The 54325-nt window shown below is 39.9% G+C and overlaps 7 protein-coding genes across 11 annotated transcripts; 3 read left to right on the forward strand and 4 right to left on the reverse strand.

Annotated features, from left to right (window-relative positions):
- Positions 1 to 2473: 2473 nt before the first annotated feature.
- Positions 2474 to 3825, forward strand: LOC116213352 (putative SNAP25 homologous protein SNAP30). The gene is made up of 2 exons (XM_031548240.1): positions 2474 to 2628; positions 2730 to 3825. The coding sequence occupies exon 2, from the start codon at positions 2856 to 2858 to the stop codon at positions 3681 to 3683; it is 828 nt and encodes a 275-aa protein (XP_031404100.1). The 5' UTR covers positions 2474 to 2628; positions 2730 to 2855; the 3' UTR covers positions 3684 to 3825.
- Positions 3826 to 4343: 518 nt separating this feature from the next.
- LOC116213616 (protein ACTIVITY OF BC1 COMPLEX KINASE 7, chloroplastic-like) lies at positions 4344 to 18518 on the reverse strand. 2 transcript variants are annotated; one of them, XM_031548633.1, is made up of 18 exons: positions 18308 to 18515; positions 17422 to 18022; positions 17200 to 17343; positions 14155 to 14280; positions 13919 to 14006; positions 13738 to 13831; positions 13545 to 13638; positions 13401 to 13455; positions 13201 to 13292; positions 12723 to 12893; positions 12576 to 12632; positions 12391 to 12474; positions 12192 to 12276; positions 5454 to 5515; positions 5266 to 5340; positions 5012 to 5116; positions 4783 to 4924; positions 4344 to 4695 (listed from the first exon to the last, which is right to left on the reverse strand). In XM_031548633.1, exons 2-18 carry the CDS (start codon positions 18004 to 18006, stop codon positions 4622 to 4624), a joined length of 2133 nt encoding a protein of 710 aa, XP_031404493.1. In that variant the 5' UTR covers positions 18007 to 18022; positions 18308 to 18515; the 3' UTR covers positions 4344 to 4621. The 2 variants fall into 2 exon arrangements, 1 of the variants encoding a protein (XP_031404493.1); XR_004158118.1 differs by lacking the exon at positions 5454 to 5515 and having other exon boundaries at positions 18308 to 18518.
- Positions 18519 to 20704: 2186 nt separating this feature from the next.
- On the reverse strand, positions 20705 to 25638 carry LOC116213615 (protein ACTIVITY OF BC1 COMPLEX KINASE 7, chloroplastic-like). Of its 3 annotated transcripts, XM_031548631.1 has the most exons (18): positions 25411 to 25634; positions 24514 to 25111; positions 24292 to 24435; positions 23876 to 24001; positions 23640 to 23727; positions 23459 to 23552; positions 23266 to 23359; positions 23122 to 23176; positions 22922 to 23013; positions 22443 to 22613; positions 22312 to 22368; positions 22129 to 22212; positions 21927 to 22011; positions 21775 to 21836; positions 21590 to 21664; positions 21336 to 21440; positions 21107 to 21248; positions 20705 to 21019 (listed from the first exon to the last, which is right to left on the reverse strand). In XM_031548631.1, exons 2-18 carry the CDS (start codon positions 25096 to 25098, stop codon positions 20946 to 20948), a joined length of 2133 nt encoding a protein of 710 aa, XP_031404491.1. In that variant the 5' UTR covers positions 25099 to 25111; positions 25411 to 25634; the 3' UTR covers positions 20705 to 20945. The 3 variants fall into 3 exon arrangements, 2 of the variants coding, with proteins under 2 accessions (XP_031404491.1, XP_031404492.1); XM_031548632.1 differs by lacking the exon at positions 23876 to 24001; XR_004158117.1 differs by lacking the exon at positions 20705 to 21019 and having other exon boundaries at positions 21146 to 21248; positions 22129 to 22207; positions 25411 to 25638.
- A 3693-nt stretch (positions 25639 to 29331) lies between these two features.
- On the forward strand, positions 29332 to 32010 carry LOC116212947 (nudix hydrolase 2-like). The gene is made up of 9 exons (XM_031547710.1): positions 29332 to 29888; positions 30097 to 30314; positions 30401 to 30466; positions 30616 to 30753; positions 30916 to 30993; positions 31078 to 31128; positions 31239 to 31273; positions 31383 to 31491; positions 31578 to 32010. The coding sequence occupies exons 1-9, from the start codon at positions 29744 to 29746 to the stop codon at positions 31773 to 31775; spliced, it is 1038 nt and encodes a 345-aa protein (XP_031403570.1). The 5' UTR covers positions 29332 to 29743; the 3' UTR covers positions 31776 to 32010.
- Positions 32011 to 32812: 802 nt separating this feature from the next.
- Positions 32813 to 36721, forward strand: LOC116213509 (glucose-6-phosphate 1-dehydrogenase 1, chloroplastic-like). Of its 2 annotated transcripts, none has more exons than XM_031548487.1 (10): positions 32813 to 33178; positions 34105 to 34298; positions 34383 to 34477; positions 34563 to 34677; positions 34748 to 34962; positions 35038 to 35187; positions 35275 to 35395; positions 35559 to 35788; positions 35871 to 36071; positions 36200 to 36721. In XM_031548487.1, the coding sequence occupies exons 1-10, from the start codon at positions 32989 to 32991 to the stop codon at positions 36441 to 36443; spliced, it is 1755 nt and encodes a 584-aa protein (XP_031404347.1). In that variant the 5' UTR covers positions 32813 to 32988; the 3' UTR covers positions 36444 to 36721. The 2 variants fall into 2 exon arrangements, with proteins under 2 accessions (XP_031404347.1, XP_031404348.1); XM_031548488.1 differs by having other exon boundaries at positions 32815 to 33178; positions 34757 to 34962.
- A 1745-nt stretch (positions 36722 to 38466) lies between these two features.
- Positions 38467 to 40763, reverse strand: LOC116213510 (fasciclin-like arabinogalactan protein 2). Its single transcript, XM_031548490.1, has 2 exons — positions 40165 to 40763; positions 38467 to 39567 (listed from the first exon to the last, which is right to left on the reverse strand). The coding sequence occupies exons 1-2, from the start codon at positions 40684 to 40686 to the stop codon at positions 38854 to 38856; spliced, it is 1236 nt and encodes a 411-aa protein (XP_031404350.1). The 5' UTR covers positions 40687 to 40763; the 3' UTR covers positions 38467 to 38853.
- A 6668-nt stretch (positions 40764 to 47431) lies between these two features.
- LOC116213196 lies at positions 47432 to 49177 on the reverse strand. Its single transcript, XM_031548044.1, has one exon. It carries the CDS (start codon positions 48432 to 48434, stop codon positions 47760 to 47762), a length of 675 nt encoding a protein of 224 aa, XP_031403904.1. The 5' UTR covers positions 48435 to 49177; the 3' UTR covers positions 47432 to 47759.
- Between the last annotated feature and the right edge of the window lie 5148 nt (positions 49178 to 54325).

The raw sequence follows: 54325 nt of genomic DNA on the forward strand, positions 1-54325 counted from the left end.
CCTCACGCGTGGACCAATGAGAAAGTGCCACGTCATGGAACATAAACATAAAAATTATAATTTTTTAAATTAAAAAAGGACCTATTGTAATTCGATAATAGAGGACCAAGATGGGGAGGGGGTGGCGGTGGCCCCACCACCGGCCACCCCCACCTAGTCGGGTTCGATGACAACTAGTGAGGTCGTCGGCGACCCGATTGTGGGGAAGGTGGCTGGCGGCGAGGCCCCTAGCCTCCCGAATCCATCTCCATGGTTGATTGCTGGGGGTTTTATGATCACCTGGTGAATTGATATGAGCCTTTATCGCTTTGGCAGATGCAAACCCAGAAAAGATGTCAGCACATATTTGTGTCCCGCTGCAATATAATTACATATTGACTATACACAGGAAATTAAACCAGAAAAGAAGCACTCACGTTCTTAAAAAAGGGAAAAGAAATATGATATATGGCCATCTGGCCCATCTCTCCTCTTCCTCTTCCCTGTTACGTTCTTCCTTTCTTTTCTTTTCTTTTTATTTTTTAATTTCGAAAATTAATATTAAAATTGGTGGGATTGAATGCTGAAAAAAGAATTGTAAGAGAAAACAACATTTTATATAATAAAGGGACCATATCGTGATTTTTTATAGGTATTTTTGAAATTTTAAAACCTATTAAAATGAACGGTCTAGATTAGATTGAAGGGAATCTAAGATGTTAGATTAGTTTTGTGTGGTATGGCAAAATTCAAAATCTGCACCATAGAATTGGGCTATAATATATTGATTATTATTATTATTGTACTCAGTAATCATCCCATTCTATGAAAGTTATGAAAACATCTGTTTACATTTGTTGATGATGATAATAATAATCATCATCATTATCAATATATTATAATATGTAATTGCAAAGCCCCATGTATATAGATTACAAAGAAGATGCATGATAACCCGATAACATCTCCAAATAATAGAAATTCGAGCCTAATAAGGCTATTGCTAAATTTATGGATTTGATATAAGGATATGTCACATCTCTATAGTCTTATTTTCAACTTTTCTTTCGTAATTTTTTTATTACAAAAGCCCATGGACCTATTGGGAATTAAAAATTAAATAGAGATACATGATAGTTTCGCCGATGAGAATTGATCTTCAAACTTCTTGATTCCTAGGCAATACATGACCACATTCCATTTCTTTTCTTAATTTCCTAAATATTTCGAACACTATATTTTTTCGGTATGCACCCTGATATCTAAAAATCTAATGGGCCTTGACTAATCTAGTTCGGGAGATCGAGTATTAAATGTTATTCTTTCTCTCAATAAGTGCGCTTCCCGATACTCGAATTTATATTCTCTTCCTTACGGAATTCGAGCTGTGTTTATCAACACTTTGTTGGGCCAATACTATCTTTCTTATAATATATCTGCTACAACTATGGGTTTTTTTTTTTGGCATGGGAGAGGAGAGGAAAGGAGTGAAAAATTGTCTTCTTTGTTTGGAAATTGTCAGTGAGAAGAGGGCATGAGAGAAGGGAAGTGAAATTATATTGTGGGGATTTAAATAGCAGGAAAGGAAAAAATATTATTAATTCATTCAAATACCTCAAAATTCGAAGTATTAAGATATTTATCTTATATTTATATCTATATCTATATAAAAACATTAAAACAACAAATCGAGGAGGCCTTCTTTTTAAGAAAGTGAAACTTTAAAAATTGGACGTGACGAAAGAAGATATAAGGGACGGAAGTTCCGGTTCGATACTCTCACAATTAAAATGTTCATTCAGTTATATATATTCTTGAAATGAAATCATTCAAATATTATAAGAACAATTGAAAATGAATTTTAATACTAAATATGGATACAAAATATGATATTACTTAGAAAAAATATTATATTTTCTTAAATATCAAATTTTAAATTATAATAGATGACTTTCATTTATTTTGTAATAAAGGAAATGCAAATCATCTATTATCATGAACTAGATGAAAGACCCGTGCATATGTGCGGGCTAGAATTGTCGTGTATATATATATATATATATATATATATTAAAAAGAAACGGATATATGTGGACTTTTAGAATTTCATCAATGATGTGTCATTATTTTATTGCGTCATTTATCGAAATTTCACAAGTTGTGACTTGAAAAGTTATTCAACCAGATCTAAACTCGTCTTATGAGGCACGACCTTATGCATAGTCTGGACTTCCAAGTACTATATAGATATAGATATAGATTCAACTCTGGATCAAAGCGGAGTAATTCTATAGTTAAATAATATAGTTTATCAGACATCTGACTGTTTGTACGTTTGGAATACTTGGACAAATACTGTACATTGTCTTCAAAAGTGAGTTCATGTAGTTCGCTGCAGAGGTGCTGCTATGACAGCATTGGTTTCGTTATATGGAAATGGTATTAGGCTTGAACCTAACCAACCAACCACCCATTTGTGGGAGGCCCATTTGTGGGAGGCAGAGGAAATTGAGAACAGAAATTGTTGGCAATACGTACTCTCATTTTTTTTTTCTTTTTAAAGCTCCACGACAGCTTAAACTTTAGATCCTCATTTCATGGATGATTGGCGTCTGCGGAGATCCCTCTGCAAGTTGCGGGCTGCCTCCCGTATGTTTGATCTGTGTCTCTCAATTAAGCAATTTCGATTTGGGATTTTCCGTTCTCTACGACGGCCCTTATTTCTTCCTCCACCCTCTGTGTGTTTACAGGCTCTCTCTTCTCGCCTCCCGGGAGCCACTTCCGTTCACGGACCTACAAACAGTTTTCCGGTTTGGTCCAGAGATTTCTCGGGAAAACTAGGCTGACAAGAGCATTGTTTTGCATCCATCTTGAAGATGTTCGGGTTTATGAAGGGCTTCAACAAGCCCTCTTCGGACTCCGATATGCAGCCTGCAAAGAGAGCCGCTTCGGAACCAAACCTCGTCGTGCCAAATGACCTCAATGACAGGCACAGGGGAGGAGGCTCGGCATCGTCTTCTTCATCCCCTTACAATTCCGCTGCTGCCAAAGACAGGTACAAGAATGACTTCAGGGACTCGGGCGGGCTCGAGAATCAGAGCACGCAGGAACTGGAGAATTATGCGGTCTACAAGTCCGAGGAAACCACGAGCACTGTGAACAACTGTCTGAGGATTGCCGAGGATATCAGAGGCGACGCCACCAGGACTCTTGATATGCTACATGCTCAGGGTGAGCAAATCACGAGGACCCATCACATGGTCGCCGATACTGAAAAGGATGTGAGCCGGGGCGAGAAGATTTTGGGCAATCTCGGGGGCATGTTCTCTAAGACATGGAAGCCGAAGAAGGGCAAAGAAATCACAGGGCCTGAAGTAACAGTCGATACTTCATCCAAGAGAGCCGACAAGCATCAGAGGGAGAAGCTGGGTCTGGCTTCTGCTCCAAAAGGGAAGGCGGGTTCCAAGCCTTCTGAGGAACCGACCACCGCTATGCAGAAAGTCCAGATGGAGAGTGCAAAGCAAGACGATGCTTTATCGGATCTGAGTAATATCCTGGGGGACCTGAAAGGCATGGCACTCAACATGGGAACAGAACTCGAAAGGCAAAACAAGGCCCTCGACAATCTCAATGATGACGTGGATGAGCTAAATTCTCGCGTGAAGGGAGCCAATCAGCGCACTCGTCGCCTAGTTGGCAAATAGATGTCGCTGTGGAGCCTGCCTTCCCTCGTCATGGATGCTTGTACGTACTCCGCTTCTTGTTCGGAATGTTGCATTAATTGCTTGTGTCCAAAGTCACCTGTTGCCATATTTTGTAATCCAATCCAACGCAAAAATTCATGGATGAGTCTATTTTTTGTGCTCCCAAAATTCATGCACTTTGTGCCAGATATTATGACCAGTATTAGATACCAGATTATTCATGGCAATACTATACTCCCTTATAATACAATGAAAGACAAATCCTGAATAACTAATAAAGGGGTACGAGTAATCTCACTTTGTATCGAACCTACGACTTCTAGGTTAACAAGTGAGGACAAGCGCCACTGCGCTACACCCTTTTTTGATTAATGTGATGAGCGCCTTCCTTGTAGGATCCATCATTCAGTTCGTGGTTGGTCGTTCCCTTCCTTGTAGGATATTTCAAGAGCCCAATTAGTTTGTCATCGCCTTTTTCTTTTCTCTTGCATTCCATCAAGATTTCCTAATACTGGTGGCATACGTTCAATAAATTTCGGCTTTGTGTGTAATCAGATTCGAAGTGGAGGTAGAGCTATTTGGCATTCTGCAGGAGTTTAAGTTGCAGGACATAATGTTGCCGATAGTCGAATTTTAAGAACAAAACCGAAGATAGAGAGATTTCAAGAAATGGATCTGATTTCTTTCACTATATGCAGACAGAAGTTTCCATACAATGTTCTGTAAATTTGAAGCTGTAAGCATATCATGGGCAGAGTATAGATATCACTGTCCCATCGCCTGCGAGGGGGACAATGCAGACAAACTCGTATATGCATATCGAAAAGATAATAGTAGTTTGACGTGCCTCTCTTTTATGCCTAACATGATCAATATCTACATACATTTGAATTGGTTTCATCAAAGCGAGAAGTGTAAGCTGCCTTCAGGTCCGGGAATCATATCATCTTCTCGAATTTGTCGAGTATCTTCACCCGCTGCATTGACCTCAAGAACAGTATAAAGAATACCCCTGCAACTCGATAAGAAATTCAACTGTTCGGTCAACATAAGAAGGGAAACTAAAACCCAGATACGAGAAAATGGAAGTTCTTTCTACCTGCTCCAACAAATGACCCGTTTGCGATGAATTGGCTGCCCTGACTGCTGAAGGTGACCCCGAGATTCAAGAGGGTTCCTCCCAACACCGTGTACATTGTTGCCATTTGAAGTATCGTTGCTTTTCGAGCGGCTCTTTCCGACTGGAACATAGAGTTTATCCATAGTTTTCAGATTAAAAACTCCCAGAGCAATTAGGACCAATGGGTGTTAGAAAAAGGAAAATTTACCTCTAGGACACGGACTCGGAGTTTCAAATCTCCAGCCTCGAGTTGATTCACAAACTCTTCTATCCTTTGGACTCTGTACGGCATAGTTACGGTATATGTTGTAGCCTGAAAAACGAAAATAGAGGGACATGTACATAACTTCCAGCTGATAACGGTCCATTTTATATCCCCGAGAAATGGGGAACAAAAGAAAAAGGAAAGACGATTTGCTTTACAGATGAACATATTCAAACAAGGTGAGGTCAGAGACTTACATCATCCGCTTGCTTCCTTATTTCTTGCACGAGCTGTGTCCCAGTTCTCTGTCTCTGTTTTAGATCGAGAAGCTCCTGAGAACAACGTGAAGCGCCAAGATTTAAGAACAATGTTGGATGCAGAAATATATGCAGGAATCTAGGCTAATTGGAAATAACCAATATGTATGAGGGGACGAGAAAGGAACCCGGGCATAAGGTGCTGCAATTTTCGCGAATGAAAAGTTGGGATCGAGTATGTATCCAATACCTGCAAGAGGAACAAGACATAAGAATATTTTATGTATTTACATAATTAAGAGAATAATCCCGTGGCATTCATATCGCAATATATTCCGTGATTTGAGTCAGATATTTAATATTTTGTGGATTACAATTTAATATCATTTTGATGGGAGGATGCATAAAGAAATAATATTCTAAAGGGTCCATAGCTCTGCCTATTTAAAAGGGTCTGTTTCTCTATCTAAACGTTCCATATAGAGATGTTAGAAACTAGAAGACACTCTCAGTCTTGTAAAGCCTATTTAAAAGGGTTTGTTTCTCTATCTAAACATTCCATATAGAGATAACACTCTTGTAAAGCCTATTTAAAAGGGTCTGTTTCTCTATCTAAACGTTCCATATAGAGATGTTAGAAACTAGAAGACACTCTCAGTCTTATATGTTTTACAGGTCTATCGTGAGATGATTGGAAATCATCGACATCATCAAGATAATGGTTGAAGGTCAATTAATTCCGCTGTATAATATATTTAAAATTAATCTTACAGTTGGTATCAGAGCCAACCTTGATGTCATGCTTTGATACTATAGTCTTGATTAATGATTTTATAGTATCATGCAATTAGGGTGTAATTTTTTTGTCGATTAAGGTTGATTGGATTTATTCTTGCAATTAGGGTTTCGACTATTGCAATTATTAATTTCTTTTTGTCAATAATCTGGATCCGGCCTTAATTAGGCCGAATTAAGGTTAATTAAAGCTAATTAGGGCCGATTAGGGTTTTTCGAGGGCTTCCGGAGGCCGTGGCCAGCCTTTGTGCCGCCGAAGGAGGCGGCCAGTGGTCATGACCGGCCTCAGAATCAATGGAAGGCGTGGTTCCAGCAGGTGGCTCGATGCGGGCGGAGGCGACAGAACCCATACCAGGCTTCTCGTGACATGCAACCTCATTTAGTGGCCAGCGATTGACGCCACAACAACGGCGGGGTTGATTGCGGCCAAGCGAGGAGCGCAAGTCACATCTAAGGGGTCGAGGGCTCTCGATCGCAGCCGTTGGTGAGTCGAATCGAGCAGCGAGCCGTGTCTGTGATGGTCAATCCAGTCGGAGTCTTGGCCGCGAATCTCAATCCTGAGTCATCCCAGCCCTCCTCGATCTCGAACCTTATCGGTCTCTGTCTCTCTCCCAAGCCCATGCCTAGCCGGTGAAAGGTGCGGCCAGCGGCGGCGCGTACGTCGTCATCGTGGGAGGTGGCCGTGAACGGCGGGCATACTGGCTCTCAGGTTCGATGGGATCAAGTGGTGGCGCTTAGGGTTTTTTCGGGGCTGGAGGAAGAAGTCGGTTGAAGAAGGTGACCCCGGACCGGACCCGATTCGATGTTGGTCTCGGCCAACCCGAGTTTAAAGTCTGCCCGCTCCAAATCGGGCCTGATCCAGATTCGACCCAAATTCTGGTCCGACCCACTTCAGAGTTCTGGATTGGGCTTAAGCCCATTAAGGAGAGACTGGTCCAGTGGACTGTTTTGACCAATTTTGGGACCAGTTTGACTGGTTCGGTCGCAGTTTGACCGGTTGGGCTATTTTGACCGGTTTTCCCGGTTCTAACTGGTTCAATTATTTTTCGGTCCAGCCTGATGCTATGTAGTATGGTTTTAAGGATATAGGAGTAGTCAAAGCACCCTATATAAGGCAAATCACGTATAGTTAAACTACAATATTGTTATTATCATCAAATTGTAATCGAGTCATGAGATTAATAGCTTTGCCAATGGGTGGTTATTAGTCTTGGGACTTAGATTAATCTGAGAAGGTAAATTTTGGTATTATAGTGGGATTGTTCTATGCTTAAAGGATTAAGGAATAGTTACATTGTAATTATCAAATTTGCTCGTCTTATTAGTAAATTGATGCATTTTGCAGCCTATCCCCAAAGGGAGAAGGAATTTACTATATATGGCTATTTCTTATTTTTCATAGCACGTAATTGACATCCTTGATATTTGCAGATCTTCCTCAATTTGTTCTTAAAAATAATGTTTATGTTCCTATACTTAATGGACAAAATTTTTATGACTATTCTTCACTCTGGGATACAAGGACCTAGACTATGCACTCCGTGAGGAGGAGAAACCTGCTCCCACCAATACAAATGCGCCTGAAGTCAAGGAGAAGTATGAGTGGTGGGAGAAATCCAACCGCTTAAGCCTCTTGCTCATGAAGTCCCGTGTGAATAAATGCATATGGGGAGCTGTTAGTGAGGTGGCTAAGGCTAAGGATTTTTTAAAGGCAACTAAAGAACAATTTGCCAAATCAGATAAGGCCTTGGCAAGTACCTTGACAAAGAGGCTAACTAGCAAGACCTTCGATAGTTCAAAGGGTGTGCGTGCGCACATTATGAAAATGAGAGACGTGGCAGCTCAACTCAAGACTCTAAAGATTGATATCCCCGAGCCATTTTTGGTTCACTTCATTCTCAACTCCTTGCCAGCTGAGTATGAACCTTTTAAGATCTCCTACAACAAACAGAAGGAGGAGTGGTCCATTATAGAACTCTTGACCATGTGTGTTCAAGAAGATGAGAGGATGAAGCAGGTGAAACCTAAAGTTGCCCATTTGGCTACCCGTCCAAAGGGTAAGGTCAAGAAGAATCATGAGAATAGGCAGTATAAGGCGCCACCCAAGATGGATGTCAGTAAGGTGAAGTGTTTCTTCTGTAGGAAAGATGGGCATGTAAAGAAAGATTGCTCCAAATATAAGAAGTGGTTTGAAAAGAAATGTCTTTCTTAACCTAAGGAAACCAACGGAAAGTGAGAGGTTCGTCTACTTAGGGAATAAGAGACGCTCTCAAGTAGTTGGAGTTGGGATATTTAAGATAATTTTGTCTTCAGGATATACTTTAGATTTGAATAATGTTTTTTACATTCCAGACTTTTCTAAAAATTTGATTTCTATTTGCAGACCGGTTGTATTTGAGTACAAATTTTTATTTGAGAATAAATTGACTATTTTTAGAAATAATTCTATCATTGGTAGTTGTACCATGATTGATAATCTTTTTAAAGTTGATTTGCATCCCGACTTTGAGCAGAATTATTTATGTTTGCATACGACTGTTGGTATTAAGAGAAATCCGATGGATGAAAATTCCTCTCTATTTTGGCATAAAAGGTTGAGACATATTTCTTTAGAAAGGATCAAGAGATTGGTAAAGGAAAGAGTCCTAAAGACTCTGGACGATACCGACTTTAAGACTTGCGTGGACTGCATAAAGAGAAAGCATACCAACAAGACATCCAAGGGTTCTTGAAAGAGTTCTGAACTTCTTGAAATCATACATACTGATATATGTGATCAATTTTCTACCCCATGTTTTAATGGTCAGAGATATTTTATCTCATTCATTGATGACCATTCCAGATATATGTATCTTTATCTTCTAAATAAAAAGGCGGAAGCTCTTGATGCTTTCAAATTATTTAAGGAATAAGTTGTGAAACAGAAGGACAAGCAAATCAAAATTGTTAGATCTGATAGGGGTGGGGAATACTATGGGCGGTACACATAGAATGGACAAATAAGTGGTCCATTTGCGAAATTCCTCGAAAGTGAAGGTATAGTTTCCCAATACACAATGCCTGTCACACCGCAACAAAATGTTGTTGTTGAAATGAGGAATAGAACACTTATGGATATGGTGATAAGCTTGATTGCCCATTCTAAGTTGCCATTGTCATTATGGAGTGAAGCCTTAAAAACCGTTGTGTATATATTGAATAGGGCTCCTACAAAGGCAGTGCCTAAAACACCTTTTGAGATCTAGTGCGGTTGGAAACCTAGGGTGAATCATTTACATGTATGGTGTTATCCTGCTTAAGTAATGGTGTATCATCCTTACATAAAGAAATTGGACGCAAGGACCATAAGCGATTTTTTTTTCATGGGCTCCTCTGTAAATTCGAAGGGTCTCGGGTTCTATTGCCCTCTACACAGTCCCGAATTGTTAAATCAAATAATGCAAGGTTTCTTGAGTATGTTGAACCTAATGGGAGTAATGGTACTCGAACTACTGAGGTCGTAGAAGCTCGAGGCGTTTCAATACCTACAATACCTTTGGTTGCATTAAGGCATAATCGATCGGTCGATCATAGAGCAACTAAATCAGGAACAAACTGCTCCTACTAAAGTTATGGTTCAACCAGAAGAGCCAACTAGTTTTATTCAGAACATTGGACAAGTTGATTTAAGGAGATCCTCAAGAACTAGAGACTTGCTATTTCTAATGACTATCTTGTATACCTTGTGAAGTCCGACCTTGATGTTGAACTTAAGGAAGACCCTGCAACGTTTTCATAGGCCATGAGTGAGGATAACTCCTCACTTTGGTTAGACGCCATGAAGGATGAATTAGATTCTATGGCTGAGAATGGAGTCTGGGATCTCGTCGAATTATCAGAAGGGGTTGTAGCAATTGGCCAAATGGGTGTATAAAATCAAAAGAGATGCTTATGATAATGTCGAAAGATATGAGGCTAGATTTGTTGCCAAGGTGTTTACTCAATAGGAAGGCATAGACCACCACAAGACCTTCTCTCCAGTTTCCAAGAAGGACTCACTCAAGATAATTATGGTGTTGGTGGCTCATATGGACTTAGAGTTACACCAAATGAATGTGAAAACGGCTTTTCTTAATGGGGATCTTGATGAGGTAGTGTACATGAAGCAATCTGAAGGGTCTAATGATGAGTCTTAAAGTGTACAGGTTAAAGAAATCCATATATGGATTAAAATAAGCATCATGCCAATGGTATTTAAAGTTTCACAAGGTCATCATTTTATTCGGATTTTCTGAGAACCTTGTTGATAAATGTATATACTTGAAGGTCAGTGGGAGTAAGTTTATTTTCTTAGTCCTATATATAGATGACATACTCCTCAAGCAGTGACTTGGGTCTGCTGAAAGAGATTAAGCAGTTTCTCTCTGCTAATTTTGAAAAGAAGTATATGGGTAAAACCTCTTATGTCATTGGCATAAAGATTCACAAAGATAGAAAACAAAGAAATTTAGGACTGTCTCAAAAAGTCCACATTGAAAAACCCACATTAAAAAGATTTTGCAGATTCGGTATGAAAGATTGTCGACTCTCTTCAGCCCCTATAATCAAAGGGGATAAATTCAATAATGACTAGTCCCCTAAGAATGAGTTGAAACTTGAGCAGATAAAGAATATCCCATATGCATCCGCAGTTGGGAGTTTAATGAATGCTCAGGTCTGCACCAGACCTGACATATGCCTAACAGTTAGATTGCTGGAACGTTACCAGAATAATCATGGGATCCAACATTGGGTTGCTGCAAAGAAAGTGATGAGGTATCTTCAAGGAACCAAGGACTACCGGTTGACCTATAGGCATACCAACCATTTGAGGATGGTTGATTATTTAGATGCTAACTTTGCCGGATGTGTAGATTCCAGAAAATCTACTTCAAGATATGCGTTTCTTCTTGCTAGAGGAGCCATTTCCTAAAGGAGTATCAAGCAGTCTATGGTGGCTACATCTACTGTGGAGGCAGAGTTTATTGCGTGCTATGAAGCCATGACACATGCACTATGGTTGAAGAATTTCATAAGTGATCTTCAAGTTATCGATACCATACAGAGACCAATCCAGATCTATTGTGATAACACAACTGCAGTATTCTTCTCTAAGAATAACAAAAGTGGCAGTAGAAGTAAGCATATTGATATCAATTACATCAGTGTGATGGAATATATCAAGAAAAACATGGTAAATATTGAACACACCAGTACAGATGCTATGATTGCAGATCCAATGACCAAAGGTTTACAGGTAAAACATGTCATTGGTCATGTTGGTAGTATGGGCATATACGCAGTGTAGTTTTTCTTGATATATTTTAGACAATTATGTATTACTTTTGTTATCTTAGGGAATAAAGTTGAATTATATTTCTCATCAGTTGTGTAAATAAAGTATCGAATTCATTGTGATATAAAGTAGGACCTATATAACTTATGTTGAGTTACAAATTTTTCTAAAGTGCTTATTACGGGAATATTATGTATCGTGACAAATGAATGGGAAGTACTCTGTTACCAGGTATCACCGCCATAGTTCATGTGTTGCATTCTCAGGGTAAGTGAGAGTTTTCCACAGTTCATGGAATATCAAGTTTGGCCAAATAAAGTTTATCACTTATAAACATTTGTGTCATGAGGTCAAGTGGAAGAATGTAAGAATATATTATATATTTACATAATTAAAGAAATAATCTCTTAATTAGGTGGCCCTCTTGTCACAATATATTTCGTGATTTGAGTGAGATATTCCATATATTGTGGATTACAATTTAATATTCGTTTAATGGGAGGATATATAAAGAAATAATATTTGAGGGGTCCCTAGCTCTGCCTAATTAAAAGGGTCTGTGTCTCCATCTAGACATCTCATATACAAAAGTTAGGAGTTAGAAGACATTCTCGATCTTATATGTTTTACAGGTCTATCATGAGATGTGTGAAAATAATTGATGTCATCAAGGCAATGGATGGACGTCAGTTAATTCCACTACGTAACATATTTAAAATTAATCTTACACAAGAAGGTTAAGAAAAACACAAAAGAAGAGCAGATATTGTTGAGAGTGAACACGAGACAGTGAGAGAGAGTGAGAGTGAGAGTGAACCTTCGAGTATTGAAAATGCCCTCATGAAGAAGGTAAATGTAGATGGGAATCTGAAGGGCTGATCTTGTACTATCGCGAACAAATCCTGCCCAAAAAGGGAAGCAATTCCAGCAAATCAAAAGGCAATTCTTCACGGTTTAAGCAAGAAACAAGAATAAAGAGATTGCCATGTAAGATCTCTCAGACTTGTAAAACGTACTTCTCCAATTGCAGCAAAGGTCTTCTGCTGATCCAGTGTTTGGCTCAATAAGTTGTCCAAGAAGAATTGGACAGACCTCCTTACCTAAATGGCAATGTGAAATATTTCAGCAGTGTCTAGCAAAACTCTAAACAAATAACAATAACGAGCAACAACATCTTTCTAGCTAATTAGTAGGGGCATACCGCAGACAAATCTCCTGTGGGCTGCAGAGCTCCGAGATCTATCAAGGCTTTCATGACCTGGAAAAGATTGCTCGATCAAACAAATTATAGAAGGAAAACCCTGGTCAAGCTTATGCTTTTTGGATAATCGAAGGACAGGGACCGAACCTTTTCGGCATCTTTCTCGTAGACAGAATAGAAGAGTTCAAGCAATCTCTCACGGGTGAAAGACTTTATCTCCCCCATCATACCAAAGTCATAATAAATGATTGCTTCGTTCCCATCAATGGCAAGATTCCCAGGATGTGGATCGGCGTGAAAGAACCCCGTTTTCAATATCTGTAGGCAATTATTAACATCGTATGTATAATAAGTAAACTCATTCCACAAAATCTCACACATACCCATTGTCAGCATTTATCAGGAGGATCCGGCCAACAAAGATGAAAACCGAAATGGCTTTTAGACGTATGTGATTTCAGAAAATGGCTTCCACGTCTGTTTTCTTGCTTTCAATGAAAGATGCTCTTTAAAGGGTAATCCAACAGCTATTCATGTAGATTTTGTGTTCAGAGAAAACAGGAATCCATAATCTTCTATGACCAAAAAGGGAAACTCGGGATAGCTTTCTACAGAAAGTCCTCACCTGAATCAAATACGCTTCAATAGCACGTGAAGAAATTCGAGATCGATCATAACCGCGTGAATCTAGCATATCCAGTCGGTTAATCTTAACACCTGCCATAATGACAAATATATTAATTTGATATAATCCAATTTGCTTATATCGGACTTAAATCATCACACATCTTAAACAGAAAAAGATGTTTCCGGCAAAGTTCTAACCTGGTACATACTCTAGAGTCAACACCTTCGATGCTGTGTAGTCCCAATAGACAAGCTAACCAAAACAACAAGGAGGAAATTTCGAGGATGAGAGTGATCCAAAACAGAAGAAGACACTTGGCACTGTTGTACAAGAAAACATACAGGTACTCGGACCCACTTTACGTTCCGAAAGTTTCTCCTGAATTTGTCAGCGTTCTTCCCCTCGTTGATATAATCAATCTCTTGATACAAAATCCTGATATCATCAAAAGGAGCAGTTTCATCATCATTTGATCCAGTAAACGGACTATTTTCATGTTAGACGAAGAAGAGAACACACGTTATACGAACTTACGTGGCACATTCCTCATAAATACCGATCCAGTCTCTTGTAGGGCCACCTAGAGTTTCGCTTCTTTGAAAATACTTGGCAATCAACTTTAAGTTTTCTGTAAAGAAGTAAGAGAATTCATAAAAAATGCCATGAATATCGGCTTCTCAAAGTTGCAGTCTCGAAAGTTACAAATCAAACTTACTTAGATCAATATCGAAAAGTCTTTTCAATCCAGGCCTCTGAACTTTCACAACTACTCTCTCTCCATTATGCAGGACAGCCCGATGTACCTAGAAACCAAAATCCTTTCAAAGTCAAATCAAAGGGAGAAAAATTTTAATTAAGCGTAAAATGTCGGGACCGGGAATATAAACGAAACTTATGAACTGCCGCTCTTGGAGAGGACCATGGAGTGAAATTATAAACGGGATCAAACACCTGACCAAGACTAGCTGCAGCAATAGGTTGATCTTCGAATTCCTTAAATAGGATATCCACAGGAGCTCCCAGTTCCTTCTCAATAAAGGCTCTCGCTTTCTTAGGCGAGAAGGCAGGAACCCTATCCTGAATCACATTACGTAGTTGGTCAGTATTAGCAACTTTAAGAGAAAAAGGATCCTCCCAATTGTGGTGGCCCTCTTTGAGTTATTAACGAAAAATAAACAACTGATGTTTGTGTTGGAGATTGAACCAGGACTGCCATGCTGATGTGTATTAGATCAGAGTAGAAGACAGACTTATTTTATGTGTTTTAAGTTTCAGTTGTTCAGTTCCTGGTTTGTATGGGATGTTAGATGTGTATTAGGCAGTTTTTATGTTGTAATGGCAGTTACTTATTGCCTTTATGTTTTCAGTTTTTTTTTCATGTACTTAAAATGTGCAAACTTTTGAGAAGTTACGTTAATGAAGTGTGTGTGTGGTTGATCTCTCAATTCCTCTATGAAATTCCTCTCTGTTCTGGTTATGTATTAACAGTGTTATTAGTGGTATCAAAGCTGTAAATGGTCTTGAGGGGCCTGTGAATGAGTGTTTGAGAGATTTGTGAGTGTGTGTAAGATTATGTGTGCTTAAGAGCCTTGTGAGTGAGTTTGAGTAAGTCTCTTTCCAGTCTGAATCCATAGAGGTTTAAGGCAAGATGGAGGCAAGTTCGAGTAGTTTTTCTGCCATAGCACCATCGGTATTTGATGGGGAGAACTACCAAGTTTGGGCTGTAAAGATGGCAGCCTACATGGAGGACAGTAACTTGTGGAAAGTAGTAGAGCAGGATTATGAAGTAGCATCTCTTCCCGACAACCCAACCATAAATCAAATTAGGTATCACAAGGAGAGAATCACCGGCAAAGCTAAGGCAATATCATGTCTTTATATTGCAGTTTCTCTTACTATTTTTACTAGAATCATGAGACTTGGTTTTGCAAAGGAAATTTGGGATTTTCTTAAAGCTGAATATGAAGGAGATGAGAAGATTAGAGGTATGAAAGTCCTTAACTTGATGAGAGAGTTTAAAAGGCTGCAAATGAAGGAGGATGAGACTGTGAAGCAATTTGCAGACAAGCTTGTGGAGATAGCAAACAAGATAAAGGGTGTTAGGGACTGATTTAAGTGATAACATGTTGGTACAAAAACTATTTGTTTCAGTGCCAAAGAGATATGAGGCAACAATTGCCTCTCTTGAGAATACTAAGAAGTTGTCAGATCTGAAGTTTTCTGAAGTTCTAAGTGCTTTGCAAGCACCAGAACAGAGGAGAATGATGAGGAGAGAAGAGCCAGTAGAGGGTGCATTGCAAGCCAAAGTGAAGCAAGGCAATCCTGCAAACAACCAAGGGAGCACGAGTTCAGATGCTAGAGATGGCAAGGGTTATACAAATCCTTGTAAGCACTGTGGGAAGAAGGGCCATCCTCACTTCAGATGCTGGAGGAGATCTGATGTAAAGTGCAGAAAATGCCACAAAATGGGGCATGTGGAGAGGATTTGCACGGAGAAGTATCATCAGTTTGGAAAAGCACAGACTGCAGTAGCAAATGAGGTAGAGCATTTGTTTGTGGTCTCATGCTTTACTTCAAATGCATTTAAGGATGGCTGGCTTGTAGATAGTGGTAGTACTAACCATATGACAGGCAATGAAGGCTTGTTTTGTAAGTTAGACAGGTCAGTAAAGTCAAAAGTGAGAATAGGCAATGGTGATTTCATTACTGTTGAAGGGAAAGGAGATGTATTGATTGAGGGTCCTGGTGGTACTAATATGATAACTAAAGTGTTATTTGTACCTCAAATAGACCAAAACTTACTTAGTGTTAGTCAGTTGGTTGAGAAGGGATTCAAGGTAGTGTTTGAGAAGCAAGAATGTGTCATTGCAGATGTTGATGGGCAGAGAGTGCTCGTGATTCCTATGAGAGATAAATGTTTTTTGTTCAATCCAATGGACAAAAGGCTTGTAGCTATGGAAAGTCAGATTGAGGAGACTGAAAAGAATGGAAATGGTGTTGTACAATAATTGCATATTGCACCTCAGAACACAATCTGAGGAGCATATTGAAGCATTGGATTTTGAGGAATTGGTAGATGATCCACCTATAAGAGGCACCTTATCACTAGCAGAAGTGTACCAAAGGTGTAATGTAGCTGTCTTTGAGCCAGCATGCTTAGAGGAAGCCAAAGAAGACAAGTGGAAAGGTGCAATGCAGGAAGAGTCGAGCATGGTTGAGTAAAACCAGAAGTGGGATGAAGGTTCTGTCAATAAGTACAAGGCAATTTGGTTAGGGAAGCTAATGAAAAACTTAGATTTTGGTTCAGAAAAAGCTGCTCAATTGTTCAAGGTGAAGTTCTACTAATTTGCAGAGGTACAACAACCTAAAGTTAAACCGGTGTACTGCAAAAACGAGGACCAATTGGCTTATTTGTTCACTAAGTCATCTAATTGTTACAAGGTTGCGCTGCTTAAGGAAAAGATCAGAGTATGTGGCAGTCCCTGATTCAAGGAGGAGTATGTTGGAGATCGAATCAGGATTGCCATGTTGATGTGTATTAGATCAGAGCAGAAGACAGACTTATTTTATGTGTTTTATGTTTCGGTTGTTCAGTTCCTGGTTTGTTGGGGATGTTAGACGTGTATTAGGCAGTTTTTATGTTGTAATGGCAATTACTTATTGCTTTATGTTTTCAGTTATTTTTTTTTTCATGTACTTCAAATATGCAGACTTTTGAGAAGTTACGTTAATGAAGTGTGTGTGTGGTTGTTCTCTCAATTCCTCTCTGAAATTCCTCTATGTTCTGGTTATGTATTAACAGTGTTATCAGTTTGTTACGGGCAACCTTTTTTTTTTCTTCTGTCAACAACAAACTTACACTTTCCCTCCTAAATTTCAACAGCACCAAACTATCGTGGTTCCAATACACTTTTGAGGAATTCAACAAACATGAGCATAACAATGCAACATCTCCAAGTCCCCTTTAAATCAATCAGAGGATACAGTGATATATACCTGCAACTTGGCAAGCTCATCAACAAACTCCAGTGGCAAAATATCTGATCTTGTTGAGGACTGCTGCCCAAGTTTGATGAAGGTAGGACCAAGCTGAAGCACACGTTCCCGAAGCCATGAGGCAGTTTTTCTTCGTCTGTTTTTCTGAATCCAATTTTTCAGTTAAACCATGACAAATTCAATTAAAAGAAAAGCACAAAAGATCGAATAACTCAAACCAACCTGCTTCTCTTCTGAGAAGTTCCCGAAATATGCCCACTGGGCATTGTCCAACCAAACACGAATACGCAGAGCTATGACAAAGGACCAGACATCCGTGCTTCTTTGAACTGAATTATAGTTCTCATTTGCCCAACTGAATCCTTCGTCCGAGGGAAGAACCTTCAGCTCCTCGACCAGCGGTAACTGCTTCGAGTCTCGAGCTTTACTGCTCTTCATGATTTTCGGGCTCGGAACAGAATCCTTTTTCACAATACTTGTTCCATTTATGACCGGCTTAGACCCATTCACCATCTCAACTCTATTACTCGACGAGTTCTTCCTCTTCACCACCTCGCTAGCAGGCACCATCTTGACAGCTCTACCATTGGTACCCAATTTCGATGGAGACTCGGTTTGTCTCATTTCAACTTGGAACCTAAAATTCCCACCTGAAACAGGCAGATTGCTCACAGGCTGTTTCCTCTCGAAGTAAGGCGATTGACCAGAAATAGAGCTCGAGAAGCCGAGGCTCTCTACTGTTCTTCTGAGATTCGACAGTTCAATGCTGTGGCAATAGCAGCTGGGCAAAGCTAGTATCGCCGCCATTTACGAAAACTCCCTCCTACAACAACATTGAATGCATTTCCCAACAAAATGAAATTGCTGCCAAGTTAGGATGCAAATAACAGTTCAGCGGGACCACGCAAAAGCCAGCACAGTGACAGAACAAAACAAAGGGAAAAAAAAAAAACAGAGAAATGAATTTATGTTTGATTAATGATATAGCCGATCCAATCCAAACCAATTTTTATGCAAATAAACAACTGATGAATCAAATCAGAAAAAAGGAAAAAAAGGTTCCTGCTTTTCTCCAAGAACAACGACCCAGAAACAAGAAGATGCTTACTCGGGCACGAAAAGGAGCTGAAAATCAAGATTCCCAGCTCCTGGGGGGTGGATTCAAAAGAACAGCTTTGTCGCGCAATGGAAAGCTCTGAGCTGGAGAGGTTGGGAGCTATGTATAAGTGTGGGCTTGCAATCAAGAAACTGTTAATAAAAATTAGAAATTGTCAAAATGGAAAGGAGAAAATGATGGACGAGTGTCGAGAGAGGGAGGTTGGGACAGACAAAGTTCGTGCCCAAAGAAAGCGTAGCGTGTACTCTGCTCATTCCTTCTTCTCCTTCGTTTTGGTCTCTCGAGCTCTTGAGTCCGACGTTTAGCCAACTCCGTAGAATTTTCACTCCCCAGCTTCCACACACATCAGTCCTCCTGTCCTTGCAAGAAAAGTTATGAAGGGAAATCGAGATGGACTTCGAGGACAAGAGAAGTTGATGCTCGAATAAAAATTAGCCTCGATCAAAATCTCCAGAATATTATTAACATAAGTTGATTTTAAATAGTTTGGCGCGTGTTTCAGTAATGGACAAATTGATAACCCAGCTTATCAACTCCATAGAGTCTTCACTCCCCACCATCCACGCACATCAGTCCTCCTGCGCCATTGGAAGAAAAATTATGGACTTCGCGGGAAAAATTATGATGGGACTTCAAGATGGACTTCGAGGACAAGAGAAGTTGATGTTGGAATAATAATTAGCCTCGATCAAATAGCCAGGATATTACTAACATAAGTTGATTTTAAATAGTTTGACGCATGTTTCTTTAGTCTTCTAAATTTTTTTTTTTTTACCCTTTAGTTGATCGAATTGAGTTAGTCGAAACTCATTGGGCTTCTAAATATCAGGATGTTATACCCAAAAAAGCTCAGACTATAAGCAATGGAAAAAAGAGAATCCTTTTTCTTCTTCTTTTTTTTGTGAAACCATGAAAATGTATTTATTTACTAATTCATGCTTTTTACGAGTTAGGTGATTTCCTCATTTTTCTTGTTTACTTATTTGTTGATAAAGAAAGACGATGCTTTTTATTGGATCTGAGCAATATCCTGGGGGACCTGAAAGGCATGGCACTCAACATGGGAACTGAACTCGAAAGGCAAAACAAGGCCATCGACAATCTCAACGATGACGTGGATGAGCTAAATTCTCGCGTGAAGGGAGCCAATCAGCACGCTCGTCACCTAGTTGGCAAATAGATGTCGCTGTGGAGCCTGCCCTCACTTGTCATGGATGCTTGTACGTACTCCGCTTCTTGTTCAGAATGTCGTATTAATTGCTTGTGTCCAAAGTCATCTGCTTCCAAAATTTGAAATCCAATCCAACGGGGAAATTCATGGATGAGTGTCTTTTTGCGGTCCCAAAATTCATGCTCTTTGTGCCAGATATTATGACCAGTGTTAGATATTGGATATTATGACCAGTATCTTCCGATGTGTTTGGAATCCCTCTTCCTAACGAATATAGTATCAATATTTCTTTATTATTTAATTGATTCGAAAAACAAACAATTAAGAAATGATCAAAAATGTGTTTAGTTTTAGAGTTAAGTAGAGTTGGGTTTTTATTTTAATTGGGTTGTAATGATTGTGTTATTGAATTATAAGAAAATGTGAGAAAAAATAATGAATAGTTGAAAAAAAAGTAATGATTATATTGTTGAATTGTTGAAATAGTAATGGATAGTTGAGAGAATTTAGTATTAAACATTGAATTGAATGATTAAAAAAATTGAAAAAAAATGAAAAAGTAATAATTTTATTATTGATTTTTGTTGCGTAATGAATATAGTTAAAGTTAGAATTAAAATTTTAAAAACATGATTGCGAAACTAAATGGAGCTTTGATTTAGCCATAAGGCATGCATGAACTAGCGGTTATTGCCTTGAGAATTTTCCAATTCTCTCACATCTCCAAATGTAATGGTAAGGCTTCAACTCCATCTCCATAATGCAATGAGCTCCTTTTTTTCGATTGCAAAGTAAGCACAAGGTCTAGTATAATAAAAAATAAATCCTAAATAATTAATAAATAGATACGAGTAATCCCACTAAATATTGAATTTATAACTTTCAGATCAACATGTGAGGGCATGCGCATCACCCTCTTTTGATTAATGCGATGGGCGCCTTCCTTGTAGGATATTCCATCATTCAGTTCGTGGTTGATTGTTTCCTTCACATCCTATGTTTTATTTTACGTCAGTTATTTCAAGAGTCCAATTAGTTTGTCATCGCCTTTTTCTTTTCTGCTGCTTTCCACTAAGAATTTCTAATACCGGTGGCATATGCGTGTCATCCCATTCAAAGTGGAATGAGAGCTATTTGGCATCATGCAGGAGCTTAAGTTGCAGGACATAATGTCGCCGATAGTCGAATTTTAAGAACAACAAAACCGAAGAGAGATATTTCGAGAAATGGATCTGATTTCTTTCACTATATGCAGACAAGAAGTTTCCATACAATGTTCTACAAATTTGAAGTTGTAAGCATCTCATGGACAGAGTATAGATATCACTGTCCGATCGCCTGCGAGGGGGACGATGCATACAAACTAGTGTATGCATATCGAAAAGAATAATAATATCTACATACATTTGAATTGGTTTCATGAAGGCGAGAAGGGTAAGCTGCCTTCAGGTCGAGGAATCATATCATCTTCTCAAATTTGTCGAGTTTCTTCACCCGCTGCATCGACCTCAAGAACAGGGTAAAGAATACTCCTGCAACTCGATAAGAAATTCAACTGCTCGGTCAACATAAAAAGGGAAACAGAAACCCAGATACGAGAAAATGGAAGTTCTTTCTACCTGCTCCAACAAATGACCCGTTTGCGATAAATTGGCTGCCCTGACTGCTGAAGGTGACCCCAAGATTTAAGAGGGTTCCCCCCAACACCGTATACATCGTTGCCATTTGAAGTATCGTTGCTTTTCGAGCGGCTCTTTCTGACTGGAAAATAGAGTTTATCCATAGCTTTCAGATTAAAAATTCTCAGATCAATTAGGACCAATGGGCGTTAGAAAAAGGAAAATTTACCTCTAGGACGCGGACTCGGAGTTTCAAATCTCCAGCCTCGAGTTGATTCACAAACTCTTCTATCCTTTGGACTCTGTAAGGCATAGTTACGGTATATGTTCTAGCCTGAAAAACGAAAATAGAGGGATATGTACATAACTTCCAGCTGATAACAGTCCATTTTATGTCCACGAGAAATGGGGAACAAAAGAAAAAGGAAAGATGATTTGCTTGACAGATGAACATATTCGAGCAAGGTGAGGTCAGAAACATACGTCATCCGCTTGCTTCCTTAAATCCTGCACAAGCTGTGTCCCTGTTCTCTGTGTCTGTTTTAGATCGAGAAGCTCCTGAGAACGTGAAGCGCCAGGATTTAAGAACAATGTTGGATGCAGAAATATATGCAGGAATCTAGGTTAATTGGAAATAACCAATATGTATGAAGGGACGAGAAAGGAACCTGGGCATAAGGTGCTGCAATTTTCACGAATGAAAAGTCGGGATCGAGTATGTATCCAATACCTGCAAGACAAACAAGAAGGTTAAGGAAAACAAAAAAGAAGTGCAGATATTGGTGAGAGTGAACACGAGACAGTGAGAGAGAGAGAGAACCTTCGAGTGTTGAAAATGCCCTTATGACGAAGGTAAATGTAGAAGGGAATCTGAAGGGCTGATCTTGTGCTATCGCGAACAAATCCTGCCCAAAATGGAAGCCAGTTCCAGCATATCAAAAGGCAGTTCTTCTCGGTCTAAGTAAGAAACAAGAATAAACAGATTGCCATGTAAGATCTCTCAGACTCATTGTCGAACGTACTTCTCCAATTGCAGCCAAAGTCTGCTGCTGATCCGGTGTTTGGCTCAATAAGTTGTCCAGGAAGAATTGGACAGACCTCCTTACCTAGATGGTAATGTGAAATATTTCAGCAGTGTCTAGCAAAACTCTAAACAAATAACGAAACGGGCAACAAAATCTTTCTTGCAAATTAGTAGGGCATACCGCAGACAAATCTCCTGTGGGCTGCAGAGCTCCGAGATCTATCAGGGCTTTCATGACCTAGAAAGGACGGCTTGATCAAACAAATTACAGAAGGAAAACCCTTTTGGATAATTGAAGGACAGGAACTGAACCTTTTTGGCATCTTTCTCGTAGACAGAATAAAAGAGTTCAAGCAATCTCTCACGGGTGAAGGACTTTATCTCCCCCATCATACCAAAGTCATAGTAAATGATTGCTTCGTCCACATCAATGGCAAGATTCCCAGGATGTGGATCGGCGTGAAAGAACCCCGTTTTCAGTATCTGTAGGCAATTATTAACATCATATGTATAATAAGTAAGCCCATTCCACAAAATCTCACACATACCCATTGTCAGCATTTATCAGGAGGATCCGGCCAACAAAGATCTAAAGCGAAATGGCTTTTAGACGTATGTGATTTCAGAAAATGGCTTCCACGTCTGTTTTCTTGCTTTCAATGAAAGATGCTCTTTAAAGGGTAATCCAACACCTATTCATATAGACTTTTGTGTTCAGAGAAAACAGGAATCCATAATCTTCTAAGACCAAAAAGAGAAACTCGGGATAGCTTTCTACAGAAAGTCCTCACCTGAATCAAATACGCTTCAATAGCACGTGAAGAAATTCGAGATCGATCATAACCACGTGAATCTAGCATATCCAGTCGGTTAATCTTAACACCTGCCATAATGACAAATATATTAATTTGATATAATCCAATTTGCTTATATCGGACTTAAGTCATCACAAGTCTTAAACAGAAAAAGATGTTTCGGGTTAAGTTCTAACCTGGTACATACTCCAGAGTCAACACCTTCGATGCTGTGTAGTCCCAATAGACAAGCTAACCAAAACAACAAGGAGTAAATTTTGAGGATGAGAGTGATCCAAAACAGAAGAAGACACTTGGTACTGTTGTACAAGAAAACATACAGGTACTCGGACCCACTTTACGTTCCGAAAATCTCTCCTGAATTTATCAGCGTTCTTCCCCTCGTTGATATAATCAATCTCTTGATACAAAATCCTGATATCATCAAAAGGAGCAGTTTCATCATCATTTGATCCAGTAAACGGACTATTTTCATGTTAGACGAAGAAGAGAACACACGTTATACAAACTTACGTGGCACATTCCTCATAAATACCAATCCAGTCTCTTGTAGGGCCACCCAGAGTTTCGCTTCTTTGAAAATACTCGGCAATCAACTTTAAGTTTTCTGTAAAGAGGTAAGAGAATTCATCAAAAATGCCATGAATATCAGCTTCTCAAAGTTGCCGTCTCGAAAGTTACAAATCAAACTTACTTAGATCAATATCGAAAAGTCTTTTCAACCCAGGCCTCTGAACTTTCACAACGACTCTCTCTCCATTATGCAGGACAGCCCGATGTACCTAGAAACCAAAATCCTTTCAAAGTCAAATCAGAGGGACAGAAATTTTAATTAAGGGTAAAATGTCGGGACTGGGAATTTAAACAAAACTTATGAACTGGCACTCTTGGAGGGGGCCATGGAGTGAAATTATAAACAGGATCAAACACCTGACCAAGACTAGCTGCAGCAATAGGTTGATCTTCAAATTCCTTAAACAGGATATCCACGGGAGCTCCCAGTTCCTTCTCAATAAAGGCTCTCGCCTTCTTTGGTGAGAAGGCAGGAACCCTATCCTGAATCACATTACATGGTTGGTCAGTATTAGCAACTTTATGAGAAAAAGGATCCTCCAAATTGTGGTGGTCTTCTCTCTGAGTTATTGACGAAAAATAAACAACTCATGTTTGTTGCGGGCAACCATTTTTTTTCTGTCAACAACAATCTTACACTTTCCCTCCTAAATTTCAACAGCACCGAACTACAGTGGTTCCCATACACTTTGAGGAGTTCAACAAACATGAGCCTAACAATGCAACATCTCCATGTCCCCTTTAAATCAATCAGAGGATATAGTAGTATAAACCTGCAACTTGGCAAGCTCATCGACAAACTCGTGTGGAAAAAGATCTGATCTTGTTGAGGACAGCTGCCCAAGTTTGATGAAAGTAGGACCAAGCTGAAGCACACGTTCCCGAAGCCATGAGGCAGTTTTTCTTCTTCTGTTTTTCTGAATCCAATTTTTCAGTTGAGCCATGACAAATTCAATAAAAAGAAAAGCACAAAAGATCAAATAACTCAAACCAACCTGCTTCTCTTCTGAGAAGTTCCCGTAATATGCCCACTTGGCATTGTCCAACAAAACACGAATACGCAGAGATATGACAAAGGACCAGACATCTATGCTTCTTTGAGCTGAATTATAGTTCTCATTCGCCCAACTGAATCCTTCGTCCGAGGGAAGAACCTTCAGCTCCTCGACCGGCGGTAACTGCTTCGAGTCTCGAACTTTAGTGCTCTTCGTGATTTTCCGGCTCGAAGCAGAATCCTTTTTCACAATACTTGCTCCATTTATGACCGGCTTAGACCCGTTCACCATCTCCACTCTATTACTCGACGAGTTGTTCCTCTTCACCACCTCGCTCGCAGGCACCATCTTAACAGCTCTACCATTGGTACCCAATTTCAACGGAGACTCGGTTTGTCTCATTTCAACTTGGAACCTAAAATTCCCACCTGAAACGAGCAGATTGCTCACCGGCTGTTTCCTCTCGAAGTTAGGCGATTGACCAGAAATGGAGCTCGAGAAGCCGAGGCTCTCGGCTGTTCTTCCGAGATTCGCCAGCTCACTACCGCGGCAATAGCAGCTGTGCAAAGATAGTATCGCCGCCATTTACGAAAATCACCTGCTACAACAACATTGAATGCATGTCCCGACAAAATGAAATTGCTGCCAAGTTAGGATGCAAATAACAGTTCAGAGGATGAGACCACGCAAAAGCCAGCACAGTGACAGAACAAAACAAGGGAGGAAAAAAAAAAGAAAAAAAAGAAGAGAAATGAATTTTCATTTGGTTAATGATATAGCCCATCCAATATAAACCAATTTTTATGCAAATAAACAACTGATGAATCAAATCAGAAAAAAAGGAAAAAAGGTTCCTGCTTTTCTCCAAGAACAACGACCCAGAAACAAGATGCTTACTTGGGCACGAAAAGGAGCTGAAAATCAAGATTCCCAGCTCCTGGGGGGTGGATCCAATAGAACAGCTTTGTCGGGCAATGGAAAGCTCTGAGCTGGAGTGGTTGGGAGCTATGTATAAGTGTGGGCTTGCAATCAAGAAACTGTTAACAAAAATCAGAAATTGTCAATATGGAAAGGAGAAAATGATGGAGCGGTGCAGAGAGAGAGAGAGAGAGGGAGGTCGGAACAGACAAAGTTCGTGCCTGACGAAAGTGTAGCGTGTACTCTGCTCCTTCCTTCTTCTCCTCCTCCGTGTTGGTCTCTCGAGCTATTGGGTCCCAAGTTCGTTGTGTGTTTTTTTCTTTATTTTTTTTTTGGTGGGGGTGGGGGGTGGGGGTGTTTCGTCTGTGTTTGGTTATCGATAATTGAGACGCCCTTTGAATTCAGAATTAAAATTATTTTGATTTTAATTTTGATTTTGATTGTGAAAAATGACAAATGAGATGTGATTATAAATTTGACTTGAAAAATATATATTTTTGTTATGTAGTGTGTTGAGTTAAAATTAAAGTTAAAGTTAAAATCAAATTTCTTAAAATGCAAACGGGGCCTGACAAATTGATAACCCAGCATCCACACACATCAGTCCTCCTGTCCTTGCAGGAAAAGTTATGAAGGGAAATCGAGATGGACTTCGAGGACGAGAGAAGTCGATGTTCGAATAAAAATTAGCCTCGATCAAAATCTCCATGAAATTATTCACATAAGTTGATTTTAAATAGTTTGACGTATAAGATTTTGAATTTTAATCCTCTGAATAAAGAAATTTTTTTACCTTTTAGTGGTTCGAATTGAGTCAGTCGAAACTCATTGGACTTGTAAATATCCGGGTGTCATGCCCAAAAAAGCTCGAACTATAAGCACTTGAAAAAAAAAATTGTGAAACCATGAAAATGTAGTTACTGACTAATTCTTTCAGATGTTAACTTAATCTTGTCCATTAGCTGTTTTTCATTAAGATTTGAACCTCTACATAAACAAAGTCCATATATTAAAATTTTAAACTTGTCGTTAAATCGCATCCTCGTATTAAAACTCATCCTTCGTATGGGTTAGAAACCGTAATTTATAGGTGATTTCCATCTTTTTTCTTGTTTACTTATTTTATGATATATTATTATTCAGATTAAACGACTAATGTTGCTTGCTGGAGGCGGTGACCAATCACCCCAAAGTAATTTGATGGCTGTGAGCTGCTTCCCCCACTGGCGTTGACGGCTCTTCCCGCGATCATGTCCGAGAAAGATAAGGGACCGTTTGAATTCAGAATTAAAGTTACTTTGATTTTGATTTTAATTTTGATTGTGGAAAATGACAAATGAAATGTAATTATAAATTTGACTTGGAAAACGTGTGTTTTTGTTCTATAGTGTGTTGAGTTAAAGTTGAAGTTAAAATTTTTGAATTGGGAAATGTGTATTTTTATTGTGTAGTGTGTTGAGTTATAGTTAAAGTTAAAGTTAAAGTTAAAATCAATTAACTCTGAATCCACATTGGGCATAAATATCGGTTGTTGTCGCGTAACCGGTGGGCTACGTTACGTGTCAAGCCCCTCCTCCAATCACCCATCAGAAAAGATCTTCCCCTGAAAATCAGAATAATGTCCGACCACCATGATGGTAACGTCTATGGTATCGTGTCCACTGGTGCGACTGCAAATGCATTGTTAAAAGCAATCGATTGTTGTCGTATTATTTTGGGTTTGTATAATCATCTACTATAACGAATATAACATTGTGCGACCTAACTAATTTTTAGGATTTCAATGACTAGGTGTATTTGGTTTTAGAGTTAAGTATAGTTAAATTTTAATTTTAATTGAGTTGTGGTGTATTTTGTTTTAGAGTTGAGTTTTGATTTTAATTGAGTTATAATAATTGTTTTGTTGAATTATGAGAAAAAGTGTGAAAAAATAACGAATAATTTAGAGAATTTAGTATTAAAAATTGAATTGAGTATATTGGAGATGTATGTGGATTTATGTATGGGCCTTACTTTTTTTACTTTGAAGAGTTGATTTTTGTTGTGTAGTGAGTAGAGTTAAAGTTAAAGTTAAAATTTTAAAATCCGGTTGCGAAACCAAACGGAGTAGTAATAATTGTGTTGTTGAATTATGAAAAAAAGTGTGAAAATGTAATGAATAGTTGAGAAAAAATAATGATTGTATTGTTGAATTGTGGAAAAAGTAATGGATAGTTAATAGAATTTAGTATTAAAGATTGAATTGAATGGTTAAAAAATTGAAAAAAAAGTAATAATTGTGTTGTTGACTTTTGTTGTATAGTGAGTAGAGTTAAAGTTAGAGTTAAAATTTTAAAAATATGATTGTAAAACCAAACGGAGTACAGAAAGTGATTGTGTTATTGTATTAAGTCTCACATTCAAGGGGAAATATATTTTCTTATAGAAAAAACAAATATTAAGGTTGTGTTTGTTTGGATTTAATTTTTAAGTGTTGAAAATTAAGTGTTGAAAATTTAAGATTTAAATAGAATAAGTGTTTACTTAATTAAATGAAGAGTGTTTGATTGGGTAAAAATTATGGTGGTTGAAATTATATTTACATAAATGCCCAATACTTTAACATATTTTTCCTTTTACTTACATTTTATTTTAATTTATTAAATTCGAAAATTTTTAAAAAAATGAAAATTACCAAAAAAAAAAGCTCGGGGGTTTTCAGATCGGAGAGGGAAGGGGCACTGGCAGCGCCGGCCACCACCATCTACTGCCATGTCAGTCTGCTTCCTGAACTTACTTGTCCTTCTTGTGCAATATATATACACAACACATGCATATTTATATGCATAACAAAATAACTACATATATATATATATATGCCCATATATACACATATATAAATTTTTCTTTAGTGTAAAATAAGTCATTAGTTGTTTGAGCCTTCCATGTAGAACACCTCCTTTTTTTTTCCTTCTCTCTGTCGGCCTCCATGTGTTGGGATATCTTCATATAATTTTGTTTTTATTTATTTATTAAGATAATTTTCCTTTATATATATATATATATATATATATTGCACCACATGGTCCACTTTCTTTTTTTAATGAATAATACCCCACATGGTGCACCGTCCAACAAGATCGAAGTACATTATTCAATCAAGTAGTCGTTAATGCAAATTAATTAATTAGTAGACTAGTTAATTATTTATCATCCCCAAGTTCTTTATAGGATTTGAATATAGAAATCGCGCAAATTTTTTTTATTTTATTTTAACAAATCAAGAAACAGTTTTCTCGTATGTTTCAATGATAATTTAGAATAAGCGCCAAGGTTATCAAAATGAGTATTAGCAATAATCAAGTAAACTTTCGATGAAATACATCGATCCGGGTTTATCTTGCTTGGTCCATATTTGACATGGAACTTTTAGCTCGACATCATTTTTTCGGCGAAATTCGGTCGTAGATGATGTGATTATGACCAAATCAAAGAAGACGGATCAAAGGTTGACTGATGAATACCTCCCGATGCAGGCGCCAGATTTTTCCTCATTGTTTCTCAACAATTTCTTGCTACTGTACTGGTTGTTTAATTAAATTAATTATTTGCGTTTCATCATATGTCACCATAAAAAGGCCTAATTTAACAGCGATCAGTAATTTCTATTCATCTAATCAATTTGTATATCGAATGCAGAAATCAAAATTACAACTGGAAATGGTTCGACTCGAATTACGGATGCATGTGGCACTTCCTATAACCATTGTATATGATAAAGAATATCAATGGTCCAATCGAACTCTTCATGAGATTCATAGATACGTACGTTGCAAGACATTAAATTATGAGGTTGTTTTCAGAATCTCCGAACTGTATGTAAAATACTGTCCACGTGAAACGTAGTTTGCCGACCGCATTTTCTTGCATTTCCCTAGGAGCAAAAACATTTTTGCAAAATTATTAAATACAAGCAACATTTTTTTTTTCCGTGTAAGGAAATCTTCCGACCGACCGACCGTTTTTCCGTCACGAGGCAGAGGGCTCGCCCCATTTTTCACTCCAAATCTTTGAATTCCCGTCAACTGTCAGAACCATTTTTTTTTTTTCCCGCGAGAATGGTTCTGTTTCTTTGCAACTCTGCCCACGGACCCGTACTTTCCTTTCTGTCCCTTTTCCTTGTTCTTGCAACCTTGGAAGCCAAGCCGACCATTCCTTCTTCAAGTCAGAGCCCGACGCACACGAAATTTCTTCCTCCAAATCCTCAGGGGAAGGTCTCTGTATAAATTTGGGCCCCATTCAGGAGGATGCACAGAAGCCATTGTCTGTTTTGATGCCGATGCAGAGGCTTAGAAGTTTCAAGATTTTATGCCCTTTTCCCCTTCCCTGGAGAAGCCCGGTCCTGTCTTCTCGTGGTGGCTCTTCGGTTCCCTTTGTGGGCATTCCTCAATCTTCCAGCAGGATCCGTTCTTTGAATGGTATGGCTTCTCGGGAACCGTCTCCTTGGTTCCCTGAACATGTTTGTCTTGAAGACTGCACGCCATCCGTTTGTTGTTTGTTGCGTGTGAAGTTGCAATCTTGCAGAATAGTAAGCTAATCTCATGCGGAGGCCCTTCGGTTCCCTTTGGAGTGGAGGGGTCATATGCTGTTATAGATGATTAAACACACACTTTTGCTATCTGTCAGGTTCTGTTCCAGATGTTCCATTCATGGCCCGGGAATTCTACACGAGCTCAGCATCAGTTGCGAAGCAAGAGGAGACTGGACCTGTCGTTGAGCAGATTCAAATGCTCAAGGCAGTTGAGGATGTGCATGGAGGAGTCATCGTGGAAATGGAGGAATCTATGGACTCTGACTCCTTCGTGCCCTTGCTTCGTGATTCCTTGTCCAAATGGAGGTTGATGGTATTTCTCACACCCATATGTTCCATCATTCGTTTTCTTTTCTTTGCAAATGCCTACCTTCATTGCTTGTCCTTGTCTAATTGCAGGGGAAGAGAGGTGTCTGGATCAAACTGTCCATTGAAAATGCACATCTCGTCGCATCTGCTGTGGAGGTGCTTATCGTTTTCTTTTCTTTTTCAAATTTAAAAAAGTGTTCTGCGCATATGCTATACAGCAAATTATTTCGAGATTTTCTTTCTGCTCTATGTTGCCTCCTCGTTTTGTCAATTTATTTAAGTATGTTTTGGTCTTAACTCGACAGGAAGGCTTCAGGTACCACCATGCCGAACCTGACTACTTAATGCTCGTCCATTGGCTCCCAAGAACCACTGATACTCTTCCAGCTAACGCTTCTCATCGTGTGGGCATAGGAGCTTTCGTCATGAATGATAAGAAAGAGGTGCCAAACTTCTATTCCTGGGCATTATCATTATATCACTTAATCTATGCATAGTTTCAAATTCCTTTTAAGACTTGCAATGATTCTTTTGCATGCATGTCTCAACAATTCTTGTTCTATACCATACTTAAAATTTGTGATCTATATCTCTCTTTTCTTCAGGTACTTGTAGTACAGGAGAAGTATGGCAAATTTAAAGATATAGGCCTGTGGAAGCTCCCCACGGGAGTGGTTAACGAGGTCAGTGCATTAAAAGAGCCTGTGAATCTAAGGTCAATAATAATCGAGATATCATCTCCTGACAAAAGTTTTTGACGTGGGCAGGGTGAGGACATTCACTTAGCAGCAATAAGAGAAGTCAAGGAAGAGACAGGAGTAAGTGCTAATTTGCTAATTTGGGTTGCACAGGATACGTTCAATTATGTTGTTTCGATGCTCTTTATCCTCTTAAGCCAAATTGAAGAAGTTGGTTTTAACTTCTTCAGGTAGAGACCGAGTTTGTAGAAATTTTAGCCTTCAGGTAATTCGATTCATCAACCACAGTTCAATTTGATGCCTTCTGTCGCATCACTTCCATATGTTGTATTCCTTTTCATGTGTTAAGACTTTAGTTTCCTTTTCATGCACAGGCAGACCCACAATGCGTTCTTTACAAAGTCGGACCTGTTCTTTGTTTGCATGCTCAAACCCCGCTCATCCTACATCCAGAAGCAAAATCTGGAGATTGACGCTGCCCAGGTAACTTGCAGGGATCTTGAGTTTGATCAAACTACAAATAAAATGTTCCAAACAGAGCTAACGTGATTTTCCTTGTTGGGCTGCAGTGGATGCCGATTGAGGAATACTCAGCTCAACCATTCATGCTTAAAAACGAGCACTTCAAGTTCGTGGCAAGCATATGTCAGGCAAGAACAGACACGGCCAAGGAATACAGAGGTTTCGCTGCCATTCCCACCACTACCGGCTCTGGCAGACTCACTCACCTGTACTGCAACACTGACAAGCTCAAACTTACGCTTTAGAGAAATTAAACTACAAACAAAAGCTGTGATTATGGTCTGAAAATATACTAAATTCTTTCTTTCTTTGTTATTTATTTGTCACTGTGAAAAGGTTTAGCGTTTCAAGGAAAGGTCTGATTTCCGTTAATAATAATGGTGCAATAGTCAATCATGTACAAATAATTATCTTCTGTCATCAACCAGATGTATGAGATGATTCTCCTGAAACAAACTGATTGTCTCATCTTTGCCGACATCGCTCTCGTTTGTCTCCGAGCGCATGCATATTTACTAGTTATATTTTGCATAACCGCAATTTATGGAAGATCCCTCATTTATGATCAATGCAATACAGTAGCTATATATTATCCTTCACATGATGCAATCGAGGAAAAGCAGATTGCAAATCTAGTTTTGGGCCAATTGCCCGCAAAGATGCACAATTTCTTCCAAATCTCAGATCTGCAACTATCAGAAGCTCTTAACAAGGATGATTAGTTGGGTGATTACATCAAAGCCTTCTCATTCATATCCAGCTCCCAAATGATACGATCCAATGCCTCAGGGTCGACCAGGAAAGGTCACTCTCTGCCCCCCGACCTGCAATCTCATAGGCAAAGTGCCACTACTTGATTTATACAAGATCTCGATCCGAAAAGAGTGGATGGGATTTCTTTCATGACGGAAACAAATATTGTACCACTAGTTGCATCCGAGTTATCTGATAGCCATCTAGGTGGTTTGTATAGTCCCTTCGAATTTTATTTATCAGTCTTCAATAAGGAAATTATTAATTAAAATCATAACAACACAACAGGCAGAATTTAGTTAGCCGTACTGGGCAAATATTATGTAAGTCAAATCCAACTGCCGCCATATCCGAAAGTCAGAGCATCAATGGCTGCCCAACGGAAGAACAAAAGACACAAACTTGATACCAAAAAAAAAAACTCCATTAAAATGGCAATTGGTTTGCTTCATGACAGCCCATCTGAAGGTCAAGTCAAACCTCTGCTATTCATCGTTGTGCCGCCCAAGGCAAGCATGGCCTCGTACCTAATTAGTTCGGACAGAGATTGCTTGGTCGATGCAAGTAGTTCTTCGTATTTGGTCTACTGAGAAACTTGGAAGGGCCAGTGGATTCAGATTTTACTCCATGATTTATACTACCAATGTAGCTCTCGAAAGCAAAATTCAATAATTCCTCCTGCCCAAGATATTCTCGCAGTTGTCCATGGCTCTGAGTTTGAGTCCCACTTCTTCATCATCTTCTTCTTCCACTTCTTGCCCGTCAGTGAATCATGAGAACCCAACAAGAATTTATCGGGTTTCTCCGACTTGCCCAGGAAGTGGTTTCTGCAGCAGGAACTTGCGGGTCAGAGCATCTAACGTGGGGAAACTGACTGCCATTTCTCTGCAGGCTGGTTAGTTGAATCATTTGCTAAATTTTTTTGAAGATCATTTTTCACTTACGAGAATGCACTTCACTGTGTGATCTGTCCGGGGACATGTCCCTGTGAATTTCGAAGAACTCATCGATCCACTGCTGCCACCTTCATTCGACTAATGTGGATGGAAAATTTCCATCTGTCCAACTTCCGAGCTGCAACTTTGGTCTCAGATATGTTGTCTCGTCTATGAGTTCTGCTGCATCATCTCGACTTATTTTGTTTATCATCCTTCATTGTGTCGGTTAGAGAAAGAAAGCATAACAAGATAGTATCGCTTGATAATTTTGTTTTCTCATAGGGAAAGCAAGAAAGGCATTCTTGATTCTTTCGGAAGATTATTGGGTTCATGAGCATGAAACTCCAATTGTCTGATAACATGAGCTTTTCTCAAATGATAAGTTCTCTATAATCTGCACACAAAAGACCAGAACCAATCCTTGTCCTTTACCGTATTGATCACGAGATAGATTGTCAGAGTTTAAGTTTGGACATTACAGGTCAGGTTTTCTTCCCGTATTGTTTAAGTCTGATAACATGAGCTTTTCTAGTTGATAAGTTCTCTATAATCTGCACACAAAAGACTGGAACCAGTCCTTGTCCTTTACCGTATTGATCACGAGATGGATTGTCCAATTCTGGGAATCTAAAAGTTTCTCCGGCAAGCAGATAGTAACTTTGATTACTTTTTGTGGTCCCGGCTTCCACGACACATACAGATTTCTAGCATCAGTCTTAGATATGGTTGCCAATGATTTTCTTGTTCCCAAGACTCCGGAGAGAGATTGAACATTTTTGCAATTGTCTCTATGGTGGATATACTCAATCTTCTAATCTAGGGGTTACGCAATTTTATCGTATCGGTCTCGTGGAATTTCATAATTGTGCTCTGTCCAATGCAGAAGGTGCAACTACTCATTCCTCGGCGGCTGAAAATGTTAAGACTCGAGAGAAAGAAGCTTCGATTCCCTTCACAAGACCGAGCAAAGCAGATTCAACCCTCACCATCGTTGTGGTTGGAGCTTCAGGGGACCTTGCAAGGAACAAGATCTTCCCTGCCTTCTTTGCATTATTCTATGATGACCAATTGCCCGAGGTTTGAGAATGCTTCAACTGTCTCAGCCTTGCTTTGGTTCGGGTTTCTAATCGAGTTACTATTATATTTACATTTTGCCTGCAGGACTTCACGATCTTTGGCTATGGAAGAAGTCCGATGACAGATGAAGAGCTAAGGATAACTATCAGCAAAACCTTGAACTGCAGAGTTGACAAGAGGTGCGCTATTTTAGGTGTAAACTTCACAACACAGTATTTCGTGTACATATATTTACACATTCATGGTGATTGAACAATCTTACAGGGAGAACTGTCATGACAAGATCAGTCAGTTCTTGAAGAGATGCTTTTACCACTCGGGACAGTATAGCTCTGAGGAGCATTTCCTGGAACTTGACAACAGAATCAGAGAGAAAGAGGTATTGACGATTGTATCACGAAATCTCTCTCTTTCGGATAATGCATCAGAAATGAAAATTGAACTTTTAGTCTGCTCAGGGTGGGAAAATTTCAAATAGGCTGTACTATTTAGCAGTACCTCCGACCCAGTTTGTTGATGTGGTGAGATGTGCAAATCGCCGTGCTTCTTCAGATAATGGTTGGACTAGGGTCATTGTTGAAAAACCATTTGGTCGTGACTCAGAGTCATCAAAGAAACTTACCCGAGACTTAAAGCAGTATCTGAATGAGGATCAGATATTCAGGTTTGTCAAGTTCGGATCGTATTTTTCTTCTGCAAACGGAAATATGAGTTTTAGGAAATTTATTGTCTTTTGCAGAATCGACCACCACCTGGGGGAGGAGCTCTTTGAGAATCTGTTGGTCCTTCGTTTTTCGAATCTGGTCTTTGAGCCTCTGTGGTCCAGAGACTACATAAGAAACGTTCAGATTATATTTTCCAAAGATTTCGGGGTTGAGGGTCGAGGCAGGTTAGTCGAACTGGATACGTCTCCCTTTCCTGTGAGACTACTTCAGATTATTAGAATGTATTTTGATCATTCGATCCATCTGCTCAGATACTTTGACAATTACGGGATCATAAGAGATGTGATGCAAAATCATCTCCTGCAATTACTCGCATTATTTGCAATGGAGACGCCCGTCACCTTGGATGCTGAAGACATAAGGAATGAAAAGGTACAAAGTCTTGTACGCTGAAGTAGAAATTATAGTAGCACACCTACATTCATCGACTTAAGCTGAGGTGGTGGATGCCTTCATCTACAATAGATCAGTTAGTCAGTGACATTTCCTTAGTCAAGACATGGAGTAAACCAACTTTATTGGTTTTCTGGATCAGGTCAAGGTTTTACGCTCGATTAAACCGGTTTCCATCGAAGATGTAGTTGTCGGGCAATACAAGGGCTACACTGAGGGCAACATGTCAGTTCCTGGATATACAGATGACCCGACTGTCTCAAACAATAGCCTCACTCCTACTTTTGCAGCAGCAATCCTTTCGATTAATAATTCACGTTGGGATGGAGTTCCCTTCATGATGGTTGCAGGAAAGGCTCTCCATTCAAAGCGGTGAGTCCCTTTTAAGTCGAATCTGAAAATTTAAGGATTGAATTGCTTCTATTGACCTTGCTGCTACCATGGAAATTTTCAGAGTTGAGATCAGAGTTCAGTTCAGGCATGTTCCAGGGAATCTGTTTAACCGAAACTTCGGGAACAATTTAAATAATGCTACGAATGAGCTGGTGATACAGGTTCAGCCTGATGAAGCCGTCTACCTTAAGATCAACAACAAGGTCCCGGGGCTCGGAATGAGATTGGACCGCAGTGATCTTAACTTGCTCTTCAAAAAAAGGTAAAAAAGTCGAATACTCATGCCATTCCTTGAACTCAACATCAAATCCCAGTACCTCTGTTGCTTGAATATCATGAATACCAATGAAAAAGTTCAATTTTTGGCCTTGGATTGGTTTCACGGTGAAGATATCCGAGAGAAGCACCTGAGGCATACGAGAGGCTTCTATTAGATGCCATGAGAGGAGAACGGAGACTGTTCATCAGGAGCGACGAGCTCGATGCTGCTTGGGCTGTATTCACGCCATTGCTGAAAGAACTAGAGCAGAAGAAGACTGCACCGGAACTTTATCCTTATGCAAGTGAAGGACCAGTGGGCGTGCACTATCTCGGTGCAAAGCACCATATCCGTTGCGTAAATTTCAGGTTTTAAAAGTCACTCATCAGCATGAGGTCGAGATCAAATGATTGGAAAAAGTTGTGGTTTCAAGCTACTTGTTCCTTAGCATGTGAGGAATGTTGTCGTCATTTACCAATCTTTATATGAGCTCTTTTTTTCAATAGCTGTAAAGTTCATGAAACGATTGTATTTAGTGTATATGGTCGATTGATCGAATTTATAATGAGATAGACTCCCGTGAATCTGAAGCAGGACCAACTCGATCTGTCGGTCCCCAAATGATTATAATTGTACAAGGAACGTTCAGATTATTGGGGAAGGAGCTCTTCGAGAATCTGTTGTTCCTTTGTTTCTCGAATCCGGTCTTCGCCAGCCTACATGAGAAACGTTCAGATTATATTTTCTAATGATTTTGTGATTGAGGGTTGAGGCAGGTTTCTCGAACTGGGTAGTCTCCCTTTCCTGTGAAGACTCCAGATTGTTAGTATGTATATTGATTGTTTCATCCATCTGCTCATCAGATACTTTGGAAATTCTGGCATCATGAGAGATGTGATGCAAAATCATCCCCTGCAATTGCTCGCATTACTTGCAATGGAAACACCGTCGCCCTGGATGCAGCAGACATAAGGAATGAAAAAGGTACAAATTTTTCTCTGACAAAGTAGAAAATATATTACCACTCGATTCGCGACTTAAGCCAAGGGGCAGATGCCTTCATTTACAAGTTAAAGCTGCTAGATTAGTTGGCATTAGTGACCTTTCCTTTGTCAAGACATGGAGTAACCTGACTTTATCAATTGTTCGGATCAGGTCATGGTTTTACAATCGATTAAGCCGTCTCTTTTGAAGACGTAGTCATCGGACAGTCAACGGCCACACTGAAGGCAACCTGTCAGTTCAAGGGTATACAGATGACCCTACTGTATCGAACAACAGCCTCATTTCTACAATTGCAGCAGCCGCCCTTCTGATTAATAATTCACGTTGGGATGGAGTTCCCTTTATGATGGTATTGGGAAAGGCTCTCCATTCAAAGTGGCGGGTCCCTTTTAAGCTGTATGTGAAAATATAAGGATTGAATTGCTGATCTCAACCCGCTGGTGTCGTGGAAATTTTCAGAGTTGAGATCAGAGTTCAGTTCAGGCATGTGCCAAGGAAGCTGCACATCCGGAATTTCAAGGAAGCTGTACATCCGGAATTTCAGGACCAATTCAGATAATGGTACGAATGAGCTAGTGATCCGGGTGCAGCCTGATGAAGCCGTGTACCTTAAGATCAACAAGAAGGTCCTGGGCTTGGAATGAGATTGGATAGCGGTGATCTTAACTACTCCTCAAGGCAAGGTCAAAAAGTCGAACCCTCATGCCATTGCTTGAACTCAGCATCCAATCCTCCAATTCCCTCTGTTGCTTGAATATCACGTAATGCCAATGAAAAAGCTCGACTTTTGCCTTGGATCGGTTTCTAGGTACCTGAGAGAAGCACCTGACGTATATGAGAGGATCCTATAAGATGCGGTGAGAGGAGAGCGGAGGCTGTTCATCAGGAGCGATCAGCTCAATGCTGCTTGGGCCGTGTATTCACACCCCTGCTGAAAGAACTAGAGGAGAAGAAGATCGCACCGCAACTTTATCCTTGTGGAAGTGAAGGACCGGTAGGCTTGCACTATCTCGGTGCAAAGCATAATATCCGTTGCGTGGATTTCGGGTATTAAATATCACTCATCGGCATGCCCGTGGAGATCAACTGATCAGAAATTGTTACTGTTACGAGATTATGTTCTTCAGCACGTTGGAATGTCATGATCATTTACGCATCTATGTATGAGCTCTTTTTCCCATTTTGAATAGCTATAAAGGTCACGAAACTATTATGTTTAGTGTAAATGGCCGATTATTTGGATTGATAGTAAGATAGACTCTTAACTCCCGCGATCCTGACGCACATCCAACTCGACTGTCGGTTTATAAGGTGGACCAGTTGATGCATCATCATGAATCAAAAGATTAATGATTTAAGAGAAGAGATTTTACGCTATTATTGAGATTGTAAATAAAACCACAAAATCAAACAATGGAATAATATTCCTGTATGGACCCTCATTTTCACATTATTTTGCAAATCTTTTCCAATCAACAAAGAAATAGAAAATTAAAAAAAGCAAAATCACAAAAATGCAACAGGACAGATCTATAAGCCCTATTCATCTAAAGCCACAATAATAATTTTTTTTTAAAAAAAAAAGAGCAAATTTTGACAAAGAAAAAGCCATGTCTGTATCACGTTCTTTCCGACCCCACCACGCATAATCACATCTGGATTTTTCTATAGACTCTCTAACTATGGACCAATTGGATCTTGAGATTTGATATGAAGATTTGCATCTAACGGTGGATATTTGTCTGAGCAATTACACCCGATTCCAGACGATAATACTCTCTCACAGCATCGCCACCGACAAGCACAAGCTCAGTACCACACCCGCCAGCAGTCTCCCGCCGGCGACGAGCCCCGCCGCCCCGTCCTTGTCTTCTTCCGTCAAGTCTGACGGCTCGCCGTCCGGGGAGTAAGCGTCGGGGGAATCTGCCTCAGCGTCGGAGTCGTCGGTGGACTTCTTCTTCTTCTTCGTGGCCTTCGGCGCCGGGGCCTCCGCCTCCTCGGCCTCCGAGGCCTTAAAGAGCTCCCGCGGCTGCAGGACCTTGTCGACCTTGAAGACGATGAGCGGGTCCTGGTCGATCACCGTGCCGGTGATCGTCGCCGTCGTGACCTTCGTCTTCAACGTCACTTCCTCGCCGTCGTTCTGGATCGTGAAGTCGTACTTGTTCGCGCCGTCCGTCGCGAGGGTGTTCATGACGCCGTTGCTGGACTTCATCCCCTGGAGGGACTGGTAGACGGGGACGCCGTGGTAGAGGATGAGGGAGGCCTTCTGCGCCGCCGTGAGGTTCTTGTACTTGGGCATGAACGCGTTCACCACGCTGTCGGGCGGGCAGAACACCGTCAGCCCGCCGTCTATGTTCTCCTGGAACGTGTGCCCCGCGCCGGAGGAGGTTATGAGGTCGGCGAACGCCTTGCAGCCCTGCTTCGTCAGGATCGCCGTCAGGTTCAGGTCGCTCGGCGCCGCCGTCGGGGCCTCCGCCTCCGGCGAAGTCAAGACCTGCACAGCGTATATAGATAATCCACGTGAGAGTCATTAATGACAACTAATCAATCTTAAGGAAAAGGAAGACAAAATTGCAAACCAGTCCCCTATATTTACATGAGCTCACATTTTCCCCCAAACTTTTGATTCATACCTAAAGTCTCATTTGCTATGATATTAGGAAGAATCAATAGGTTCAAAATTGCCACATATATTGCATTAAATGCATCACTGCGTTCCATTTATATCTTTCTTTTCAATAAAAGTTAAATGTTAAGATAATTACTTCAGGCAAAAAATAAGAACGTGTGACATATACTTCTTGTCGTCAAACCTGATCTTCATTGAGCATTATGTATGGTGGTGGGTATGAATAGGATCATAAGCGTCCACATGAAATAGATTTTAGGTATTAAAACCGTAGATACAAAGTTTGGTGCCAAAACCGAATGTTACATAAAGTTTATGGGTTAAACTCAATATATTAACGAAATTCAATGGACTGACAGGTAAGTCAAAACCTGTCCAATGAGCTCATTAATGAAATTCACATGCTAATCTAATCAATTTTCCGACCGTAATTGTTAATTAAAATAAATAAATAATTTTTACCTGACTGATTTGCAAGACAGAGATGTTGTAGGGACGCTCGTCAACGGACTTGACAAACATGGCATTGAGGTCCCCGGTCTCGGTGGACCCGAACGCGACCTTCCCGCCCTTGAGGTCAGTGATGTTCACATAGCCGGCAGTGCCGGGGGCTGCGCCTGAGGCCTGGAAGAGGGTGGATGTGGAGGTGGTTCGGTCGGTGAGCTGGTGGAGTTTCTTGGCCCCAAAGTAATCCACGAGAATGTGGAGGGACAGCACGTTCTTGATGGTCCCGAGTGAGAGGTGCTTCGCGAGGAGGTCCGACATGGCCGAGTTGTCCACCGCGAGGACCGTGATGGTGAGGCGGCGGTTGATCTCCACAGCCAGGTGGGTCAGCGTAAGGTAGTGGTTGAAGGTCGAGTACTCCGGGTGCTTGGCAAGTATCCGGGTGATGTTGTGGGCATCGGCCTGGGGGGATGACCCTAAGAGGACAAGGGCCATGAGAACGGCGGCAATGCCCGCGACCACTGACCGCACCGGCTTCATCGTGGCAGTTTCCAGCACCGGAGGGGATTGGAAGAGGATGCGTTGGAGGTCTAGTGTGTGGATAGTGGGAGGAAATTGGGATAGCGAGTGTATATATTTGGGGCCTCTGGAAAATTATATGACAGCTTGGCATTAGGTAGAGATGGGCCCTATGCGTGCGGTCACATTTGATCGTTGCCAAACAGCAATTTTCCAAAGTGTCGGGAAGTATTAACCGTTGCTAATTAGTGATCTCTTTAATTCGGCCTGATGTAATAAATAATTCTAAATATCTTTTCCATCTCGATATTACACGCCGACACTATTAGCAAATATGTGCTAATTAAGGTTTAGCGAAGCGCATAAACCATTATGCTACATCGCCTTGATGATAATTATCTGCTTCCTCATGGTGGAAAAAGAAAATTAGTGCTTTCTCTTAGTCCAATATGCAAATTATTATTAGATATCCGTTACATCCTGATATGTGGCCTCAGTGTTACAAAATATATGGTAAGTTCTTAGTATGTTGCGTTTTTTATTGCCGATATAAGTGTCTAGCTTCAGCCGATTACGGAATATAAGCACCTACGGTTATAATGTTTCATGTAATGGCTAAAAGTGGCAACATATTTACCCAAAAAAAAAAAGTGGCAACATATTGACCTATTCAAGCATAATGTGTGTAATCTTCTTTGGGGGAGACATGATTATAGTTGGATTGTACTTTTAACTTAGATGAGCTTCCTCCATCGCACTTTTGGCTTTCATGGAAATTAGAAGATGTTACTCGAGACATTATTCTGAGTTCGAGGGTCCAGTGGATTGGTATATTTGACGGCAAAAGTCATGGAACTAGACCCATACAGTTAGTTATATTGTGATCGTAATTTTGAACTATCCGATAAAATCATAAGTTCACAAAAGAAAAAAAAAAGACGCATAAATTAATGTACTTTTCAAATATTATATTACAATGATTCTCATTGATTAGTCGGCATTTTTATTATCACATGTTTATTATATTTTCCCAAAAATTCTTGGCTAGTTGTCGTTTTCTAAGCCAATTGACCCGACGGGCCACGAGCATTCACCGACTTCTTCTACAAGATTCAATCATTGCAAATTGAATTGCTCAATGGACAAGAATATTGGAATAAAATTATTTCAACTTCTCTTCGAAATGATATATATATATATATATATATATATCGCAACGGATTAAATGAATCGGACTTCAATTAATATACCATGATAGCACAAATCTAGATCACAAGAAAGGTACGTAATTGCATTTGAAATGGTTGATAAAAAATAGAGTCCATTCATCCCTTATCTATCAGAACTTGCATTGTTCAACTAACGCTTGGAAATTTAATTCAGATCGCATCGAGCCTTCCAAAAGTTCGAACACCCTCCGGTCATAAAGTATTAGGTTAATCATTTGATGGTCATCGGCGAATTATTGAGATAAGATAATCTTCTGCATAATGCATGCTAATCAGATTATGATAGTGCCATTTTACCTGCAATTAATAACTTTTTTCTGGATTTAGTAGTAGATTACTAATTTTATTATCCATTAATAATTGGAGATAATATATTTAGTTGTACGTGGGACCCGCAAGTGTCGGTGGCACAGAATGCCATGGAGCCAGCCTGGCGTTAACAATGGCGTATCATGCTGGGCCACGTGGATTAAGGTGCTCTAGTGGGCCACGTCATCACATACCTACACCTGCTATTAATTTATATTTTTAGACTTAATATTCTTTTAACATTTTTGGATTTTTTTCTTTATTCCCTCTCTTCAACACACAGCACAAAGACACTTTGCTGGGTCCAGGCTGTCATTTCGTTCGGACTCCAATTGTCCCTTTCAATTGGATAATAGAAATTAGAAAACCTGATTACGCCTTTTTTTTTTGTTCGTGCAATTAATTAAGGAAATTGTTCAAAAAAAATATAATTAGAAAAAAAACAAAAAGGGACATCATTTTCTTCGAGCAACTTTATTTTGTACCAATGGTATGTAAAATGTTATTTTCATTGTGCTTCAAAAGATATTATCGCTTCCAGTTCTTGATTTAATTTCTGAAAACCTACGTCTTAGTTAGTTAGAACTCAGAAAATTAGGGGAGCCATGCATCGATGCACTTGCACAAATCCTGTAGGGGGAGGATTTCGGTCTGTTTTTCCTTTATGATGCCCAACAATTACTAGAATTCTGGAAAATGGCGCTAGAGCGGATCCTTTTTGTCTTTCCGATCGACCTGAAGCGCGGGCATCGTCCTTTGCCATAAGCAATTCTCGAAGAAACTAGCATTCGATTCAAGGAGACGAAGACTGTGCCTTCGACCACTGAGAAGTGGATTCAAACTACGGATACGCAGCCCTACTAATAGAAGGGGCGGAGACCAGCTACTTTTTTAACAGCACACAAGCTCTATCTTCACGTCCATGAGAACCAACGACAAAAGTGAAAAAACAATGCATCCCTGGATCCTGTCATGTTTGAAGCTCTGAAATTACCTTTTGCCTTTGTCGGTTCCTTCTCTGAAACTAGGGGATCTCTCTACAGGAGTTTTCCCTTGTCCGAACGGGGTCTTGCAAGAAAATAGGATTTCATATTGAGCCCCCTATGAGGAGAGGAGAAAGATATGGGCAGGGCCTCTTCGTTCCGTTCGGTCTTTTTGGGGTATGTTGTTAATTACAAGGAGTATCGCTGTTTGGACCTTACCACATATCTAGTTATGTTTTCTATGACAACAGTACGAAGATTGAAGTTGTATTCATTCGGCTGAAAACAAAATCTTAAGATACAGAGGTAGATAGTATGCAGCACGTCAATACAAGAAATTATACTGGAGACAATCGAACTTGGAACATCTTATTCTCGAGTTAAAGATAAGCATAAATGCATTAGACCACATTTTCATTCGGCAATATTCTGCTAAAACCTCATATTGACAATAGTAGGACGTTGAGAGGCAGGTTGAGGTTAATAGTTGTGGTTATGCTTTGACTCTGTTGGAAGTTACTAACCTAGTTAATGGTCTTTTGTATCGATCAACATCAGTCTCTATTAGTCTCCGTTGGGGTGTTACAGTATCAGTCTCTCCTTTATTTTTGCCAATTAATTTATATAATATATGATGATAGGAACTTTTAACTGAAATCCGTCATTCCTAAAAGTTAAAATCGAGCTCCTAGTTCACCAGCTTTTCATGTGCCAAAATGTAATTAATTTAGCTACAGCTGCATTGCAAGCAATTTCAACAATAGTCCAATAATTTGCCTCCTAATGTTCGAGTTGAATGTCTCACGCATCATGACCAGCAGATGCTTACCTGTATCACATTCTATAATTTCTTTTTTTTTTTTTGAAAAAGAAAAGAATCATGGAGCATAGAAATAGAAACTTCATATTTAAATGACTATTTTTTTCCGGTGAAATAAATGACAATAAGTTAGTATGTTTGAAGTTCTAATATTTGTTATAAAACAATTCAATATGTAATACATATAAGTCTTCCACTTAAAAATAAATTATCATTGATAATATTGAAATTGAATATAACTAAATTACTTATAAGTAATTGATCTTTAAAATTCAACTTAACATACTTCAACATTTAAAATTGAAAATATAAATTAATTACAAATATTTTTTTCTTAACATAATAGGTGTTCAAATAATTACCAAACTCTCTACTTAAATTAAGAACGTCAGCTTCTTATTTTCGTACTCTTCATACATCTGAACTTAATATTAATTAGTCCCGAATATTCTTACCAAATAATGTTTTAAATGTGAAGAGATTTTTTTTTTCAGTTACAAAGGAAGTTCAAAGTCTAGCACAATAAAAGATAAATCATAAATAACTAATAAATGGATACGGGTAGTTTCACTAAGTATCTCATTATTTACCTTTCAATCGGAGCCCTCGGTTCCGCAAACCTTCCACCGAATCTCGCTTTTGGGCAGGGATCGGGCCTATCTCCCTTCTCTGCTTTTGGGCTGAGAATTCTATCGACACTCGGTTGCTTCAGCCGAGTCACTTGTGTCTCGCACAAATCACCTAGTAGCCCAGCTGCATACCTTCTTCGAGCTGACTAATCAGCCGCTCATCCTTTCTTGCGCTTCAAGGTACATGTATCAGTATCACGCGTCCATGGGTAGAACTTTGATGGTCTAACCCTCAAGACCGTTTCATTGTCTGAACGCATTCAACCCACCTGCGACACACGATCAGCGACATCACTACGAAACCCAATTACCGCCTGTACCTACGGACTTCTTGCGCTGTGCAGCAATGCTGTAGGCCGGTGAGGATAACTGGTGCTTTCGGCATCATTCCCTGGGACAGCGCCTTAGCACGCTCGGTACAATAGTTTTGCAATGTGTCGGCCAAAGAGTGACCCGTCCTTTCTTAGGCAGTTTATAATCTGCCAACCTACTCAGCTTCTTATGTCTAAAATTGCATCAGCCCCCTTGTCATTATTTATTTGGTTTCCTTATGCTTTGTATGTTCCAGAATTTAAGAAATGATTGCTTGCATTCAGGGACTCGGGCTGATCTTCATCAGGTTATACAACGCCTGTCAACTGCTTGTAAGAATCACTTGAACAGCTCGAAGGTTACAAAGGACAACACCATCTACAATAATACATCCCACCCAAGCCTCCTGACCTTTTATTAGGAATCTTGTATATTAGGATAGCATTATATGTATTTTTGGGTAGCGTAGATTACTTTTCCTATTGTATTTCTTCTTTCTTATTTTTGGTCATATGGCTGGACTTATTTATTGTACTTACAGAGGTAATACAAGTCGGCTTTTTCAGCTCAATTCGATTCTTAGACCTTTACTTGGATCCTCATCAAGACAGATGCTGCATGGAGCAAAGTCAAAGCCAGCATTGCAGGGATTGCCCGATCTAGCAGAAACGCCATCTTTCAATCCCGGTGTGCTCCCACAATTGCTCCATCACTCCTGCATGCTGAGACTCAAGCGGTCCTCGTAGTCATCTTCTTGGGTGGAACAAAATCTGGATTGAGAGCGACTCACGCGTTTTTGTGGAAGCTATATATTTCTAGCCCGCACGCTTTATTCAGTGGGACATTAGGAATCTAATTCTAGATATTGTCCCCCTTTGTAGTCGTAGTCGCATTTCAGATTTGCATTGTACTTGGCTTCATCAGTCTTGCAGAGCAGCCAGCAGCCTAGTGCATATCTATGGACTACAAATGATCCAATCCCATCCATCAACAGAAGTCTCTTTAAATGGGCTTAGGAATCTCCAGCCCATGGAATATTAAAGTTCGTCTTCTCCCATCATGTTGATAGGTATCCCCTAGACGTTCGATGCGGTTTGTATTGAGGGAAACCAAAAAAAGAAAATGCTTCCGACATATTAAAGGAAGTCGTCTTTCTTAAAATCTTTCCAATAAGAAATTTATATTTTTTTTTGAAACTATGGGTATCCGGAATCTATTAGTTAAAACTAATCTCGTTTGGTATTGGCTTGACTCTGATTACGAAGTACTTCTAGAGTTTCAAATCCCTCCACTGGAAGCTTAATTTTCCATCAAGATATATCCTCGCTGTAATTTAACTTGTCTTGGAATGTTCCTTGGGATCTATAACCGTACGTGATGATTAGGTCTAGACCGCTTAACATTTTTGAAGGTCGGACGAAGATGGGTCATGTGTCAGTTGTACATCGATCCTTGGATTGTTCATTAGGAAAAGACGGGGAAATTGCCATTTCTATTCAGTATATTTTCTGGGAATTATTCCAAAATGATACGGATGCTTAGGCCAAAAAATCAAAACTCCAACTGAGATGTATAAAAGGTTAATTGTGTTTTGCATTTCAGGTCCGTAGGTTGTGGTGTCTACTTTCAAGTCATGGCTTGTAGATTCGTTGATGCCTTTTAAGCTGTATAAGCCTTTGCGTATGGCTTTCAATGGAAAATTTTGTATTTTGACCCATTGATTTCATGCATATAATATGATAAACTGCTCGTTTGGAATTTTCTTTTTTTTTTTTGGGGCTCGGTGGATTTGCGACCGTTAGAGGGAAGGTTACAGATGCTGATCAGCAAGAAGGATGTGCCACTGGGACATATATCTTTAACCAAAATATTGAACTACCATTCTCCTGGTCAGCTAGACTAGGTGAAGATATATATCAAGCCCATAATTAACGGCAAGTTTGTCCAAGCCATCGAGCCATCTTTTTTTTTTTCATTTTTTCTTTTTTTTTTTTTATAAATAAGCGATCGAGCCATCTTAGTTGGCCAGAATGACCGCCTAGAAACAGTAGCGTCAAGTGCCCTTAATTGATCGAACCAGGCAGAAGTTATGTTGAACGCAAGCCATAAGTTCATGAAGCAATATACCTGATCTATTCGAACTGAGTAACTTTACGCTCATTATGAAAAGATATGTCCCAATATTATTCGAGCAACTGAGTAACTTTACCCTCATTATGAACAGATATGTCCCAATATAATTTCCAATGCGATATCATGCCTTGCCATACGTATCAAAACTTAAAGATATGATGTATGGTCATCATGTGAATAGGGCCCAATATAACAACCAATATAAGATATGATTCGCTACAAAAGGAATTAAGGATTATCACTTAGAAGAAAAGAAAAATGCAAGTCGATGTATGTCTTCTTCTCTCCTTTTATTATTTATTTTTTTAATATGTGTTTCACATGATCCTAAAATATTAAGAAAAGCTAAATAAAGAGATAATACGAAATTTACTGGTGAGAATCGAATCAGGAATCTCCTAATTCTGTGCGAAGGCATCTGCATGACTACCCTATTTCTCTATTTTTTGTTAATTTACTTTAATGGTGCATTAGGAGAAAACAAAAGGGCCATAGTACATTTGCTTTAATGAGTACCCAGGGGCATCCAAAGCAAATCAAGAACATTATGTGTTAACCCTTCTAAAACCCTAATTTCACTTGGCTTATATATCAAATCCCAAGATGGGATCAAAAACTTAATGCACTATATACCAGCCATGAAGCAAGCAATTTATCAAGACACAACTCAAATCAATAGTCAAGCTTTGATCCCGAACCTTGAGCACTTGATCGATCCTGCTGATATGTCGATCTCGATCAAGTTATCCTCCTCGTTCATCTCGCCCAGCAGGTCTATGAGGCTGTTTCCTTGGAAAACTGAATCTGGGAAGAAGTCTGGCATCTTCTTCTTGTAGAACTTGTGGTGTTCGGGGTCTTCCTTGCGACCGACAATATAGTGCCCGCTTGGAATGGCTATCTCAATGAGGCTCTCCTCGTCAGAGATCGAACCATCGGAGCACTCAGGGGTTCGATCCAATGGCCAATCAACCTCCGAATCCTCGCTTGTCGACGAGGGGTTTATGCATTCGCTCTCGGATGCCAAAGAATCATCAAATTGCCCATTACAGTCTTCTTGTTCCTCTGCTACTCGGTCTTCCTTCATCGGTGCAGAACACTGCTCATACTTTGGCTCCAAAGGTTCCACATACTTTGTCTGCCCTGATGAGTTTTGCTTTGAAGACATGAAGAGGAGAGAGGTCGAGAGCAAAACTACCGATGTTAGGGCAACTGAGATAAGTAGCTTGGCACCCAAAGAGCCCAAAAAACCGGCACCAATGAGGAGCACAGCGAGGACAGCAATCGAACATAGTCGGTTTACAGACGAGCATGTTTTCGACGCCATCCGATAGCCGGAGAGTATCTCCAGTTTCATCGACTCAAAAGGCGAGTAAACTAACAGGAACGAACCTAATGAGGTCTAACCTCGATGAGGCGAAAAAGCGAGAAAAGGGTAAAAAAGATTTGATGCTGCTGAGTCCGATGAGAGCCAAAGTGATTCAGAAAAAGCAATCGCTTACTCAATCACCCACTCGCTCGTTCGCCCGCTCAGTCACTCTTTTAGGGATTGAACTGAAAGGGGCTTCAGAGGAGCTTTTGAAGAGAGGGATGGAGAAGGGAAGAGGGAAAAGCAAAGTATGAAACTAAGTTGTCCATGGCCATATCCTATCAATGGTGGTAGGTTAGGAATTTGAGGAATATTAATTACATAGAAAATTAAAAAAAAAATTATTTCTTAATAAATAAAAACACACAAATCTAAATGTGTCTCTTCTCTTGTGTTAAATGGTTTTTATGCGATTTCTTTCTGGGTTGTTTCCTTCCCCACAGGCCTCACTACTCCCAAGAAGAGTCTTCACCATTTTTTGCTCCTTAAAAAATGTTGGGTCTTTCTTGTAAGACTGAGTGATGCTCTTTGGAAACCTGAGAGGAGGCCTGAGTTTTCCAAGATTTAATTGTTTTGGCAGACTCAGCGCTTGGATTGGAGAGAAGCCATGTGAAGACCTCTGAGCTCAACACATGGCACTGTTGATTCACACCCATCTCTCTGTCTCTTTATTGCCATTTGCCACCATAGAAACAGAATATGGGAGAGAGAAAGAGAGGGGGAAGCACAGCATAGCAATGGACTGATAGCAGGGGACAGAACATATAATAATACAATTAAAAGATAGTGAAAAGCAGTGACACAAGTTCTCGCTTGTAGAAATTATATATTCGATACTTAGTAAAACTACTTGTATCCCTTTATTGGTTATTTAGAATTTCTTTTTCATTGTACTTGGCATTGAGTCTCCTTTTTTACCGGAAAAAGAAAAAGAACATGTAATAGTAGTGTATGATATGATATATGTTAATATTATATATATATATATATATATGTTTTTATTTATTGCCATCTTATCTGTAAAACCTGAAGCTCACTATAGCGATTTGAAGCCAAGAGGCCACCTGGGCCAACATCAGATCTTCAGGATTTCACCTGAAGAGCCTCTATATGAATTTTTTCCATAAAATTTTTAGGCTTTTATTAGGGTTTGCTTAGAAACCCATCACTCTCATTTTCCATGAGGAGGAGGCAAGCAGAAAGTAGAGAAGTATAGCATACAATGGCTAATGCCACTTTTCAGAGTGTATTATTATAAGGAAGAATATAACATTTTTTTTTCTTTTACTTTTAGTAAAGTGGCCAGGGCAAGAATATTCACGGGGGAGTGGATTGATTGTACAATTATTCATCGATTACGTAAAAGTCCTAGGAGAAAAGCATTATATTCCTTTGATAATTTCCAGTTCTTTTCTTTAGGGTTCATTCGAGTCTCCTGAGGTCAAATCGATTAAAGAAAATTAAAGAATTCACTCGGCACGAATGCACAATATATATACCTTCAAATATTTCATCATGACACAATGTTTGAGATGTAGGAAAGGATTGTACTTTTTAGCCCGAATTAAGATGTGAGATATTTAATTCATTTGTGATTCATATATGTAGTTGGTTTTCTTTTTTAATATAAATTCTACAATATTGCGCCCCAAATGATGGTTTTCTTCTACTTTATAGAATGCTTTTTCATAAAGAAGTCATCAGGTCCTCCCATCCCAATGATTGTTATTTCTTGTTAATTCATAACGGATTGCAACTATTTATTCAAGTATGCTCGGTTCAGCATAAAACGATCGACTTGGAAGAAAAAAACTGCAACTTGTGCCTTCGATGATTTCTAGCACGATGACTTTCCGATTCCAGATATTTATGACATTATATGCTTGAGGAGTTAAATTATGTATGATCGAGAATATATGAAGTAGCAATTTCAATGATGTATAGAAGAAATGATGGTCAATAATCTTTTTTTTTTTTGGGGTAGGAGATGGTCAGTAATCTTTTAATCCTATAGAAGCTCCAGTCGAAGGAGATCAATTCTCTATACGGAAAAATCACCAATAACGATCAATATGGATTGGTTTAGGTGATTAGACGCGCAATGACGGATTTAAGACTAGAGAATTAGTGAGTGGAGAAAGTCTTAAAGTACAAACTTAGTAACGTATTATATAAATAATATATACTTCCGTATAAAACCTACAAAAGATAACAATATTAAGAAAAAAAATAACTTAATATTTTAAAGAGTTAATTGTGTAAAAGGACCCAACATTTGCAGGGCATTTTAAATTTATTCCACTATTTGAATTGTTGCAATTAAGTACCTATGATTTCTAATATTTGCTAATGTGAGACTACTGATGAATTTTGTTTTTATTCATCTATCTTTATTAACTCCTACTAGTCTTTGCCGGGCTAGAATAACTCACAGCTTACCTGACGCAGCGTACAACGCGAGTAACCGTCACAAACTCGTTGATTCGCGCACGAATACCGGAACTACGATCTTCTATACCTATTGATTCTACGAATACCAGGAAATAAGTATTAAACTCGAATCGATCCGAGATTGGACAAAGCACGAAAGTTTTGAATTTTATTGATAATCCAAAAGACGACTGATTCAACCCTAGGGCTTACACGTTTCTTAAATAGGGTTTAAGAAAACCTAAATTGCATAAAAAGAACTAAACTTTTCTAAAATTGTAAAAACACCCTAATTAACAAAAAATTGCCTGTTTGAAACCCTAAACGATGGAATTTTCCTTAAATATCGAAAAATCACGGTGAAGCGGTGAGTTTTGCTCCGGAGGCCGTTTCCTTCGAAATAGAGTCGTCAGAACCTATATTTCTCCAGGTACCGACTTGCCAGGTCTTCTGTCGTATCATTCTCCCCTGGGTGGAGAGAATTCGTCCTCGAATCGTCATTGTCCGAGCTATCACCTGTGTAAGGAACCAGGTGCTTCACATTAAACACATCGGCAGTACGAATGTGGCTAGGAAATTTAAGCCGATAGGCATTCGAATTGATCTTCTCAATGACTTCCACATGACCAATCTTTCTAGCAGCGAGCTTGTGGTAGTCACCAACAGAAAATCGATCCTTCGTAAGGACAGCCCAAACAAAATCGCCAACTTCAAACTTCACGCGCCTTCTCCTTCGATCAGAAACAGTCTTGTATTTCATGGCAGCATTCTGTAAATTATTTTGCACAGTCTCATGAATCTCCTGCAGCCCGTAAACGAAGTCAGCCGCCGTACCATGAACCCTGGTCTTATCCGGCACGGGTAACAGATCAAGGGGTCCCCGGGGAGTAATAGAATAGACCACCTAGAAGGGACTGCAACCAGTGCTGCGATTAACAGCGTGATTGTGCACAAACTCCGCCTGACTTAACTTCTGATCCCAGCTCTTCACGTGCTCCTCTACTAAACCTCTCAACAGATTGCCCAAGGACCTGTTAACCACTTCTGTTTGTCCGTTTGTCTGCGGGTGGTACACTGTACTAAAGTTCAGCTGGGTGTTCACCATCTTCCAAAGGCTCCGCCAGAAATGGCTCAAGAAACGGGTGTCCCTATCAGACACAATAGAGACTGGCAGACCATGCAGACGGTATACCTCCCGAAAATACAACTGAGCAACTCGCACAACATCAGTGGTCTTCTTGCACGGAATAAAGTGTGCCATCTTGGAGAACCTGTCGACGACCACATAAATAGAATCATTACCTCTTTGGGTACGGGCCAAGCCGAGGACGAAATCCATACTGATATCCACTCATGGCTGCGAGGGAATTGGCAGGGGCATGTACAACCCCGCGTTAGTTGTTGTACCCTTGGACACTTGACAAACCTTACAGCGTTGCAAGTACTTCTCTACTTCTATACGAATTGTAGGCTAGAAATACGATGATTAGACCAGCTGCAAGGTCCTGTCTCTCCCCACATGACCCTCGCCGTATAATGTGGGCTCGCAAACTACAATCAGGAATACATAGCTAATTTCCCCTGAAAAGAAAACCATCATGCAACACGTATTCCGTTCTTTCTCCAGCCCGAACTATAGCTAGCGTCACAGAAAAATAGGGGTCGACTTCAAGCAACTCAGCAAAAGAACTAAAACCAGGTACCTCAACTGTCATCCTGTTCAGAATGCTACGCCTCCGACTAAGAGCATCGGCAACGCGATTAGTGACTCCGCTCTTGTGCTTTACCATGAAAGTAAAACGCTCCAGGTAAGCCACCCATGATGCATGACGAGTTGACACCTTATCCTGGCTATGGAGGTGCTTTAGGGCCTCATGGTCGGTGTACAAGACGAACTCATTGTGGAAAAGATAATATCGCCAATGCTTCACCGCTTGCACTACAGCATAGAATTCCACGTCGTAGGTGTTGTATCTCACTTTCGCCCCCGTCAGCTTCTCACTGAAAAAAGCAATTGGTATTTTTTTTTTCTGGTTCAAGACTGCTCCAATCCCCACCTTCGATGCATCAGAATGCAGCTCAAAGGGCTGCTGAAAATCTGGCAGGACAAGAATCGGGGCGGTCATCAAACGCTCCTTAATCTTCTGGAATGTCGTTTCTGCCCCCTCAATCCACTCGAATTTGCCTCCTTTCATGCAGTCAGTTAAGGGAGCCATACTACTACTGAAATGGGGTATAAATCGCCTGTAGAATGAGGCTAACCCATGGAAGCTCCTGACTTCAGTAATGCACGTTGGTCTAGGCCACTATCTGACTGCCTCGACCTTGGACGATTCAACCCTCAAACCATTAGCAGCAACAACATAACTAAGAAAAAGAACTTCTGACCTAATAAAAACACACTTCTTCAACGCCGCATAGAGTTTCTCGCGTCGAAGGACAGAGAGGACTTCGCGCAAGTCGGCAAGGTGTTGCTCGGGGTCGGCGCTGTAGATCAAGATGTCATCAAAATACACAACCACACACCGACCAATGAAAGGTCGTAGAATCTAGTTCATCACTCTCATGAACGTACTCGGCGCATTCGACAGCCTAAACGGCATTACCAGCCATTCATATAACCCCTCCCTAGTCTTGAATGCGGTCTTCCATTCATCTCCAACACGAATCCGAATCTGGTGATAGCCGCTCTTCAAGTCCAGCTTCGTAAAAATCTTGGCACCACTCAGCTGGTCAAGCAAATCATCCAAGCGAGGAATGGGAAAACGATACCTGACCGTTATCTTATTGATGGCTCGACTGTCTACACACATACGCCATGATCCATCCTTCCTAGGCACTAGAAGTGCCGAGACAGCACACGGGCTCATACTCTCTCGAATAAACCCTTTCGAGATCAGCTCCTCCACCTGTCTCCTTAACTCTTCATGGTCAGCCGGGCTCATCCTGTAGTGTGGTCTGTTCGGAAGGGCCGCACCAGGCTGCAAGTCGATATGGTGCTGGATATCTCGCAAGGGTGGCAGACCATTTGGCAGCTCCTCAGGAAAGACATCTTGAAATTCTTTCAAGATCGGTAATGACTCACAAGACGTAAGATCTTCCTCCACAACCTCCCTGTCCACGAGAGCAAACATAAACTCTGCATCATGCAACTCCTCCTGAAATCGAGCAAGGGACAGTAAGTTGGTTGCGGTAACCGGATCCGCAGGTTCGGGCTTGATAGCGCCCCTATCTCTGTTCGGTACCAGTATAATCTTTAATCCCTTATGCGTGAAGCTGTACTTATTGGTCCGTCCATCATGGCTCACGTTCCTATCAAACTGTCAAGGCCTTCCCAACAATAAGTGACACGCGTCCATCATGACAACATCACACTACACAAAGTCTCTATACCGGGAGCCAATAGAGAAGGTAACCAACGCACGCTTCGACACACTCAATTCACCTCC

This window comes from Punica granatum, chromosome 7 (genome assembly GCF_007655135.1).
Source record: "Punica granatum isolate Tunisia-2019 chromosome 7, ASM765513v2, whole genome shotgun sequence".
NCBI classification, from domain to species: Eukaryota; Viridiplantae; Streptophyta; class Magnoliopsida; order Myrtales; family Lythraceae; genus Punica; species Punica granatum.

What these genes read in the sequence shown, in the direction of transcription:
- LOC116213510 (XM_031548490.1), bottom strand. Translation starts at nt 40,686, where the DNA reads ATGAAGCCGGTGCGGTCAGTGGTCGCGGGCATTGCCGCCGTTCTCATG. An exon ending in CTGTCTTGCAAATCAGTCAG is followed by an intron (nt 39,568 to 40,164) that starts GTAAAAATTATT and finishes TACGCTGTGCAG; the next exon opens with GTCTTGACTTCGCCGGAGGC.
- LOC116213509 (XM_031548487.1), top strand. Translation starts at nt 32,989, where the DNA reads ATGGCTCTGAGTTTGAGTCCCACTTCTTCATCATCTTCTTCTTCCACT. An exon ending in ATGATGACCAATTGCCCGAG is followed by an intron (nt 34,299 to 34,382) that starts GTTTGAGAATGC and finishes TTTTGCCTGCAG; the next exon opens with GACTTCACGATCTTTGGCTA. An exon ending in AACTTGCTCTTCAAAAAAAG is followed by an intron (nt 36,072 to 36,199) that starts GTAAAAAAGTCG and finishes TTCACGGTGAAG; the next exon opens with ATATCCGAGAGAAGCACCTG.
- LOC116212947 (XM_031547710.1), top strand. Translation starts at nt 29,744, where the DNA reads ATGCCGATGCAGAGGCTTAGAAGTTTCAAGATTTTATGCCCTTTTCCC. An exon ending in TCGTCGCATCTGCTGTGGAG is followed by an intron (nt 30,467 to 30,615) that starts GTGCTTATCGTT and finishes TTAACTCGACAG; the next exon opens with GAAGGCTTCAGGTACCACCA. An exon ending in GTAGAAATTTTAGCCTTCAG is followed by an intron (nt 31,274 to 31,382) that starts GTAATTCGATTC and finishes TTTCATGCACAG; the next exon opens with GCAGACCCACAATGCGTTCT.
- LOC116213352 (XM_031548240.1), top strand. Translation starts at nt 2,856, where the DNA reads ATGTTCGGGTTTATGAAGGGCTTCAACAAGCCCTCTTCGGACTCCGAT.
- LOC116213196 (XM_031548044.1), bottom strand. Translation starts at nt 48,434, where the DNA reads ATGAAACTGGAGATACTCTCCGGCTATCGGATGGCGTCGAAAACATGC.
- LOC116213615 (XM_031548631.1), bottom strand. Translation starts at nt 25,098, where the DNA reads ATGGCGGCGATACTATCTTTGCACAGCTGCTATTGCCGCGGTAGTGAG. An exon ending in ACTTCTCAGAAGAGAAGCAG is followed by an intron (nt 24,436 to 24,513) that starts GTTGGTTTGAGT and finishes AATTGGATTCAG; the next exon opens with AAAAACAGAAGAAGAAAAAC. An exon ending in TAAGGAAGCAAGCGGATGAC is followed by an intron (nt 21,441 to 21,589) that starts GTATGTTTCTGA and finishes TTCGTTTTTCAG; the next exon opens with GCTAGAACATATACCGTAAC.
- LOC116213616 (XM_031548633.1), bottom strand. Translation starts at nt 18,006, where the DNA reads ATGGCGGCGATACTAGCTTTGCCCAGCTGCTATTGCCACAGCATTGAA. An exon ending in ATGAGCTTGCCAAGTTGCAG is followed by an intron (nt 14,281 to 17,199) that starts GTATATATCACT and finishes AATGTGATTCAG; the next exon opens with GATAGGGTTCCTGCCTTCTC. An exon ending in CCTTTGCTGCAATTGGAGAA is followed by an intron (nt 12,277 to 12,390) that starts GTACGTTTTACA and finishes CTTTTTGGGCAG; the next exon opens with GATTTGTTCGCGATAGTACA.